Source organism: Manacus vitellinus, unplaced genomic scaffold (assembly GCF_001715985.3).
Source record: "Manacus vitellinus isolate BGI_N305 unplaced genomic scaffold, ASM171598v3 scaffold_31_pilon, whole genome shotgun sequence".
Classification (NCBI taxonomy): domain Eukaryota; kingdom Metazoa; phylum Chordata; class Aves; order Passeriformes; family Pipridae; genus Manacus; species Manacus vitellinus.
The window spans coordinates 6,288,520-6,360,608 of NW_021940379.1; positions in this window are offsets into that span (position 1 = coordinate 6,288,520).

Here is a 72,089-nt window from a genome sequence, read left to right on the forward strand (position 1 = left end):
TGATGCAATGTTGTCTTCTAGAGGGAACAGATGGACATATCAACCTCCTATTCCAGTGCAGGAGGAGATAATATATCCAAGATATTTCCAATCAGCTAATTATTTCTTAAATATTAATATTAGGTATTAGGAAATGCCATTAAAGATATAGTTGTATCTCTTAGATTCTTAGAACAGTTTATTAACTGTCTTTAGTTTCCTTTATTTTAATTAGGAACCTTAAACAAGTGCCTTGAAATACAGCTTAAAAGATGCAACTTCTCCCTTCTTTTGCTACTTCAGGCAAAAATTAAGCTTCTTGGATTACCAGTCTGGCTCTCAATATGTATGAAAGAAGAAACAATGCTGCCTGCGATTTAATAAAGGTGATTATCTGTAATGAAAAGCTGTGACCTCTCTGTAATGCATCTAAATTAGATCTGCACAATAAAGAGGAAAATTTCTTCTTTCTTAGCTTTGCCATCCTGGATGAGAGCAGTGTTCCAAGTGAGAGACTGAGATAAGCCCAACATCTACAGTCTGACTGAGCACAAAGTTGCAGCTGGAATTCTGGCTTCATTCTCTGTGTAACACCCTGGATACATCCCAGCAGGAGGGATGAGCCCCTAATTATGAAGGAAGCTTGTCTAGAATGTGTCCATCAGCAAAATAAATAAACCAACACACAAAGTCACAGGAGTTGGGCACATAAATCACATGGGCTTCTAAGATGCTGGAAACCTTGTTGTGGTTTGTTTTTTAGCTATTTGGGTTTTTTTCATTCCCACAAAAATATTTAGGGTTTCAATAGTAACCCCAACGCAGATCCTATCAAAGAATTACAATTCCAACTTCTGTCGACCAAAAAAAAAGGAAATTTCTATTATAGGTCAAGAGAAGTGCAACCATCATTTTGAAACTGCTACAGGACCCTTGTGTGTATCCAGCAAACTAGAAGTTCTATGACCCCACTACATTTTGCAACAAAAAGACTCCTGATCAAAGGGTTGAGGAAATCCAAGCTTCCAAGTTACATCTCTCAGGTTATCAGGGATTTAAGCACCCTAACCCTTGTCACAGTTAGAGTTCACTAACTGCTGGTGAAAAAAGTGTCTTTTCTATCTCAATTCATCAGCTCCTGAGGTATTTCTAGACAAGCAGAATCAAACCATTTTCTAGCACAGTTAAAAACCTTCTTATTCCTTTATTATCATTTTGTGTTTTGCTCAGTGTCTCACTACTGCAGTAAGTATTAAATATTACATTTTCTATTCAAACCAGTATTAAGATTCATAGCTTTTTTAATCTAACACTGATTGCCTTCACCTCCAACAAATTAGTAACTTTATATTAAACTCACATAACCATAGCAATGAAAATTAAAGGAAATATTTTATTATTCTGTGCTTGTACAGTTACTTAGGCTGTCACTACGCTACAAGAAGGGAACTTTTAGCAGTTGGCTCAAGAAATGTGTCAATATTTAAAATGAAAAAGAAAAAAAACAAACATAAAAAGAAGAGTTATGATCTCTTGCTGAACACAGGAGCCAGAAGATTTTGATTTATAACCTATTTCCATTGGTAGACAACAGATGCTTGTGTGCTTAAGATTTCTAAAAAATCAAATGAAAATAAGCTGCATGCACATCTCAAGCCCTGAGCTGTATCTATTATTTTCCCAGCTACTTTCAATAAATGGCAATCTTCATCTCGTCAGCACTGACTCACACGTGGTAACAGCCAGCACCAGGCTACTGTGTCACAAAAACGTGGCTGTCATCCAAGAATCAGGGCACTGCTGGATACGTGGACGACATAAATGCAGCCAATAAAGCATTGCCTGGAAGTAAATGAGCTCCCTCAATATTTGTATATCAACCAAACGACGCGAAGCGAAAAGAAAATTACACTCGCCATAAACGGCAAGTGCAAATTCAACACAGGAATTAAGGGTGGGCAAAGCTGTGGTCCTACAACCCTGATGATAGACAGAAAGTAAATTCTATCCAAACTGAGTCTTAGCTTTTCAATGGAGATCATTTTGCTCCAGTCCCTGGCAGCAGGTCCAGCCCAAGGGAGGGTGTTCTGTGCTGCTGCTGCGGGATGGCTGAGAAAGGTGGAAAGAGAAGGAATCAGGGGAATTCCACAAACAACCAGTGCTAGACCCCTTTGTTGTCACCATTCCTACCAACCTGCTCTCTTGGCAGCAACCCTGTGCCACCCAGCCACAATCAGTCAGCCCCCAAAAAACCCCCGAGTGCAAATCCAGAGCGATTTGTTCCCCACAAAACCTCCATGGTTGTTTGCAAGCACGGCAGGACACGGTGGGGCTGAGAGAGTGACTGAAGTGATGCCTTTAAATTTGTTCAGGAAGAGGCTGGAGCTACATATTCTAAAAATCAGTCCAGTTTGAAGCTCTGGAAAGACACATTATGCTGTAAATACGTGGAATTCTCACACTCTATTGCACTTGATCCAAAGATTCCTTTTATGTAAAGTCTTCTTGGGTGCACACAATTGAATTATCACACCAAACATTCAGACAGTTATGGGTTTTTAGGTTTTATTGAGGTGAGTTTGGGGGTTTTTTTGTTTGTTTGGGTTTTTTTTGGTTTTTTATGCTGGGGAGAGGAGTTCTTTTGTTTGATTGATCGATTTTTTTCCCTGAGTTTCTCCACCCCCCCAAATGTGAATCCTGAAAGGGAAGGGCAAGATGCAGTTTGGTCTACTGAGTCATGGCAAAGCAAATTTACCAAATAGATAAAAACCCCATCTACACAATAATATTCCTTACACTGATGAAGGTGGCAAATAAATAAGCAGTGCAATTTGCTGGTTTCCTCTGTGGGCAGTATACAGGCCATAACTGTTTTGTTAAACTAACTGTGTCCTCCTAGAAAGGTTTCCAATATCAATTACAGCTCTGATTGCATTGCTGCTAAATAGACTTCCCTGTCATGTTTCCTTGATTATATGTAAATATTTCCTAAATTGGACATGTTTCAAGCTCCATTTAAAATGCAGCACAATTAGGTATTGTGTCAAAATCATGCAAGATAGAACATGACCACAAGCACCACCAGACTAAGATTTAGACCTTTCAGGTTGAAATGAAAGGAAAATAATTTATTCTGGAAAATGTCATTTAACAAAACACCAATAAGATACTTTGGTTTTATGCTATGGAAAATATACCAGCTTTTCTAAGCTATGAAAAAAATCAAAACCACCTGAAGTTCAGCTTGTGTAAGTCCCTGAAGCCTCAGACATTGTTCCAACGATAGATTAAGAATTTAAAAGTATGATATAGGACAAGATCTTTTCCCACTACTACAGTAAATTAAGCTGCTCAGGTGATGGGAATTTCATATGTAAAATAATGATACATGAGGGAATATATTAAAAACACCCTGAAGTTTTTCATTGCCCACCTCGAAATTCCTGGATTATTTTAAAGATGCAAAACTACGACCTTCATGTATTTTATTTTGTGAGAATTCTGACATAGTCAACTTTTCTCTGAGGGTTGAAAGTCTCCAGAGAAATGCTGAGTACTAGAGAACACTGGATCAACAGTTAGCAGCTCAAACCCAGATGGTTTTACTTTGAACACAGAGAAGAAATTAAGAAATTTTAGTTAATATGGGATTTCTTTCTTCTTATTTCTATGAAAATATGCTTTATATCTACCTATATATTTCCTCAGAACTTAGTGGTTAGTTACATGTTATTTTATTTTCTCTTGACTTCATTTTGGTTTCTCTGCTAATATGAAAACCTCATAGAAGGTTATTACTTCCTCAAAAGTAAGAAAGCAAGGGAAACTTTTCCCATATTATTTTTACCTCAAGGGTTTCAAAGATAAGGATGTGCTGAGAAGTTTACTTAAACTTTAATACCTTCTTTAAAATTTTACACCTTATGCCACAGGAAATATAAATCAGAGTTTGAACACAGCACAGTCTCATTGTCAGCCATCTAAATATGCTAAGTAAGCAGAAAAGCTCTCAGGCTTAGGGGAAATTCTTGATGTTAATATGAGAAAATCCAAAATGAAATTCACCTTGGGAGGAATATCACAAAAATGCTAAAAGTAATTTGTGAACACTGATGGTCTTCTCAGTGAACACTGACACTTCCAGAAATCCTTTTAGATGTGGTCAGACTGCACTTGAACAAAGGAACATTTGCCAGTCAGCCCACCCATGCTTTCCAGTTTAACTTCTATGTTGCATTCCATACAACCAGCCAACCTACTTTCTAAATAAATGGGGGAATTTTTAGATGAACAGGCATAATTAAATTTCACCTTCCTGAAATGCTCAGATTTTATTGACACAGACACATGATGGACATTATAGTTAAGGTTTGGGTTGTTCTAAGGGAAACTTTTTTTTTATTCTTCAGTGGGACAGAAAATAAACTATGAATGCATACACCACTCTGTGTACATGTACTTCAAAAAACCCAGTGGATATTCCTTGTTTAACTCAAAACTGACAGAAGACTGGAAACAATCCCATAGCACTCATTCCTCAACCGTTCAGCTTCGTGACACAATTGCTAAAAGCCAATGAATTCAGTCTGTCTGTTGACTCAGAGGTTTTGGATCAGGAAACAACAGCAGGGGCACAGGACAAAAGACCTGCTTAGTCTGAGCACTGAGACTGTTCAGGGCACAAAGGGCAGACGAGGTCAAAGCTGCTTCCCATGAGAGGACACAGAAGTCACCGAGCAAAAAACCCTCTTCAGTCCTGTAAGTGCTCCAAGCAAACCCTCGTGTCAGACGCCAGAGACAAGTGCTCCGGCAGAAAACACGCTGCTCCAGCCCAGCCAGAGGAGGGGCAGGTCACCCTGATCCTCTGGGAGCGCTCTGTTCACCAAACATGATTTATTTTCTTCCCCACCCGCCCTGCCAGCGCTGCCTGCTCAGCCTCACACCTTCTGCCTGCCAGGTTGCACACGAGCAAAGTGCTTCGTGGTTGCAGGTAACTCCTGCAGATAATTAGGCTTCTCCACAGCACACTTTTGCTTTTTGCTTAACAGACCTGACGCACAAACTTTGTTTCTAGAAGCATCACATGACACCCCAAGGGTACACTTCAGAAATCATCTCTCATCAGGCTCAGTAAATTAGCATTTACGGGGATAAAATGCTTTTTTGGAGCGTTGCCAGCGCCTGAAGAGCTTTTTTACAAACAATTTTGTAATAAAAAAACCTATGTAACCTACCTAAGGGTGCCAGGTGCACCTAAATATCGAGCAGTTTGGGTATAATTAAGCCTCCTGTTGCTCCCCTACTGCTCCTTGCCATCAGCAGCTGCTTGTTTTCCTTCTGTACCAGAGCCACACATGCTGATGGCTCCAGGAGCAGAGAGCTCTTTGACACAACATCTTCTGACTATAGATCCTTTTGAAAAATGCAAAAAATGTCAAATCCCACTTCAGAGAAAGCCGAGGCAGAACAGCATTTCATGAAAACAATTGTCAGAAAACGCCAGCACAGCCTGACAATCCAAGGCATCAATCAATACTCAATGACTGACCTTATTGAAAGTTTCCAGCCCTGCAAAAAAGCAGAGTTAACAACAAAAATCATCAGATGCAGACCATGAATCGCAACTGTTTCAGCAATTCCTCTTTTAAAAAATATCTCTCTTTTCCATTGAGAGATCAATATGGAAACCTTTATGGCAGGTCAAAATAAAGTTGTATAAAAATCTTTCTCGCTGCTCATTTGAAGCTTTAGTTTCACCACCCTGTTTATCCATAAGAGTTCACCTTTTCAGAGATTTCCCATCCACACATTTTAAAAATATCACCTTTGGAATCACAGAATCATGTGATATCCTGAGTTGGAAGTGAAGCACAGGGATCATCGAGTCCAACTGCTGGGCCTGCACAGGAGAACCCAGGAGTCACACCATGTGTTAAGGATTAGAGAAATTGTTCCCTGTTGGATTGCAAAGTTTTGTCATAAGGACATAGCATCACTCAAATTCATAATAGGATGCGTTTCAAAGCAGGAATTCATATTTTACTTCAGCAGAAAATTCAAAACCACAGCTCTTTGCATTGGAGAAACCTACCAGAACTATTGATTTATTCTCTTTGTTTCTTTTTTTGCCAGACTTTAGGATTTTATGAGGTAACTGTTCCTTAAATTCAAGCTGTTGACAAGTGTCTAATCCCATAAAATCTACTTGTCCAAAGTCAAGCTGAACTTGCAGCTTTGACTCTCACTCTCAATAAACCACATCTAATTCATATTTGCAGGTGTGACAGGGGAAGATACACTATTATCCCTTTGCCATAATTTGGCTCTTCCACCTTCCCCTCAATAAAAATTTTTTGAGCTTCCTTTCCCATATACCACTCACAGCCATCTTGGTTAATAAACTAGGAGGTTATAGTCAAAGTACAAATTAATGAGCATTCCCCCCTTAAATATTCCCTGTAGTCTTTAGAAGTTTAAAATTAGCTTAAAAGAATTTCATAGTCCAGCTATGCCTCAATTCCTCATTACTGAAATGGAGCATTTTTGTTTTCTGTCTCATTCCCAGAACTCACGAAATTTCTGCGAGGACAATCCACTGGAAAATTTTAAAAACCCTTGGAAAAATGAGCAACGGGCCATATGACATCATCATAAATGATCCAGCAAAGTGTCTTAAAGAGATGAGCTTTTCTTCCCAGTGGGATTTTCCAACAAATTTTGTACTTTCATTACACGCCTGGTCATCTACTGGGATATTCCGGGACTTTGAGGCTCGGAGTCGGGGCGTGCTGGCAGCAACAACAACAAAAACAACTGCTGGAGGAGCACGACACAGCTACAATGCCATCAGGCGGTGACAGAGCATATCAGGCTTTGACCGTGTCACTGAGAGCATCTGCATGAGCTGATAATACACCAGGGACTGGGAACTGAATCTTTGTCACACTCAATTTTGGAAAAACACAATCTCTTTTTGTTGGAGGTGGCGGGAGGGGGGAAGGAAGGGGCAGGAAATACTTTTTCTGCTTTTACTGCCTGTCACTTCCATTCAACGTTTTCATGAATTACTTCTTTCTTAGACACAGAAAAAAATTAATACTAATAGCCAAAGGCAGGAAATACATTTTTTTTTTCAAATACTTCAGTCAGGAGCACAAAAAGAAGCCCTGACACATCAGAGCTTAATAATTTTAAGCCACAAAAAGACAAGGTCTCATTACCAGTCTAAGAGGTACTTTTACAGTCTACACTCATGCTCCAGAGTGGATCCATTGCTAATCAACCAAGTACTGACACAGAGGGAAAAGAACTGTAATATCAGAGCATGTAAGTCTCTGATAATGCCCTGTGATAAAGTTATCAGTCTTGTTTACTAAGGAGATAAGGAGGGAGTTAAGGAACTCAGAGAAATAATTTTACTGCAGAATTCTGGTAACGTTAATGACCTAAAAGCAATGCAGTCAGGAAGCAGGGACACTTAGATAACAGTGATAAAGGCACAACAGCAGATGAAAATACTCTGGGACCCAGCCAGACTGCTGAGGAACAGGATAATAAATATATGTCACATCCGAAGCAGCAAGTAATATCTTTGTCAAACCCTGCACTGCCTAATCAAAACTTGACCACTAGTCCCAGCTATAGCCCTGTTATAAACAGAAGATCCATCCTCAAAAAAATAAATTAAAAAAAACCCAAAAAACACAAAAAACCCAAACAAAAAAACCCCCACAACTAAAACAAAATTAACAAAAAAAAACAACCAAGCAGAACAACAAACAACCAAAAAAACACCCCAAAAACCCACTTGACATCAGCCCTTGTTATCACCACACTTCTTCATAAATCACAGGTCTTTTTGTAAACTGGATCTTCCAGCTTTCATGTGAAAACCTGATGCTTGAGTTCCCAACAGTTGAGCCTAACTGCAATTCCCACCTTATTCTCAACATGAAAGAGGGGACCTGTTATCTGAATAAAGCCAATAAATGTCCTTACCACCCAGTGCTCTGTAACTTCTCATTGCAGGTTCCAATTTTTAGCCCAGTTGAAATGCTAAAACTTACTGTAACTCTACCCTTAAATTGTAAGAGGAAACACATCCATCTGTGATAGTCAACCACATGATACAGGTCTGCTAATACCAGTTTTCCCTTTCTCTCAGTTGGATTTGTGGCTTCCAGTCCACCCAAGTTTGGGTGTTTTAGGGAAAGGTAGATAGCATAATATTCTCATTTATACCCAGATATTTTCTCTCTCCTCACCACATAGACAGGCAGTGGGAGCGTGGAGGTCTCTTGGACATCCAAGGACCACTGGGATAAAGTGAGGACTAGAGCACCAGCTTTCTGTCCCTCTTGGCTCTTTGCTGCCTGTGAGATTTCTCTTCCTGGCTTCTCTACTCATCTGTACTATCAAAATTAATTTGATGTTCTGATTGAATTTTCATTAGCCTTGAAAAAAAGATTCCTTCTTGTTGGCATCTCCGAGTCAGGTATGTTTGTCACTCCCTTTATAGCACCTTCTGGAAATGTTTGTTTCTTTGGACATTTAAAACACAGTGTTTGTCACACTTAAAGCTTGAAAATCTGCCTGTATTATTAACATTAGGTCAGCAAGACAAGAATTAATCACGTTAAAAGGGATATGCCTCTCGTTGCTGTAAATAGAAGAAACTGAAATGACAAATAAGGCCAACAAGGAGCGACAGTGTAGAATATTTCTGTGGCTAAACAAAGAGATGGTTTCTGTACAGGAGTATATTATTGACTCTTCTCAAACAAGTATTGGGAAATTTATTAGGCAAGGAAATTAGGGAGATTTCAAACCCAACAGAAAATGGCATGTCGTTATTCTGAAGAGAAGTGTTTTCTGGAGTGAAAAGAAGCAGCAATTTTTTTCTGCACGGAGTGGATGGTGTGCAGTAGGATTTACTTATACACTGAATAATGTCACTGTCTTATCTGATTTTATCAGCTCATACATCTGTTTCCTGGTAGACATCTGGACTTGCATCTCGAAGTAGACAGCTAACTGACAATGGAGATGGGCTATTATTTCCTGATCGTAGATATTCTCACAAAAATGACACTGAGCTGGAAGAAATGCCTGTTTTTGCAGACTAAAAGTGTCACCTGGCATCACTTTCTTCCACAATTATAGTTTATCACTGCCTTCTCACAGCACTCTGGCAAGAAGGATGCTAATAAATGAAAGCAAAGGAGAAGCCTAACAGACCAAAGTGTCCTTCAGTCTTTTACATCCAGCGGTTCCTCCCTGTCTTCTGAGATGTGCAGCAAAAAAGGAACTCGTCAGAAATGGACATCACAAACCTGAAGCCCCAAAACACAACACTATTTATATTCCAGGGGTGGTAAACAGCAGCCAAAGCAAGTTCAGAGCAGGGAACTCCAGCATAGGAGAGATCTCCCCACAGCAGGCATCCCACAACTCCTATCAGGCAACAATTAGCAAGACAGAATGACTGAAAAGAGAACTCAAAACACAGATATGGCTACTAAATTATTCCAAATCTGCATTTTAAAAACCCACATATACACAAACACACATAATAGGGATTTCCAATGTTTTGTTTTAGGTGGCTGTATGGAAATGATTGGACTTTCAAGATAAGCCAAATGCCTTTATCACAGAGCAGAGGCACTGGACCATCTGTCTGGCCTATTCCAATCCTTGTAAAATCTGCTATAGACCCATGGCAGAACAGGACAAGATTATCTTCTTTTCCCCCCTTTTCTTTCGGCCTTTCTATATAAAGAAGGAAACGTAAAAGTTGGATTTAACACAAAATTATTTCCCCCCTCCCTTGCCGTTGGAGAATTGGAAAAAAAAAAAAAAAAAAAAAAAGGTAAATTATTTGGTCTGGACAAGAAAACCACCAAAACTCAGCAACAGTAATGCAAGCTTGGTGAAACCACTGATCTGGACACACAAATTCCAAAGTCCTCACCCAGTCCTCAGCAGTTCTTTGGATCAATATTTCCCTAAGCAGGTCTCTGGCCAGATAATAAAGTCTAGAGCCAAACCCTTTGCTGTTAAGGAAAGGGTTAATTGAAGTCACTGACATACATTAGTTCAGACCACCCCAGAATAAGGGCTCTAACACTATTATTTTCCTCACCCTCATGTTTTAAATCCTCTAGCAATTTTAATTAATTTGTCCCCTCTAGGCTCACAGGCTCAAAGCTCTTTGAATAAAGAACAGGAAGAGGGACTCAAAAAGGAGGCAGGTTTTTTACTCCAAGCTCAGTCAACCTGAACAATCCTAGCTGAAGGGGAGTTCCAGGGCACTGAGTATTCTCAATATTGTTCTGTGTTTGGTTTTACTATCAGGATTCTGTAGTGGATTATGTTTCATATGGGTATACAGATGCCTTATCTCCAGCCTTGGATTAACAGAATTTTGTTTCTTCTCAGCAAACACGGCAGGGGGAAAAAGAAAGCTCAAAGCATAAAGTGCCAATCTGACAAAAACTCTCTGTGCAGAAATCTGTTTGAAATCACGCACACAAAAAAGAAAGGACTTTACAGCTGTCCTCTGCAGAAGAGCAGGGCTCATTATTTATGGCATTTTATGCAATGCATATAGCACTGACAGTCTCCCTGGGCTCTCACACAGGTAACACCTCTGACTCCTCTGCCCTCCAGGCACAAAAACCTCTTCAGTGAACACAGAGGGCGTTTTTTGTGGGTTTAATCTGAGTGGCCTGGGGATAGAAACGAAACCCTGAGTGCTGCTCTCATTCCAGGGCGTAGCTTAGAGGGGTTTTCTCAGTGCAAGTACTTATCATGTGCCTTCCCTGGAATTCATCACATGTTCCGAGGCCAAACGAATTATCCCGTAATCCAGCGGGAAAGGATCAAAGCTGATACTTTCTGCCTCATTGCATTTGCTTCCAGAAGTTAAGAGAGGATATATCTGTGATAAGAGCACAGAGCAAACGATCACGCAACGACTCCAGCCCAGCTTTGAAGGGGGGATAATCACAGCAGAGCTGAGTTACCCTCGATGCTGATTTCTTTTGCAAGGAAGATTTTTTGAACAGTGAGAAGGAGGGAGCACAGCTTCTGCTTCCCACATGGGTTGCCAGAGCAGCAGGACAGTGCTCTGGGCCAGGGCTGAAAACTCTCTTCTGTAGTCATAGTTCTGCTGTTCCAGTTTTAAACTGTGCAGACCGAGTAAGGAAAGCTCCCCAGTTCACCTTCTCCATTTTTTTTTATTAAATTAACTTCTGAGGTGTTAATCAGTGGAGCAGGACTTGGGCAAGGTCTACCAATACACATTTCTGCTACCAAAATGATGATAAAATAGTTGCTGACACTCAGATTCCCTGGTGTAGCTCAATTAAATTGTTAAAATACAGACATAGAAATCTATATTTTTATAAGTTTTAGAATACCACTTGCACATTGTATCATTTCATAGGCAGCAAGTAGAGTCACATTTCTAAATTTCTTTTCATTTTTCTAGCTCCTTTTGCACCTGTCTAGAGGTTTAGTCAGAGAAAGGGAAAACAAGAAGAATAGTGGAAACACTGTAATGGTCCTGCCTTACAGCAGGGATGTTATTATGATAAATCCTAAACTAACAAGATGAACTAACTCTCAGCAGCTCAGAGCCATAGCTGTTAAATTTCTGCCTATTCATAGATCAGAACTTATGTAAATTCTGAAGCCTAAAAGATTAAAAAAATTAAGGTAGGAGAACAAAGTTAATTCTACAGCCATTTTCATATATTTCACTTAGTGATAAAATCAGCTTTTTTTCCTAGTTCCATAATACATATTTTCTTTTCAATCCATTCTTCAGCTGTGGTAGAAAACAAGAAAATGAGCCTCTAGGATGCTGCAAGCCTTGTGACACAATTTTTAATTGCAGACAGCTTTTATTTGGAACATTTTCTCCTGTTTGGAAAAAGTACTGCAGAAAGGGACAGGCCTGGGGATGACACAATTATAATGCATTTTTTTTCACAGGTAGCACAGTCAGGCTTTGCTCCAGGTACCAGGCAAAAGTGGACATCTAACATTTTTCAACTAGGGATTGATATCAGTGTAAACCAAGGCACAATATCAGCATGTACTACTGAAAAACATAGATGTGAGCATTCAGCCCTCTCACCTTTTCATTTGCAAAAAAGATAATTAGCAAAGGCAACTATGAGATAAAGGCAGTTTACTTTATGGATAATTGCATGCTTTTTGTGGTATGAGTAAATTTAGAATGGTTCACAGAAGTGTTAAAGCTATTCATCTCATAAGCTTATTTTCTGACTCTTCAAGGTTTCTTTTCCCACTGAGTAGCCTCAGCTTTGCCAAATGATACCCAGTGGAAATGTGTACCCATACTTTGGTCACCATGGCACAGCAGTTACAAAAGCCTGATGTAAGTGATCTAAAATGATCTAAAACTACACATCCCATTGTCCTGCACGAGATGTTTTTGCAAAGCAGTAACACAGCTCAGCACAGAGGGCAGTAATTCAGGCATCCATTGCAATGGAAGCTTCCCCTGTCACTGAGCAGGAAAACAGAACATGAAACAAGACACCTCCTTTATAGTTTGTACCATTTAGAAAATCTTAACCTTATTGCACCCCCAAAGCAGTGCTGATAACACCCCAAAAAGTGTTAGCCAAAAAGTTCTGGCTTTTGCTGGACAGGGCTTGCTCAGCACCAAGGGCTTCTCTGCTTCTCACTCTGCCCCCTGAAGAGGTTTATAGGGGTGCAGAATAAACTGGGAGGGGCAAAAGCAGGCAGATAACCCGAATTAACTGAAGAAATATTCCATACCATATAACATCATGGTCAGCAACAGAATGGACAGGAAAGAATTTTAGAGAAGAAGGAATTTTAGAGGGGTTAGCCTATCTTTTCCTCAGGAACTGGTTGGGTGTTGGTCTACCCATGGGAGGGGATGAACGATTGCCTTCTCATCATTTATTTTGTTGCCTTCTTCCCTCTTCTTCCACTTGTCCTTCACTTATTAAACAATTTTTTCAGTGGTTTTTGACCCCAAATTGTCTGTGCTTCTCTTTTTTTCCTTTCCCCTTCTCCTGTCCCACAGGCAGGGTAAGGGAGTAAGTGAGGGAGCAGCTCTGGGGTGCTCAGGTACCCACCAGGGTTAAACCACAACACTAAGCATTAGAAAGAAATAATTAATAGATGAACGATGCAAAAGGCTGAAACAGGTATATTTGATACAAACTCCTAGTGCCTCATTATAGAAAAAGATCACAGCAATGTCCCAAGGAGCCACAAGTACAGAAAACACACAGCAAGAGTGCAAAGAAAATTGGAACGAAAAATGTGCTTACTGATGGATTTGGGAGGCAGCTTGTCAGCGTGGTGCTATGATAATAAATAAATAATACTGTATGGTATTTATGCAGTGCCCTTCAGTGACAGACCAAGGTGCTTTGTGAGGTGAAACACAGATAGCAGCAGCAAAACACTGCTGGCACATCAATGCTTTTTCAACACTGATGTAAAAATGCCCAATAGAACTGATTTAAGTAAAAACTATTAAAAAAAAACAACAACAGGCAAGCCATCATCATGGGAAATAAATAGAGCCTGCTCTTGACAACTTCAAATTAGAATTTAAAAACATTCAAGGGGGGGGAAGGCTTGTAGAAGTCAGTAGCATTAACAGCCAAGATCAGAGGTGATCAAAGTACGAAGCAAATGGATGTTTATGCAGTTATGCATGTAATGCTGTAATGAACTAATTTAATACAGCAGCTTTCATGCTCCAGGTATTTCCTAAGGAATAGATGCATAAGCTTTAACCCATATTAAATACAAGCACAAGGGCTCAGAGTCAGGCAACAGTGTAGCAGGGAGTAAAAAAAGAGGTTGGAACCATAAAATATAACAAGTCCACTCTAATTAGCATTTGACTGTTACAAAATGTGCCCTGGAGTCAGAGTTTGGAGTCCAAGATCAGCTCGAGTGGTTTACTGATGCTGTCCACGGTTTTAGAATTCTTGATTCTGCTTGAAAAAGGATTACAAAAAAAAAAAAAGAATCTATGATGGTTGACTTTAAGAAGCGTATTTGTCTGCAAAGGTTGGAGGCACAAAGAATATAAATAAAAAACCTTTTTTTTTGCCAAACTACCTCCAGTGACACGTTACACTTGTGCAACTTCCAGTTACAAGAAGTCAAGATGATTTCATCAATACCATCCATCTATTAATACAATGGTTCCAGCAGAATTTCGTAATATAAGGTTGATACAACTCTCCAGGATAAGTCAAAATCCTCAGAAATATAAGCCAACTACTGCATGGAAAGAAGTCAAGTTGATTTTTGGACTGTCTAGAATTCACGGTTTAATGAAGACCCTGAGCTCTTTCCCATGAGTGAGGCCTGTCAGCACACAATGGGCTGCAGAGGAAAGGAAGAAGACTCCTGGAATCTGTCAAGGCTCTGGTACTCAAGGCAGGATGGACAAGTCTTTCATTTGGTCTATTTAACACATATCTATTTCATCTGATCACTTTTGATTAGTGATGCAGTTTTCCCTTTGTACTTTGACTAGAGAACTCTGCTGAATGCAAATGGGGTGAAAAATGGAGTTATAAAAGGTCACAAGAACAAAAAACATGAATTTTGGTTAATCAAGCAATTTGAGAAGTCATAGCAGTCCAGTGGAGTTGCTACTGATTGGAAAAGGGGAAATGTAACCCCCATTTTTAAAAAGGGAAAAAAAGGGAACTACAAACCAGTCAGCCTCACCTCTGTGCCCAGCAAGACCACAGAGCAGATCCTCCTGGCAACTATGCTTAGGCACAGGGGAAATAAGGATGTGTTTGATGACAGCCAACGTGGCTTCACCAGGGGTAAATTGTGCCTGATGAATTTGGTGGCCTTCTACAACATTTTACAGTGCTTGTTGATAAAGGAAAAGCAACTGATGTCAAGTCCAAGTGGAGACCAGTGATGAGCAACATTCCTCAGGGGTCAGCATTGTGCAATTATATTCTTTTTTTTCCCCAGGTTTCAAAGCATTGAAATGGAAATGCAGATAACCCAAGGGCAGTAAACCACATGTACTAATACCAACTGCCCAAACTGAGATGCCCTTGGCCAGGATTTCCTTTTATACTCATCTCTAAGTGTGTCCACTCCACCACACTACACTGAGAGATTTTCCACTACTTTGCTTTTGATTAGTCCACTTCTGGAGAGCTGAGACTCAGTAATATAAAAGCAGTAGCTGCTAATCCTTAACCTTTGCCAAGACAACACAGATACTCCTCTGTTTCTAACCAAACAAACATATTGACAGTCTTTTATCATGTCCTTCAAGTTTGTCTTGTTTCCTTTAGAATGGAAAAGCACAATATTTGTCATTCTGCCAGTCCTATCACATTATCACATGAATATTATCACTCAACAATTACACACAGGGCTGAGCTTAGTTTGTTTCCTCTGTATTTGATATGTGAGCTACACCTTCCTCTATTTGACATGTGAAATTTGAAAATTCAAAGCAGCCTAATATAACAGTAGTATAAGTACACACATCCACGCTCTGGTTTGGATTCATTCCACCCATCTGAGAAATTAAAGCAGTCACTTCCAGCTTCCTCTGCAGTCAAAGTCCACACGGTAACTCAATACATCAAAGAGCAGATTTGGTCTGTGTTTCCAAGTGCAAATGTCACACTGCAAACAACACTGCAGTGCAATTTTACATCACAGTTATGCTCTCTTCACACCGAAATTTCATTGAAAGGAAACACATGCCCCACGAAGTTAATGAAAGAAGACTGATAAAACATTGATAAAATCTTAACTTGGCAATTTGGATTTCAGGAGAATTTGCAGATCTGAGCTTCCAGCAGGAGGGTGACCCTGCACAGGGGGTTGCTTTCCTGTACACGTGGTGTTTAACATCCTCTGGAGAATGAATTTTCGCTGAGATTTGGCCTAATCCCACCCTGCCCTTTGCACTGGTGACATCCTGTATTTCAGTAGTGAAAAGGGACCTGGGAGAGATTCACTCCAACTGAGAATGTTCATTATACACTAAGGACTCTGTTGGGCAGTCAGACCAGACCTGCCTCCCAGTGGAAGACACAGCCCGCTGATTTTTACACCAACACATTAGTGTGACTTTCACACAATTTCTTTTTTGGAAATCCTTCCCACCTCAGAGCCGACTCGGGGGCTCCAGGTCGGGGTTGCTGTGGGCACAAGGTGGTGCTGTGTTCTGTTATTCGGGCCACTGCTCATCCTCGATTTCCTAAAATCTGCCCAAGGGCCACCAATTGATGTTCTCCTGCCAATCACTGCTTGCACGTTAGCAGAGAAGATTCCTCAGCCTTCATCATTGTGCTTTGCCATCCATCTCCAAGCTTTTTCTATCCATCAAAATGGTTGGTGCTACTGAACTCAACATCATACTTAATTTTAAAATTATTTTTACCTGCCTAAACCCACAACTTTTCTCTAGTTCCATTTACAAGAGAAAAGAACAAAATTGCAGAGCTGAGTTTTCAGCATCACAACAAAGCACAAATACCCAGCCCTAAATGAAAACTCACTGACTTTTAAGGGTGCACTAGGAATGTTTCTAGAACAGAGGACTGAATGTGAGGACTGTAAATCTATACTTTTAGTTACTTACTTTCACCATTACCATGCAGTTTCTGCCTAAAAGCTTAGCCAGTCCTTCCTGTTATTATTGTAATGGGCAGCTCAACAGGCCATAAGCAAAAAGATGATGAACACAGAATGTGTCTCTAACCCACAAACACAGAAAATGAAGGAGGTTTTGCTCAAAAGAGCTTTTAATCCATTAAACTCTCAGCTCAACAGTCAAGCAAGCAGATTAGAAGGAAAAGCAAGTCTCCTGATTTCCAGCCCATCACTCTACCCTGTGGATTGCCTACAAGTTTAGGATAACAGAATTCCTCTTGTAACTGTATCCTATTGTGTCTGCAATTAAGTTTTCTTTGCTTTTATACTTGTGTGTTATCTTAGCATGAGGTTACAAGCCTTTGGGAGCAATACTGATCAGTAAATATTTAATCAAAGAAAGCTTTAGTCTCTGAAAATAAAAGCATGTATGCACGCTTTAGAGATAGTAAAAATAATTACAAATGGAGTTGGCCTCTAACAGACAATTTATGTTAAACTTGTGGATATTTATCACTAAATTTTCCTTTTGATTTCTTCCCATGTGTGTTGAAAAAGAAAAATTTTCAGTCCTGACGTAGAAAGGCAACACATTCTCACCAGACACACAAAACACATGCCGAGTTGCACATACAGCAAATCTGCCCAGAATACTGGTTACCACAAAATTCCCAGATCTGGGAAGAACAGGCAGAAGTAAAAAGCAACTCTGGAAAAGCGACTGCTCCAAATGAAACACGTCTGAAAGTTGTGTAGTGCACCCATCAGAGAGCAGGGTTGCAAAACTGAATTGCTCTTCCTACCCATGTCATCAAGTTGCTGGTTGGTATCAGCAAAGTCTCTGGTCCTTTCTCTCTCTCCCACCCATTCCAATTTCAGCTGGAATTATATTTCCTGGAGTGTACCTGCAGCATGCAATATAAAACACATGGAAATAACAGGAAAGGTTCCTTAGGTACCTTCCTAATGATGTTAATGTGCCCAAATCAACTTCACATACTGATTCCAGTTCTAGAAAACATCTCCTGCCTCCACTCACTCCTGACTTTCCTCTTTCAGCATTTCCTGCAGGGTTACAGCTTATATTTTATAAACATTGATCATGCTTTCAGCATTTTCGAGTTAGTTATTTTTAACAAGGTTCTGAAGTCGATACACGCTGAAATCTGGGCACGACAGCCAAAGGAAATTAAGCCAACGAAGCATAAAACAAAATGATGCAGTTTACCCATTTTAAGTCAGCCATGAAAGTTCATTACAGGTGTAAAACATCAGGAAACTTTCAGAACTGAAACTGCTTCCTTAGAGCAAAATGTGCACTGCTTCCATTGTCCTGAAAGAGGAAAAAACCACCAGAACACAGTGTAATGGCCAAAAGCATCTTTGTTTTACAGAAAGGGAGAGCATGACTAGACATAAATGAGTCTTCTGAACTGTAACTTCTGAAATTTAATTTTTGAAGGAGCTGGAGTTCAAAAGAGGAACCACACTTCACAAGTCAAGGAAAACGTTTGCATTCGATTTTTCTGTTTCTTTAAATTAAGGAGAAATTAAAAACTGTATTACTAAAGGAGTCCTTAGCACTTTCTAATATCACACCTGTATGTTGGCACAGGGTTTTTTTGTCTGGAAAGGAATGTTTCTTGTGCCTGCCATAGATACAAACAACAGAAATGGAGTGAGAATGCCAATGGTGCTGAAGTTCAGAAAATATTCAGCCACCCAGAGAGTTTATAGACATAAATCAGAACTATAGGAATCTTTTCTGATTCTCAGTCATGGCACTCAGCATCCCTCATTAACAGATTTACCAATTTTCCACTCCTCAGTAGGAATATTTTTTGGCACTTCTCTCTCTCTCGTATAAATTATTCCTAATTAATTAAAGTGAAATCCTTAAGATGGGTGAGTTCATTAACTCTGTTAATGAGAAAGAACATTTTGGACCTTATTATTAGACTGTCATCAGTATCTGTTAGACAGCTAAATTAATAAAGTGATTATATTCAAATAACTCAGGCATTTGCATTTTATTTTTAACATTATGTGTCTCTCTTACTTGCTCTGAGACTGGGGAAATTTTGCTGGCCATGCACAAGTACAATCTGGGTGGATTTCAGAGCATTGGATGCCTGGACATCAAAAGTCTTTAGTGGTTGGAATAACTGTGGTCCAGCAGAGAGCTATGTCAGATCCACTGGAGCCTCAAGGAAGGATTCAAGCAAACAAATACAGCCCAGACAGCCCTTGAAAATAAAGATATTGTGGTCCCTTTACTGTTAGAAAGCAAAAAGCCTGCAAGAAAAGTAGAGAGAATGGACATTTTTTTATCCTTGAAAGCATCAAGATAAAGCAAGAGGCAGCAATAATTTTCTCTGCGCTGCCACTGACAGGCTGTGAAAAATATTCACTGGCTAAAAGCAACATACAAAGGGAACTGGAGCTCCAGATGTCTCCTGTTCTCGTGAAAAGCCACGGGTGTTTGGTAACGATCTCGTCATGCATCTTCCCCAGAAATGCTCCTCCAGCTGTGCAGTGGCCCTTCAATGCTTTTCTGGGACAGTGATGCAGTCGGGGCACACAGAGGAGACACACGGCCTCGGTTCAGAGAGAGAAATGCTGCCACTCTGGAAATCATATGTCAGCCAGAGGGGAAAAAACAGTACCAGCTAAAACATAAAGGCATAGATCATTTTAACTCATAAAATCTAGGTCTGCTGGTTAGTAGCACATGCTGCTTTTTACACATCCCTCAAATTGAAATGTCAGAGATGAAATTTTTGCTCCCAAGCTTCATTCAACAGCAAATGCAAGCAGTTTTTTTTCCTCCACCTCCTCAGCACTAAAAGGAGAAAACAAAATTACTTTTCTTCCCTTCCTCGTGTTTCCCAAGTCACAAACTTCACAACAACAAATAATAATGGGAAATAAAAAAGACATATCCGGTCTGGCTCCTGCGTGACTCCGATTACATCTTAAATTTTGTAGCCTTTAAAGCCAAACAAGATAAACTGGTGCCTTTTAAGAGGCTGTTAGATTTACCATGGCCACGTGGAAAGAAACTATGTGAGCAAGACGGGTTGTTCAGCAGAGACATACAAAGGAGGAAATTGGAAGATTTTTTCCAATTCCATTAAGAGACAGTTCTGTGTCTCGGGCCCTGGTGCCTTCCAGACGAGTGCAGCTGATGAGGAATTTAAAGCACTGTTTCTTCTACTAAACCTCCTTCACAAGTTACAGAACTCAGACATCCACAAAGAGAAATTTAGCTGAAAAAACAGCATAGCACCTCTACTACTGCTTAAATATTTATGCCACAGCTTATTTCTTTCTCTGAGGCTGCAGCTGGGGCACAATTGAATACTGCAGCACTCACATTAAGATTCATCCCAGAGATAATGATCAGAACTAAGCTACACTCATTGGAATTGTCACCACTTGGAAGTAGTGTTGGATACCTGGGCTTGAAACAATGCTGTGAGGATACACAGACTTCATAAGAGCTCTCTTCTGGTGGAGTGGTGGAGGAATTCCCACAGAGAACAACCCCACTGGCTCCTCTGCCCTACACCCAGTTCTCATATGAACATCCCTCCTAATTCCCATTCCACTGGTCATTTAATCAGTAACAGAATCCCAGCTGGTGTGTGTGGCAGGGTCGTGGCCTGAAAAGCCTGTTACTGGTGGAACTGAGAGGAAGGACCATGCAAGTATTGTGGTGTAAACCTGAAAAATCCAGTGGGAATCCCCGTGCCAAACACTTCTGAACACACTTGGTGTAACCACCACCTGGCTGGACTCAAGAGATGAAGCCCAAACCAAACTGCATCTCCTCAGGTGTTCCAGATGTGGTGCAGGTTCAGAGTGTGCCTCCACAGCTGGGGAGCAAAACCCACAGGGAGGCAGGAAAGTTCTTGAGCAAAACACAACAATTTGCCACGCTGGAAGACTCTGATTAATGGAACATTAACCCCAAGGTAAGTGCATTTTAAATGTTACCTTGCTCCTCACAGTTCAATCATACAGCTGACTAGTAAACCTTTTCAAATATCTACCAACAATCCATGCAACAACTGCTATAAAATACGATATATTCTTCTTTTTGCACTTCAGTAAATCTCATTGATTTAATGACAGATCCACTTATATACAGTAAAAAAAAAAAGTGTATATTTTGGCCTATTTATTTTACCTCTCCCTGGGAGATGCTATTTAAATCATTCATCCAATTACATGTTGGAACCAGAAGTAGCACAACATTGTATGCACAGCACTGTATCTTGATTTTTCTGTGGGAAAAGCACCAAGAGTACATAGACTCAAATTTCCTAACACAGAAATGAAATATTGAGACTCATAAGATTAAATGAAGCAAACTTTTTTCCATAGAGGTGTGGCAGAGATTCCTAGATAGAGAGGTGGGATCTTTTATTCCAGCCCTTTGCAAAGTAGGAAGTGGATTTACATTTAATAGCAAGCCAGGGTTTTATCAATGACCTTAATTCAGAGGGAGAAGTCATTCAGCTTCTGTACACTGCATTAACTACCTTTTTTATTGAAAAACTGTTAAGTGTAATGATATATCTGTCTTTAATTACTCAATGAGGAATGTTAAGGTTAGGCTGAAATTCTCCAACCTGCCTGAAATTATGGCACGAGAAACCTGTTCTGATTTAATGTAACATTATATTTCACAAGGTTTTAATGGGCAGGTTTAATTTATTGCTTAAAATAACCACAGTTCTTCAATTTATAATGCTATTTCTTGTTACACCTGTGATATACTGCATGTTCATATCTTCCTCTGGGCATCAGCTGGTTTTATATTAGAGTTCTAGCAAGTCTAAGTGCTGAGTTGCATGTCTGCATCCACACTGGATGCTGTCATCCCTCTTCAGCAGGTGAAAACAATCTATATTTTTACCACAGCTTTTAAAGCATCATAGACAGTAACTTCAAATCCACTGTTCAAAAATGAAAGCAAAAACAAAAACAAAAAACCCAACCAGCCAAAACAAAACTCCCCAACCAACCAACTGCCTGGAAAGCTGAAATACTTCAACCTTTACTAACCTTTTCTGCTCTATAAATGCCCAAGTCAGAGAACTATCAGGTTTATCAAGCCATTTTTGCCAGAATATTTTCCAAGCACACCAACAAACAGATACTGGTTCGAATCCAACTATGAAAATAGTGATTGTGGCTCCCTTTGCAAACACAGGGCATCTCCAGAAATTTTATTTCCGAAAGGTAACTTTTCATGTTTTTCAAATGAAATATGAACAAAGCATCAAAATAAAGCACTTTCACATTTTCATATTACCAACCCTTTTTTTCTAGCACAATTTACACAACTTAGACCATATTCCCAGGTAATTTTCAGGTTGCTCTAATTTTCTCTTTATCATATTCAATATTTCTCTTTTCCCCCCCTCCAAAGATCCCACCCAAAATTCTCCTGACAAACAAGACCTCTCTCCACACACAGTGACAGAGCTCATGGATTTGCAGTCTTTAAGCCTTCTGACACTTTCCTGCTGAGTCTTTCTTTAGACTAGACAGCTTATCTTCTGTAGCAGTTATCAACAGAGAAGAAAACTGGCATATCCTAATTTTTACACTGATTTAAAATAAAAGGAAAACATGACCAACAGAACATCAGCACAAATGAAGGCACAGTAAAAACTATCCCTAAACATTTAGGGCAGACCCGAAACAATCATCTCTAAAACAGCTTAGAGGGATTACAAATATGCATTTCAGCAGGCAGCAGATTTAACCCTGAATAAAGGGAAGATGTTGAACCCTCCTTTTTGGGCTCTGAAGTGTGTTCCAGAAATGCAAAGTAAAGAGTTAAATAACTGTGAATAGAGCACAGAGAGTGCTTTGCTTAGCAGGAAACAGTAAACAATTATCTATTTGCATTATGAGCCATTAACTGGGGGCCAGTCTTGTAGGTTCAGAAAAACCTTAATGGAACAGCTGTCAGATAATAGGATGGCTGCAGAAATATGTACTTTGCCATTTGTAATGTTGTCTCCAAGAGCATCTGTCTGCTGATCAGTCTGATCCAAAGACCACCAAAGAGCACAGTAATCTTCTCAGAGACTTAGGTGGTATTGGTGCAGGCTCTAGATAAATTTAAATCAAGACTGCTAACCTCTAGATAGATGCTGCTAAATCCTGTTAAAATAAATTTAATTAGGCTTAATAACCTGAATTTGTCCTTAAAGTGTTAGATAAGTTGTGCTGCTCTGGAGTTCACTGTGGTGGGTTAATACTGTGGTATTAAAGTAGCTTTCTCTTCTGCTTAATGCAGTGCCATAATCCTTCACTAAGATCATTGTCATGGCTGTACATCAAAGACATAATGGTTATATATTATTAGAAAAGGCTTCTCTAATGTTAGATTTGACAGTAGTAGTTTTTAGTGCTTAAGAAAAGAGGTTCAGCCATTTATTCATCAATGGATTCCTGACATTAAGTCTCGTGCAGAAATGTTTGTTTGCAGCTTCTTTAAATTTGTTTGATGAAGTGTTTGTTACTCACTATGCAAAGGACAACTCAAAGAGCACTTGAGGTGTCTTGTGGGCTATTAAATATGAAGAAACAATGCTTTGCAGACACCTCTACACAAACTGTCACCATATTTGTACTCAAACATCTTAATGCAACCAAGTCTTCTCTCCAATTTCAGCATTTCAACTCCATATTTTAAATTCTTGGCATCTTTTCTCCGCCCAGTGCTGCATTAGCTGCCACAGGACAACAACTGCTGCATCATCTTGGCTGTTATAATCTCCAATAGAACAGGTAATGTCATGGTCCAACAATATAATGTAAATAACAGGTAACAATGCTGCCTTCTGGCTGTGTCACACATCAACTATTAATGCTATGCTTGCCTTTTTTTTTCCAACCAGGCAGGTAATCTGACAGCCATGAGCATGTACAAAGAAAGATCCTATTTTCTTGCTTCCAGAACTCATCTACAGGGAATGATAACACGAGGATATGAGGTGCATGAGGAAATGTAAGACAAGACAGTGAGAATACCCAGCTGATTGTCTCCTGTGCATGAGCAAATAGGTGAATTATGTGACAGCAGAGAAAAGAGACACTGGGAATGGAAACCCAGACAGCACTGAGGGCACCATCAGTACCCACACACTGCTCTTCCAGGGACAAATAAGGTCCTGCTAAATCTTATTAGGCAAACCATCTTCTAAATCATGCTCTGTCTTAGTTTGCAGTTGCTGTCTCCCCAACCACCACTAAGCCTTGTAACCACCACAACTTGTTCTGTGGGAAGTCCATCCCTCCCCTGTCCCTTTCTTTTTTTTCCCCCCCTCTTTCCACAGTCCTTCAGCTACAAAGACTCTCTGGAGTTACATGCACCACTTTCACCATCACTGTAGTTTTCCATCATTAGCAATGGTTTACCATATTCCTTAGAGATATTTAATCTGTTTTCATTTTTCTCAGTGGACTAATAATAGAAATGCCAGAAACCATGGTCAGTATCACCAATATATTTTTGAATAACTAAAAATTCCTGCAGTGCTTACTGAATGGAGCAGTAGAGTATTTCACAGTTTCCTATTACTAGCAGACTCCTACAACAGTATTTTATAAATATGGCATCTTTCCTTTGCTTCTAAAATACACTCTGTTCAAATGCATGTACAGTCCTGTACTACCATTCCTTGTTGTTTGTACAATGTTGTGTCTATTCTGACAGAATATTATTATATTGGTACATCATTCTTATGACATACAGAGTGCAAAGAGAAACTGTGACAGAGAGAAAAGAAACTCAACAGAAAGGACAGGAGGAAATGTTCACTGCAACAGTAAAAATTTCTGTATAAGTCACTAAAAACTAACTTTAAGCAAGCTCTAATTACATTTGTAACACCAAGATTCACACTAAAGTCGACTTTGGTTTTGTATTTAGTCACCTTCCTTCCACTGATACCAAAAGAAATCCTTCTAACCAACACTTGTCACAGCTTCAGAAGGGGTGGCCAGGCCAACATACACTCACTAAGCTAAATTCCTCAGTTGGCAAAACTTCCAGTGAGTTTCAGACTTCCATATCTTGCACATTGCAACAGTCTTATCTTCTAGACTAACAGGATTCTTGCTAATAATACACAGTTAAATGGTACTGTAGCAGATCCAACACAGATCCAAACCTCTTCATGCCTAATGCAGACACCAAATACAAATCAAGCCTCCAGTGAAAGCCACAAAAAAGTTAATGCTTTAAAAGTAGCTATAAACAGTAGGAAATGCTTAGAGAAAAAGGGAGATTTACACAGACAGATCAGGACTTTAAACATTCCAAAGAGATCATTTGCTTTCTATGTATTAAAATCCTATTATATAGGAAATTAAAGGGAAAGTACTGAGAATGCTAAATCTCACAAGCAAAGCATTGCAAAGCATACAAATTAGCACTAAATTAAGAGGAACTGCTGCATAATCCAACAAAGGAGTGTGGTTATGGTTCTTTGACACAGTGTGTTAAAATAACCCAGTGAAAGGGTGGCCCAAAGTATGGGAGAGGACAGAAGGACTGGCCCTGGAGAGGGAAAGCAAGGCCCCTTCTCAACTCACTCCAATGTGCACTTCACTTACTGGCTGAGCCAGAAAAAGTCAAATTTATAGAGCCAATCTTCCTTACTGCAGCAAATAAGTGGCCATTTCTCAACCACAGTAAGATAATTCTTATTATCCCTTTATTTTCTCAGTGGTGCTCAGAGTAGGATCTCCTGCAGCCCAGGAATTCCAAGGTCCCAGACCAGCCTAAGGATCAGCCTGTCCCTGGGGGAATTATCCAGAAGTACACAGGGAACAGCATCAATCACCAAAGAGCAAAACTCAAACTGCAGAGGGCAAACCATGGGAGGGAGGGGACTCAGACAAGGTGCAGTGGGATTTTCAGGTTTTAAAGAATAAAATAACAGCTGAATACCCAGCTCTTTAAAAGTCATGGCACAGAGCTCAGTATTATATTTATAATAATACTACCAAGAAACCAAAACCTGTCTTCTGGAATATGGTTCTTCACCCAGTAACAGGTCTCTGAAGATGTCTGTAGAGAGCAGTTTACAACAGAACTGTATATAAAAGTTTTTCTGAAAGTTTCCAGACTATTCCTCTGTCATGGAAAACATACAGATCCTGTCAAGGTTAGAGTCTCATCTGACTCAGTATCTGCTTGCTAAGGCTCCTGTTCACCTCTTCTGGCATTTTCTTTCTATAAAATAAATGACAGGGAAAATCTACTTCTGAAAAGTTTGGTAACTAATGCTTTCAGATTCTACTTTAGAATCCAACACAACAGCTTTCAGTCAGTGTGTGGGGTACTGAACTTGAGTTACAGTGTCATTTGGTAGTAGCTTAAGCATTTTAGAGCAATGTTTGGCAAAGGCACTAATTATAATGAGATTTTTTTTCTGTGTGCACAGAATGTTCAGCCCAATGGAGTCCTAATTTCAGACAGGACCTCTCCTCTAAGAGCCACATGTACATTTTCTGGCCTACAACTATATAACACCGAGTAAGCAATTACCTGGACCGTGTATAGTCAAAAACCAACCAGCATTAAGTCATGTAAAGCCAAGCTGAGAAAATACAGATCTCATTTCAGCAAGATATGGAAGTCTTGTAGGGAGTCATGGCTTTTAAACATCAAACAGTGATTAAGTGGAAACACTTGTCTGACATGGTTTTGGCTGAAAGGAAGAAGGCAAAAATATTAGAGCACTAAAACTCCTGTGGGTTCAAAGTTCTCAGATATTCCTTACATCACACTTTTTATATGAACATGGCGTTTCTTGCTTTGATTGCCTTAAATATAATAAAAAGAATAATTACCACTCGAAGATTTCCAGTAATTCTCATTCCAGTGTAATTAGATGTAATGATGAGAATCTCTTTTCTATTCCGTGTCAGTTCTTCCTTAGCACCAAAGAACAGTGAGACAAGTCATTTGCATAATTACCTTCAGCTAAATGAGGAACACAGCTTAGCACAAGAGTTGCCTTTGCTTCTCCTGGAGCTCCTACAGCCTCCTGCATAACACTGTGGTGTTGCACAGTGACTTTGCAAACTGTTTATGTCACTTCATTATTCTGTTGAACGTGGTCTTTTCAAACAACCTATAAACAGGTTGGCTGATCCCAGGTTCTCTCAGGGGAAGATCCCCTTTACACCCCAAAGACCAAGAGTCCTGCTTCACTATTAACTAGTTGTAGGCTGCCTCACCTATCAAGTTTTAAGCACACCTCAGCTTCTGATCCTGTCCTGAATCCAGACTGGATCTCTGCATCTAAATGTATCATAAACATTTGATGTACCATTAGCATTTGGAGCAAATAAGAACATTCTTAGGAACCCCACTAAAAAATTTGTAATAAAAAGTTCTCATTCATCAACATGTATGAACATTTAGATTCCAATTTCTTGGACCATTAATCCAAGAAGGTTTTTTTTTTCCCCATAAACTATTCCAAAGTTCCTGGGGAAAAGTAATTTATAGAATGATTTTTGCTTACTAACTTTTTTAGAATAGAAACAAAGTCAGCACATGAATTATATGCCAATAAAGCCATATACTGAAATAACTTTCCAGTCATATATTGGAAGAAAATAATTTCATCTTAAAGAAACCTGGATGATTTCTTTACTCTCTGACCCTGGTTGAATGCAGCCAAATGACAATGACAGTCACATGGTTAGAGGCTGGCACAGTTCTGTTCCGTGGTGGCAACAGCCTGTTTTAGATTTACAGCAGTAAATCTTCACCAGGGTCTGCACTGCTATTGCAATAATGCCAATAAAACCCAAACCAAGTAACTCAAAGCTAAATATTTACTAAAAATCCTGGATGTGTTCTGCAACATATACCATGGCATTCTTGGCAGTTCTAAGTGAGTTGGGCTAAAGATAGCTGAGTTTGACTCACATGAGCTGTGATTACTGTCTCTAAATTATTTCAGACATGGCCAGTTTGCTGCTCTCATGCATTTTGCTAAGCATGAGCTGACACAACTCTATTCTAGGTTCATTTATCCAGTTTATCTGGTTTGTGCTACAATATGAATAACATGGGTTTGGTACATATGGGTTTTTTTGCAGCCTAATGTAGCTTTTCCCAAAACCTCATTTCATAAATGCATCAAATTAAATACATGTTGGGCACAGCGTGTACAAAAAAAAAAATGATTCCCCTCCCACACCCTTTTCTCTCAGTCAACTGCTGAATTAACAGGAGCTTTCTAAGATTATATCTAATTTCTGTCCTTCAGTCATTTGGAAGGATGGGCTCCATTTCCAGGCTGAATAAGGTCTCCAACATACATTGTACAAACTAATCATCTGTAGAGAAAATGCACTGAAGAATAATCATATTTGTGTGAATTTTCCTCGTGCATGCAAAAAGAATTGAGGCAATCATCCTTTATCCAGAAGAGCAATTATGTACACTTCTACCTCCCCACAATGAGATTTTACACAGAGTCTAAATTTCAGTGATTTCCTGTATCCAAGCAAACCCTTTACTTTTGCCTACCAATTCAACACTGCAACTTTTTAAAAAAATAAATTTCTCATTTGTAGAGCTACACGTTGAAAATCCTTCCAGTAAACATTTTGGCCAGTGCAAAAAGCCACTGTAAGGGGCAGTCCCTGCTCAGATCAGGAATGGAAAATCAAACAGGGAGCTGAACCTTTAAGGTCTTTGGCAAGAGGCTCAGTTTCAGTGGAAGTCAAGTCTGACAGTGCAAGTGCAGACTCCTGTTGGAACATGTCAAATATTTAAAATCAAACTGAGCAGCCTGCCTGCTAATTGCAGGTGGGTAACCTGGCACAGAGGAGCACATCTTGCCATGCAGTCTTTTTAATGAAACCAGGGAAATAACTTCAAAGGGAAAACATTACATTAAAAAGGTAGAAAGATACTCTGAAATTCTCTAGCAGCCCCTTCCAAGTTGGTTTAGCCTTTCCAAATTAAAGAAGATGATTCAAATGAACTTCTCCACCACTTTCTCCATTTTTTTCCTGTCTAAGCAGCTGATGAAAAATAGCAGGTTAGATAACAAGTGAAATGCTCTACCTAGCAAAGCATCACAAGATATTTATGTTTCAAAGAGGTCAGGATGAATATCAATCCCAAATAAACCTCTGCTCTCTTACCTCAGTCACTCAGCTCATTACTCATGATGTAACTCTATTCCAGCTTGTTCTGCCTTTGACAAAAGTTCCTTACATTAGTCAGGAAATTCCATAAATCCTCACTGATCTTGCTCTTTAGTCATTATTTACTCTCTTTTTAGTTACAATTTATTCACTGAATTTCTGTACTTTCTACAGATCTGCTTTTTATTTCCAGTTTCTCAGACACTGAAAAACATTCAGCCATTTTTGTGCAAGGCCCTTTTCACTCTATGTGTGATTCCAAGCATCTGGCTACTGATATTCACACAGTAAATCATAAAGCAGATTTATTTTTGGACAGAAAACATAAATGAGCCGACCAGCACAACGCTAAGTTTTAATATAAAAGTTTTAATGGTTTAACAGATATTTAATTGGAGTCTTTGCTCAAGGCCAGCATCCTTTTAGCAAACATGTTTTCCAGCCTGGAAAATCCAGGCTTGGTCCTTTATGTGGCTACACACGTGAGCACTCCCAGTAGCCTCTGTAGAACACCTTTTATTGCCAGTTAAGCAAAAAAAAACCCCACATTTTCCTAGCACTGAGTTACTGGTTTTAACAGGATGAAAAGATACCCTTTCCAATCATCACTGGGAATTCTTGTCACAGCAGAACAACTCACTGACAAGCTGCCAGAATCTGTGTGACTTGAACAAAACACTTCAAGAGAGTAACTTACCTGAAGAAATGGGTGTTTTTAATTTAAGACTCTGAACTTCCAGGAAAAAAATATCAGTGCAATTTGAGGCACCTCTTTCACAAATCTTTTTACTCTTTCTCAAAACAACTTGTATCACTTGGGGAAAAAAAAAAAAAAAAAAGCTTTTTGTGCATTTAATCATAACAATCAAACCCATTTTCACAACTTGAGGAGAAGGGAAAAAGTGAAAGAAATATCAGAGTGTCTCTCTTGTCATAGAGAAAAAATAAGCTCAACAGACACAATATTTTATTTCCTATTCAGTGAGGGACTACAGCTACTTAGTGAAGAGTGTCTTTACGAGTGGTCTGTGCACTTGAGATTGTTTAACTTCTGACTGTGTGGAAGAATGACACAGAACCCTCAACAGTAAGAAAAGGAGTATTTCATACCCATACAGTGCTTCTTCCTGTGCCTGGCTGAGAAGGTTCACCCAAGGTAGCATCACCCCCTCTAAGCTTTATTCTTGTACCTACTACTGGTCACTGTCAGAGAAAGGGCATTGGACCAGACAAACATGTTGGATGAGTTTGCATTCATAAACCCAAAGTAAAGTAGAATTGGCACTGCCTTTGATTTCTTCCCCTACAAAAAGCACTAATGAAAGCTAAATCCTCCAGGCTTTGCTTATATTTACACATGCAGAGGGAAAGAAATTTAATTAAGTCAGCTGAAGTATAAAAAGCAAGAAAGTCTGTTGTCTTTCTTGTTACTGCAGCTTTTTTCAGCAAGAGATCAAAATACCTCCTAACAAGAAAAGCACTTCACATGAGTACTGTGCCTGTTTTATTGTCTAAACCAGGACTTCTTGTTGTGCATCTAATTTTTGCTGTATTTAAAAACACATTTTAATGTTCTGACTGGTGCCAGCACCATCCTGGGAGAGGTTTCTAGCATAGCTACCACCCAAGCTCTGCAATCAAACTTCATGACTGGGCCAATCAACAACTCTTTTTTTCTGTTGTTTGTTTCTTTTTGTGCCATTAAATGTGTTACTCCTTCCCATTGTCCCAAAGAAGCTTTCCTAGAACTGCTTCAGAGATGTTGCTCTCTCAGCTGCTTCACGTGTGATGAGATAATCAACTCTTCTATGAGATTACCTTGATTTGCATTTTAGTTTGCTCATCAGCTTGATTAGGGAATGGGGATCCAAATTCTCTAGAGGACAGTACTGAAAAGTTCTGTGTTTGACTGCTGTAATTCAAGCAGGTTTAAATACTGTATTCTGAATCAGTCAGTAAATAAACCCTTCTTTTCCTGCAGTCTCCTTACATCAATGCTGGGTGTCAATCAAGTCTTTACATTCTTCAGACTTTGCCACTAAACCAGCCAACCTTGTATTTTATAGTTCACACTTAATAGTTCATTATTAAAGTCACACTTAATGGTTTAAATCTGATACTTGAGAGCACATTGTGTTTCCAGACACCAAGACTCTCAGGAAAAATAGGCTAAAATGCCACTCATACATTTACTGCTCTCAAGTTTGCTCCATTTAGTAAATCAGCAGCAAGCAGAGCATGAAGGTGCTCCTAATTTTCGTGGCCAAACTAATTCCACACGTAGCTGTCCTTGCATGTGTTGGCTTCAGGAGTTGATTTACAACTTGGGTGTACGAATCACCTACTTAAAAAAAAAAAAATTGAGGTTTTCTGAACACATCTCTGCTAAAGCCAAGATGACAAAATGCAAAGCAGACAAATGGAAAAGTTTGCTCTGTTTTAGAAGGTGCTGGGAGTCTCCATTCACCTGCCAGAAGAGTTTCCAAGATAGAAAAACACTGATTGCAGTGGCATTGCAAAGCCTTAAGAACCTTTGGGTTTGTTCTTCTGAAGATGTTAAGTGAAGATTCATTATGGCAACTATTGCCAGAACCTCAGAAAAGCAGAACAACACCTTCAGGGTGTGCAGTGTAGGTCTCCAAAATTGCTGGTTGCACCGTGGTTGCAGTACAGAGATATTTATCCCTCCTATAACAGCGTAACAATTAACAAATCTCAAAAAGCTAAACCCTCACAAGAAATCTTTAGGAAGGAACACACTTCCATTGAAAAGTCACCTTTGAAGGGCTTTGAACACCCACGAAGGCAAGAATGATAATTTTCTGTGCTCTGTAGTAGCACAAAAACTCCATTGTCATTTTCTGACGAAAAAAAATTTCCTACTTCAATTTAGGATCTAACTTTTCAGAGGAGCTGATGAGCTGGAAAGTTGAAAAAGGGAGAGACTACACCATTCAAAAATAGAGCAAACCTTTTCATTCCTTCTGTCACTTTTTGTTCCCTACATTTCCGCCTTTAGGAGTGTTTAATTAATATTCTTTTTCAAAAAATTGGTCCAACTACTGAGTAACCAGTCAAATACATCAGGCAGAAGCCAGGCAGAACAAAATATTCTCCTCTTCAGAGTTACACTCTTGAACAACTCGCTTCCTAAATTAATGAGCTTGTCAATTAAGTTTAGAGCTTCAGTAAACCACCTATATTAAATATGACTTGGATATGAGGGAAGACTGTCAGATCAAATGAAAAGGATTAATGTGGGATTCTCAGAGCAGACATATAATCTGCTAAATTTTGGAAGGGAAAAAAAAAAATATATATGACAGGCTGTTCATTAGCCTTTGTTTAGAGTTCCACCCAGAGCTCTGAATCTGCAAATATCTCCAGAGCTTGCAATCTTTATTTTAGGAAAATAATCCTTTTCTAATAATTCATGAGACTAAACATCACATTTATTTTCATGCTACAATCTAATGAATTAAATTGCTGCAACCTTTTTTTTTTAATTATGCCTCATATTCTATTGCAACTCAGGGCATCGAAAATCATGGCTCTCGATTGCTGGTTTGTTTGGGGGGGGGTGTTGTTTGGTTCTTTGGGGGTTTTTTTCAACACATTTCTGCTTGAGCCCCTGTTTACACATTAACCTGAGCACTATAACCTGTCTCATTACCTGTCAGGCAGAGCTGAAAACAGACACTTGGCATTTTCCCCTCCCTATCTAAGCATCTCAAGCCCTGATTTTTCACCAGCTCGTGTACTTGTTTTAAGCTTATACATATAAAGAGATTCACAAAAGTCAAGCAGATAATAGGGATACCTGAGCTAACTGTATGGATATGATAAGAGCTTAACAAAGGAAGAAAACTAATGACCAGCATTTAAAACTGATGTTTTCAAGTAAATCCAACTGACTGACATGTCAAAATCCAGTGCAGTCTGTGTATTCCAGTGCACTACCTTTCTGATTTGACTATACTTCCATGGGCAAATTACTTCTCAATAAAAATATGTGTTAGGCTTTAACTGAGCAAGGACAGATTTGCAAAACTCATCTGATTTACATCACTCAAGGCATTTTACTTGTTGCCTGTGACAAAGCAAATTAGCCCATTCCTCGGCAGGAGCTTCCTCAGTGAGAAGCAACAAATTCCTCACTGATGGAAGGCTTTGACGTGGCTCTCAAGAGCTTGGAGTTACCTGCAAATTTTATTTTGGTTTGCATGGCATTTTAGCTACTTGCCACTGAAGATTTTGGTGTATTTGCTTAGTTAAAAACCCCTGCAAATCAGACCTGAGGTAGGACCTGTCACATGAGAACAAACCCACTAAGTGCAGGAGGCCTAAAGGCACTTTTCCAGGTACCATTTGATAATCAGTCTGGAAGAAAAGAATTCTGATTCTTAATGCAGTTTACAACATCCCCAGTTTCTTACACCTGCAATTCACCTTCCTTTCTGTGCCTTAATTACTTCTTACTCATTACACACAGCTGGTGTTAAAGTAGAACAGACCCTTGACACACAGGTTCAGGGGGATTGTTTTTGACAAAAGTTTTGGACAATTTTACCACAATCCTGTAAACTCCAATAGACATCTGCCCATTTTACAGGCAAAGAAACAATTTTTGATAAAGTTTCAGACTACAAGTCCTGGGTATTTTTTAAGCAAGTCACTACTTGTTTTCCTGATGAACTGATAAGTTCTGTTGTCTCTCCTAGAGCGTGGCCACCATGCCAGCTCACCCAAAGGTGCTCTGAAAGAAACCATCAGAAACTACCCCAACCTGCCACACAACCAGTTCTGCACTACCTTGTGCTTTCTGTGTCATTCCTTTAAAAGCTGAAGATGATGCCCATTTAGCCCATATTGCCCTTCAGGCTCTTCCACCAAAGAGTTTCCTATTCAAGACTTTCTAACTTCTATAAACATTTTCCATTTACCCTGATCACAAAAACATCTCCAGGGAAATTTTCTACTGTTTATTTAAGGCATTGATTGATGTTTCTGGATTCTTTATAATTTTTACAAGTCCTCATAAAAATAACCCTTTTAAATAATCTCTCTATTTCCATGTGTAGCTCCATGGATCTATTGATAACTTCAGAGAACCCTGAATTTTTTTTCCCCCCTCAAGAAAAGCAGTGAGAACTGCAGGGACAAGGTGACCTTTAACTCCATGCTGCACATTCACAGCTAGATGAACTGGATTTTTGTTGACTGTGAGCATTAATGGTGTAGTGATTTAATTTACTGAAAGACCACAGGGCACCCTCCTGCACACAGTGCAGCAGCAATTTTACTTGGCTGCTGCTTGCCGAGCAAACATATGGAAAACTGACTTAAAAAAAAGCCTAAAAGGAAATATTTTATGATTGATATAAAATGTTAATTACAAATGCAAATTAATATTGCATAACTATTCTGCTAAAAATACATAATCAAAAGAAAAAACTGAGGAGGAAAAGTTGGGCACTGAGGTTATGACTTGTTGAAGTTGGAATCTAGACAGAATGTCAGGGAGTAAGTGATGCTTAGAATAAGAAAAGTTATCTGGGCCTCTGAATTGACACACTGAAAATCTGATGCTGAATCCTGAATTCATCTTAACTGTAGTATTTCCAGAAAAGTACAGCACACATTACTGACCAGTGTTATCCTGGGGGGATGGTGCTACTGGATCAACATCATCCTTTTCCTTAAAAGCTTTCTCACCATTTTTCTGACTTTTTTGGTGATATTTCTCAGAATTGCTCTACCAGCTGTTATTGCTTCAAGCCATGCAGGGGACTTGCACATACCCACTGCCAAGTAGTTTGGAAGCCACTGTAGGAATACTGTTCTATTATGTATTTGTAGGTAAGTAATTCTTAGAAAAGATGCCCTCAGTTATGACTCATTCCTTCCTTAATAGGTACACTATTATTACAAATTATAGCTCTCACAATATGTGAGACCTAGCTAGTGCACTGTAATTACTAATGAAAGCTAATGATTCTCCTAATCTTTGGCTTTTTTGTATTGTATCATCCTATTTAAGATCATAAGAAAAGTAATAACAGATCATGAATAAGAGGCACAGCCACATCCATCATTTTAAGAGAGTCTTCTTTCCTTCTTCTGTCTCACTAAAGGCAAAAAGGCAAGAGACAGACAAACTGAAAGAAAAAAAAACTAATTCTCATTTCACCTCCTAAGATAGGCCAGAATTGCTAAGCCTGTTCCCTGCCAGAATGGAGGAAACACTGTCAGGTAACAAAAGCTTAGGGCTTTGTCTCCCATCCTCACTGCAGGGAACACCAGAACTGCAGACAGCTGTTAATCACAGCCCTGTGTTGGGTCAAAGGCTCAGGAGCCCAGGATGCCACAGGTTCAAGACAAATGTCCCTCAGCACTTGCATTTGATGAGTGCTTATGATTTTTAAAACTTTTAAGCCACTGATAAAAACAACCCTAAACAACAGTTCCCAAAGCTTAACCCAAATAGCAGTCAAAAGCAGATATTAAAATCCAAACCCATCTTGTAGGGAAGGGCCTTTTAAAATACTCCTTTCCCTCCAACTCCTGCCCCTTATCATCCCTTGTGCCTGTCCCAGGGTGAGATAATTCTCACATTCAGGCCCAGCACTGACACCCCAGCAGGAACAAATGCCAATGCCTGATGATTGCATTGGTCTTTAAATGCCCTTCAACGGTAATCAGTGTAATATTCTCCCTTATTTTCCAGGAACTGAGGTTAGACTAACAGGTCTGTAGTTTCCTGGGTCTTTCCTCACACTCTCCTTGTAATGTGGAATAACATTGGCCAGCTTCCAGCCAGCAGAGACCTCCACAAAAGCTCCCAAGACCTTTGGTAGATGGTTAAGAGGGGTCCTGCCATAACACCCACTGGGTCCTGCAGTGCTCTGGGATGAGTCCCACCAAGCCCTGTAGACTTGTAAATATTGAGCTGGTCCCTTACAATTTCAATGTCCACAAATAGAAAGTCTTGCATTCAAGATCCTCCAGCTCAGGGGACCTGGCAGCCCGAGGCCTCTCCACATTACTGGAGACTGAGCCAGACCTAGAATTGAATGTTTCCACTTTCTGACTGTCACAATACAGAAGATTACTCACAGTTGTGTGAAACAGCATCCCTAGGGATAAAAGAAATCGTAGTTTCCTTTGATCACCTTTTATATCTTTTACAATTGCAGGATCAGTCAAGACTAGATACATCCAAAAGGATATTTCAATACATTTTTGATCCATGCTTTTCAAGTGTCCTGTTACTTTCACATTCAAAAGAGGCCCCCACAGTTCTGCAGACTGTGATATATCTTAAGAGACTTAAGCTTCATATCTCTACATGCTCACAAAGTTGTAACTCTATTAATTAAAAATTCTTTATTCAGTCTGTGTAGCACATTAGACACCCAAAACCTCTCAGGATTTAGCTTTAATTTTGGACCAACAAATATTTCCCAGAACTGACTGACTCCTGAAACCACAAGACGACCTGCCTTCCTCCCACTGTCCAGACCCAGAGTCCCCATCTCATTTCTGTGGCAGGGAAATGTGGTGACAGAGACCAAAACATAGTTGGGGTACACTCCACTGGGCAGCCCCAACCTGCAAGATAACTGTAATAACTGAGAATATTGCATAATGTACAATTATGAGCTTTGACAAAATCAAAGTCGTGTTCTTGATTAGTCCATCATAATCCATTTTACTTACTGGGTTGAATCTCCTCATGTGTTGCACCAAAATCAAGAGTCACATTGGAAATACTTGAAAACATACTATTAAAATTCTTTAAATAATGGCAGCAGATCATGTGCCCTGGCCCTGATCCCTCCAGCCATTTAAATACTCACTTAATTGAAGCTTTTGTGACCAAGGAGTTAAAAAGAATATTAAAAAAAAACGGTCAGAGAAACCTATACAAGATTTCAGACAATAAAATATCATAGTGAATAATGCATGAGAAGATTTGCTGCATTAAATGTTTATTTAGTATAATAGTACATCTGAGTTTGCAATCTCACTTCTCTGACAGACTAATTTAACTCCTGAGGTCTGACTAATCTCCACTAAATCTCTTGGCACTAGTTAAGGAAATCTCTACTAAGTAGAACATTTGCTAACACTGTCCCCAATAAGCAACAGCCATTACTACTCACTCACATTAAGCCAGAGCCACTCCCTGGCAGATGTCCTGGTAAAACAACCATCCCAATTCATTGCATTTCCCATTAGAGGAATAAATAATATATTCACCATTGAAATTAGATCAAAATATTGAAAGATTCATAAAAGTCCTCCCACCTCATTTGGGGAAGAGGAGATAGACATTATCATAAGCACTTCACAGTACACTGCAAGACTTTTGCTAGCAGCACATCAGTGTCACAGCTGAATTATGACATTCCAGAAACGCCAGCCTTTGTAACTGCAAAAGTGACCACAATTTCAATGAACTGGAAGGACACACCAAGGGCTATATAGCAGCAGGATGAAAGGAATATGGCATTAGCCTTCCATTTCTTCCCCCCTGCTCCTCACCACAGCTGCCTGTTTGTATTTCAAGATCAGTTCAACTGAGGGTGACCAACTTGTCTTGGACAGTGTTTCAGTGGTCTTCAGTTCCACTTTACAGACAGATCCCTAATGCATTCCATGTCCAACTAAACCAAATATTTGGGAGGCAATAGCCATGGTGGCTTCAGCAGCAACCACACAGAGTTTCTCACATATTGGCAGACACCTGACACAGATTCATCAGGTACAGCCCTGCAGCTGAACCCTCAGTGTCCAATCTCACACAGTGCTGTGCTCCCAAATCCCTTTGGGAGCAAATGGGATGCAGGAAGGCTGGAACACCTCAGCAGGGTGGGTCAATGCCCCAGGAAAACAACGGGTTTGGACTGTGCTCCTCTGAATGGAACTCTCAGAAACAAGGGTCGTTGCATTGGGCACTTGCAAGCAGTAATCAGGTTATAAAAATTTACGAGAGAGCATGAATTTTTAGTCTGATCTTTCCATTAGTATTAATTGTAAGCAGTGTAATAGTCATAAAGCCGCCCCAGAGAGAAAATCTCCTCCTTAATTAATTGTGCCATTTGACTAATAAAATAATTTATATTTGTGTTAACAGAACCGAACGCAAACAGAATTGATTTTCGGCTTTCTTTGATGTAAACACTGCTTATTATCTTAATTAATCCTGCTCCAGGCTTTGTTTTCTGGAAGACATTTATCTCCAATAAAGCCACTCATAAGCAATATTTTTATCTTTATAGCCTCGGATATGATGATGCAGGAGCCAAGAGCTGATCCAAGAACATATTCACGTTACTAATGCTAAAATCACCTTGGAAGTAGGTCCCTGTTAGAGCAGTGACTGTATCAGCCCTGGGGCTGGCTACTAAAGAGCTCCAGTTTGTGGCAAACCTTCTCAGTGTTCTGATCCATGACTAATGTGAGGGAAGTGCTCCCTGCCAGCGGGGCAGCCCCAGGCCTGTGGCCCCTCCGGCCAGGTGGGATTTATCATGCCCTTCTCATCTTGAAAACACCATTATTCTCACAGCCTTGTCAGAATTTTACCTGCTAAAAAGGTTTCCAAAGTGCCATCTCGTTTCTTCACCCCTGTGAAGGCCAGGCACTGGGGGCTGTGGTGGGAGCCCAGGGCTGATTGTGCCCATGCCATGCACAGCCCAGCCCTCAGCCAGGCTGGGAAAGGGCACTTAGGAAAGGGCAAAACCTGCACAGAGTGAGGGGGGAAGGGTGAGAAGTGGCCCTGCAAGCACCCTGGTGCAAGCAGGGGAGGAGGAGGTGCCAAGTCCCCGAGCTGGGATGAAGGGGCTGTAGGAACAGACTCCACACCAGGACAGGGGGATATTTCCTGAGAGCCCACACTGGAGCACATTCACCCACCACCAACTATTTTACCACCTTGCCTCTCATTCTTTCTGTTTTCTGTCCCTCCCCTCCAACTGTGCCAGCACAGAAAGGACTGTACAAGAACATGGCCAAAGGGCCAGCTACATCAACATCCTGTTGTAAATCTGTTGTTCCAAACCCCTCAGAAGAGCATGACCATCCCCAAATTGATCATTAGGCTGAAATGTCTCCCTTTGCTGGTAGAGTCTGTTTCAGCCTGAAGATAAGAGCTTTTTTAAATTCTTCTATTCGTCCATCCAAAATAATCTCTCTTTTTTTAAATGAACTATACAAAGGAGCAATACCATAGAAAATCCAATCTGACCATGCTCTCAGTCCTTTTGCCCTTAATTAAGCAAAGTGCATATGGACACAAAAATACTTAAACACACATTTAAGTGCAGAAGATAACATCCAAATTCAGCATGACCGAAGCCTACACATAAGTGCTTTCCTAAATCAAGTTTTGAATCAAATACCACACTGCTTAATTAAAGAACTTCATTTGCATTCCCACCTTTCACTGCAATTACAGAACATTGCTTAATTATATTTTCCAGTCATGACAAGAGATGCAAAATCTCACTCACTACTTCTATTCCTCAGTTTGTAAAGAATCTTTACAGATTGCATAAATCTTCACCGAAAAATAACTGAAACACTGGGGATGCAGGAATATCCTTTATGTTTTCTGAACATACACTTTTCAAATTAGAATTCTCCCAAATTCTTTTTGGACTCATCACGAAATCAGAACAGCACAGTGAGAAGTACATTAGCAGAGTTTGAGTGAGGAATGTATAATCCATTAAAAAAGGTAGATTTGGGATTACTGAAGCAAATTCAACAAGTCTGCATCTGAAGTACCACAGTGCTTCAGTGATAAACACACTCAATGTATTCTTTACCTTAGACTGTATTTAAAGAGACTGTAAACTACTTACTAATTTAGAATAAATTTTGTTTCTAGCACCTTCCCTTAAAAATCAGCCAGTGCTTGCTCAGCAGCATAATGATGTTCTCCTTTTAGAAACTGCACAGAGCAGCAATTCCATCATTAAACAGCATCATAAATAAATTGCCTCCATTTTTTTTTTCTGCACAACTTGGCTTTGATTGTTGTTGTACAGGTTCTATCGTAATTTAACAAATAAATTTCCCTGTGTTCCGTTAATCTCCTGCCTCTTTCAGGGTTTTAAAGCCGCTCTGAAAAAGCTGTGTGCAATCTGCTGAGAATCCTTCTGCAGGTGGTTTCTCTCCACCAAGACGACTTCATTCTGCTCCAGGCCAGAAGGGCCTTTACACTGCTCACTTTTATGTCACTGTTAAAGTTGGGGACGGCCAATGTGACATAGAATCTTCTTCCAAAGCAGGGACAGGACAGCAAGAAGGCTGGAAAAGAACCTTTATTGATCCAGGCTGCAGACATTCATGCTTTTAACACAACACACATGTCAACTTACTATTGTTACTTTCATATAAACATATATCAGGCTGTACACGTCATCTATAAATAAATCAGGGTTGGCTGAAATACAGTAAACGCAGTTTTTGTTGAGTCATCCTGACTTGCAGAAAGTGCAGGAAGTGCATTTCTGTCTTCCATCTTCTCCCTGTCTGAAAGTTGCCCACATTCCTCTGCATATTGTGTTCTCCTCCTTTCAGGGGTGTACTGTAATCTGGTTTGTGTCCACTGCTTCATCAATAAATGCCAGGTTGCTGACAGGTTTGCTGTCAACCCTGACACTTTTATGTCGTGTATATTCCACCTCTTTACCCCCAGAGGTGACCCAAAGGGTTTCACACAATCCAACGTGTAGAAATCACGACCCATTTCATCCCCTCTTGAAATTTTTTCGACTGATGCAGAAGAAAACAAGGGCACAAATACACAGGGGTTTGCACTTCTAGTAAAAGCACTCCTGAAACGTGTCCTGCTCTCACCTGAGCAGCAGCAGGATTGTCTGGGGGGGTTGTTTCTCTTTCACTGCAGCACAAAGCAGGTTTGTTTGATCACATCTCTTATGGTGGCTGTCTGCTCTCTTCACTGGCTTGTCTCTGGAGCAGCACCTTTTATTCTCATTAGTGAAGGGATACCACTGGGAATTGTGTAATCTCAGAGATTAATCCTAAAAACTGATTGTTTTGAGGGCATTTGTCTTAATATACATAACAAAAATCAGGAGACTGTCTTGGAAGGAGAAAAAAATTATCATTTTTTTTTAATCAAACATGACAAATAAGCATCTCTGAATCCTTTACTTGATTACAATTTCAGATGCCAATAGAGATAGAAGTCTAAAATGTATAATCCTTAGGCTTTTATTCCATCTCATAACCAGGGGAGAGAATTAATTTAAGACCAATTAAGATTGTTGCTAATTAGTAGCTTTAAACCAATAACGAAAGAAATTCATTGTGAAAGTGTTGAATGAGAGCATAATTTCCCAAATATGACTAGCAATCAGAATTTAAATACCTTTTCACCTAAAGTTCTCAAAGCATCTCGCCAAGTATTATTTTGACCTTTGTGTTACAGACGAGGCAATTAAGGCACAGAGTAAAAACCTCCAAAGCTTCTTAAAAGTTCTGCTTTGAAATTTTTATCAGGGAAAAAAATTGCTTTTTTTTTCAAGTGAAAAGCTGAAATCAAAGCCCTTTGCATTGTAGGGGGGCAGCCAAAATGGCTCAAAAAGGAGAATGTAAAAGAATGAAAATGGAAATTAGAAACTACTATGAATATCTTAAGACTTACTAGAAACCTTGGTAAATACATAGACCTAAATTGATTCTTGCTGCTACATTCATTTAGATATCTGCATATGGATCTTCCAGGGCATTTTATGGATAACTGATAACAATTCTGAAGCTGTTATTTATGTTATCCCAGAGTCACAGACACACAGTGGTGCTGTGTCTATAGAAACAATTCAGCACTATCCATGCAATGAGAGTTGAGCCAGGGAACACTGAGGTTTCCTTGCATTTAAGGCATTTTCTGGAATTTACACCTGTAATACTTCCAGGTTTTGCTTTCCCAGATAAATTCCTTTGTAGAATTCTTAAGGTAAACTTATCTGAGCTCCCATAATCCTTTTAACTCTACAATACAGTGTTGTCAAAGCAACATTGCTTTTCCTCACCAGCTTCACAGCCAGCAGTGACAGCAAAGATGTCACATATGCTTTGCATAACATAAAACAGGGGTTTTTTCCCCCCCTCTTCATTTATGAATTTAGTACAGGCCCAAGATATCAACTTTATTTCAATTCACTTAGTCTCTCAAACAGAATTGATAGCAAAGCTGTTTCTCCATGACAAAAAAATAAGAGCTTTATATTTCATCTGGACATTTTTCTATCTCCTATAATAATTAGCTCATCTGTCTCAACTATCAATGTTAACTGTTTCAACTCACTATCTTGATTTCAAGCTCACCCCTGTGAGCACAGTTATAGAAAGTCAGGGCTTGGTGGTAACCACAACTGTAAAAAGTCCTGGTGAAGAGAAGGAAAAAGAGAGAAAGGTTGCCATGCTAATGACATCTCCTAAAAACTCTGCACCTGGATCCACCCCTGCCTCCCCCTCTGATCTTTTCCGACTAAGTGCTGTCTGCCCACCCTCCAAATCATTCCAAATGATACAGCTTTTAGAAAGCAGGTGGTATCACTTGCATTGGAGACCTCCTCAGGTGTGAAAGACCATAAAATTGTTGCTGTATAGACAAGAAATAAAACTTAGACATCACCAGGTAGGAGGTACAGTCACTACAAGATTAAATTGTACCAAGGTCAGTGCTTGAGACTGGTTAACTGAAAACTTGACTATTTGGGCTCTTAGGCCAGCCCTTAGCACCTAAAAAAGCCCTTCTTTCACTATTTTTGGAGAACTATTCTTAATATGTATTTGATTTGGCACATGTGAATTAGAGGAATAATATGTTACATGTGTGAAAGGAATAAATACAACTCCATTACAGGATGCCAGACATGATGGCTTAGATCTTCTGCAAATTTAATGATGACGTGTCAGAACCAGAGTCAGTCAGAAAATAATTCTTTGAAGCTTAATGTGATAACAGCAGGAAAGCTCTGTTCTCCTCCCAGAGCAATTATCCAGTCACCTTGGGATATCAGGGACTATTTAAGAGGAAGACAGCTATTAAAAATTACAACAGAGCTGTATTTATGTGATCAGAGATGTTTCACTGGCAACAGCTTTACCAGTAAATATATGGAAGGGTCCACTTTTCCTTGGAGGAAGATGGATGAGCAGCAGCATCTCACCACAACTCTTCAACTTGGAGTGATTTGGACAACATGAAGTTGCCTTCTTTTAAATACAGAGCTAAAATTAAATTCATTTTATCCTACTATTTAAATGTGCTCAAGCAATTACAATCATTGCACACGAGCACCTCACACCAACACCTGGAACAATAAAGGGACACAATAGAGATCATACACCTCATATGGTAGAAGGGGTTAAAGACAACTCAAATATTCTCTCACTGTGACACTGAGCTAGATTTCATTTATTTAATCCTCATTCTTACCCTAGTCCTGCCACCTATGAGAAAATCAGTATTTCATAAGGACAAATAATTCACTGCCCACCACCATAATTTTTCGTGGGGTAGGTCACACTATAACAAGATGTCAAATACTAAATAGTTATCAGATACAGCAATACAGACTCAACTTGAACTCCTGAACTTCACCTTACTGTCACTAAAGTGAGCTCTCATTTAACAGTCTTTAGCTCATACATTTCTGCAAGATTTGTGGAGAGCAGAGTATTGCTTGAATTGAACTGAAAATTGAACTAACTTCTCATTACAAAGCACTATATCAAACCATCAAATGGTTCTTACAAATCATTGAGTTACTTATGGTCTTCTAAAGAGCAAACTCCACTGTCAGAACACATTCATTGCAGCAAATCAATAGTAGCTATGACAGATAAAATCACAAGAAATAGAAAACACAACCCTGAGAACAGACAAAACTACAGGCATAGACAAACTTCCTGCTCAGTCAGATTTGAGGTTCCCAGATGATCAGAAAAAAAAAAAAAGTAATTTGGGAACATAAACCCAAATTTTTTTTAACTAGATATGAAAAGCATGCTTGGGTTTTCATTGAAGATCTAAGGATGATGCACCTTCCCTGGCTTATTGCAATGCTCATCAAAATGCCTATGAATACAAATCTAAAAAATGTCTAGTCAAGTGCTGATAGACACTTCATTTCACAGAGAATATGCATCACTGACTGCTGATATATAAACTGAGAAGCCCTTGTTATTTAAGTTAGTTATCACACACATTCAATACCAAACAGAATAAATTTTTAAATTACAGTGAACTAATCAGCAGTCTCTTCTTTTTTTCCTGTGAGATTAACCATCTTTTTTCCTTGTGCCTTCTAAAGGCAAGGCAAACTCAGTTTGTGTGAGAAGCACACTAAACAAATTGCATTGCTGAAAGAAACAATCAGAATAATGGACACAGGCTCTCTTATTAACAGATAACACTGAACAGAACACGAGATAGAACTTACAGCCAGAGACTATAATTACAGAAATACTGCTGGCACATTCCAAGTGTATTATCTGCCAGGAAGGGACTGACCAAAGATTCCAAACACAGGAAAAAAACCATTCCTGGGCACTGTCTTCTCCTATGATATTACTGCATCTAATCTGGGATTCTGGGGAGATGAGAGTTTCCAGAGCTGTCTTCTGGGGTGGCTAAATGCAATAAATATCCTTCAGAGCACAACTTGGTATTTGTGTCCCAGGATTTACTGCAGCTGGCTTTGCAGCCAAGGTACAGTTGTCAGACATTTGTTTGTTCTCTGCCCATCAACATTAAAAGGTAGGGAGTGGTTAAACAGAACAAGGGAAAAAACAGCCAGACAATCTGTATGATTTAATTAAAGAAAGAAATCAAAGGGATTATAGCCAACAAAGGAATCTTAAATGAAAAATTTACTGCCTCTGGAAGTAGCTCCCTGAGTCAGGTAATAAAATACCTGGCACTTGGGGTTCATTGGGAAATGAATCATATATTTTCTGCTCCATGCTCTTCACTACACAACTCCTCCACAAGACTCTGAATAAAATTACTACTTGCAACAGCTGCAACTGGATCTTCATTTAGGCTGAATAATATTTCTCTAATATTTGTCTCATCCTTCTGTTGATACATGAGACCTGTCTAGACTCTGTCTGACAGACCAAAATTCTGGCTTCAATTTCCTCTTGATTTTCTAAGTCACTGATGACAGAAAAACTGGATTTCCACACTCTCTGAGACGGAGGTAGGCTGGGCTACTTTTGCTAATCCTCACCCAGGAAGCATTTATCATTTCATGATACTCAATCATAGTTCTTAATTGGTTTTGATGAAAGAAAAAAAAGCAAATGTGAAAGTAATTTTACTCAAATTAGGCTGTGGAAGCAAAATTGAAAGTTTTAGAAAGGATAATGTTCTACACATTGAAAAAATTATATTTTTAAAACTTTTGGGGCCCAAAGTTTGGACAGACAGACATTTAGAGCTTTGTTATAACTGACATCACGGCACCAGAGTAAAAGTAAACTCCTGATTCCTTTCCTCCTCACATTCCAGGTCTAAGAGTTCATGGGTCACTCTTCTCTGCCCTGTGACTGCTCTATAATGGATCACGTGGTCTGTCTCTTCCATTGATTTTTCCAAGAAAAGGTATTAGAAAGATTGTGGGGTGCTCCTGCTCTTTCATGGGAATTCATATCAATAGAAAAAATGGCATTATGGTCATATTTCAATATATTAGATGTCTAGTTTCATTACTAGCTCACTGTACAACTTCAATCAAACAGCAAATATCAAAGCCTGGGTTTATCCATGTACAAAATGGAGAACTCATTTGTCATCTCAAGTTTCATCCAGTCTGGAACAAAACTTTCTGAAAGTTTCTACTACCCCTCCTTCAGAACTAGCACTGTGGATTTTTTCTAAGCTGTCAAACAACAATCACCCCACACACACACACGAAACAGCCCATTTTTTAATCAGGGAGTGCACTGTGTATTAACTCATCTGCTGTATGATTTGCCCTCACTGTTTGGGCCCTGACTCTGCACCTGTAAGCTCTCATCTTTCTGAACAGGATAAACCAGGGGAAAAAAAAGGAAAACTAATAAAACAGTCACTTTTTCTGCATATTTGTTCAGAAGGGAATTTTAGTAATTTTAATCAATTTGGATCTCACTTCCAAAAAAATAATGTTCTGCAGCTCTGTTCAGCCTCTCTCTAAATGCAAATCACTCCTGAATTTATCTAATATTTACATGGCATACTCTTTTAGACACCATTCCAGAAAAAAAAAAAAATACTCCCAGAGCCAATAGAAGGGCTTAACCTTGGCTTCCTGTGGATTGGTTTGTTGTGGAATAAATGTGAATTTTTTCATTGACATCAAATGGGAACTTTTCCTCAAGGTTTGACATTTTATCAATTAATGCTTTTCCAATGAGATCTACATTCTTATAAGTCAGGAAGCTATTGGAGAAAACTGAAGAGTTAACATGTTATGAGAAAGTTCTCAAGTAAAGCCAAAAGAGAGAACCAAAAGGTTGGTGACAAGCAACCAAAATAACAAACAGAAATAATTGAGAAAGTCAGGCTCTGTTTCAGTTAGTGCTGCCAAGTGTCATTTGCACATAAAATTGAAATGCCTGTAAAAATCCATATTTCCTTGCCAAGATCTTAACAAATCTTTGGTGAGAATTAAGCTTAGATTGCATTTCTTATATTGAGAAATTGATTTTTAACCTAGTTAACCTTGTTTCTTCTAAAAGCACTCTCTACATTCTGAAAGGATCTTTCTGTGTTCTTCTTTCCCACCGAGCTCCAGTGCATTTGCTTCGTATTTCTGCTATTGCATTTGAAAAGTTTTTTCTCATTACTCCCCTGCAGGGGTACACAGTGGCCACATCTCAGCAGCTTTTGGCAAGCAAAGCTTCCAGTAAGTGATAACAAGAAAAACTGGGGGGACACTTGGGCAAGTGTGCAGATGGGAGGGCCCAAAAATCACCTGAAAAGAAGTTTCTCTGTTGATTAGAAGTTAATTTAAAAGTGGGAAGGCCATCTCTGTGGTACTGGTGCATTGGTTTTCAATGATACTTACAAACTAAATGTATGCTTTAGAAAACGTGAGTCTTTGGTGGGCAGAATAGTTCCCACCACTTGCCTCAGACAAACAGGTAACTGATTACAGTGAAAGTGCATCAGCTTTTCCAAAATTCCCTAATTCAGATCAAATAAAGGAAAGACATCATATTTACTGCAGTGAAAACCAAGTTCAGCCAGTAATAACCATCAGAAAATCATCAATTCCACTCTGCACAAATTATCTTTCTAGTCCTCCTCCGTGCCTCTTAAGTTTAGGGTTTGGAGTTCTACTTTTCTTTCAAAATATATACATCACTGAGGTTTCTGATCTCAAATTTCTTGTTATGACTTCAGTTACCAAAAGACACGGAAAGAGAAAAGAAGAGATTGCCAGGAGCAAGGGGTACCTGACAGCCAACCTCTGTGTTTTAACACATCAATTAGGTGAAAACAGAGAAAAAAATCTAATTGCACTAGATATATCATATAGCATTGGTTATACACTCTTCATCCAACAGCCTGAAGAGGGGCTAGGGCTACAGATCCTAACAGATCCACATGGATAATTTTATTCCTAATGACTGCTCTCCTCTGCTTGTTAATGCAGAACTAGTGGTTACCCCTGGGGTTAACCTTCATTAGCTCTGGATGAAATGTAATGTAAATCTCAAAATCAAATGGTTCTGTTCTGGAAAACAGGTTCTTTCCTTCCATTTCTGCCTTGGATCTTCAAAACTGGAAGGGAAAAAAAAAACCAAACTAACTTCCTGCTGTTCTATTCTGTAAGAGTGTTCAGAACAATTGATCTCAAAAGTTCGAATACACACAGATACTTTGGAATACTGACATTGTAAATGAATGCTATGAAGGCTTCTTTGCTTCCTCCTTTTCAACTGCCTCTCTTCCTGCCTTTGAGAATGTTACCTTTAATCTTCACAAACAAATCACTCATTTCTAACCTCAGATGCACTGAGGTCATCTCGTGCTGAATTTGAGTGATGCCAGGTCACTTATTTTGCAGACATCCATGAATCAATGAGTTACAAGTGAAAAAAGTTGCAATAGGTCAGACTAGATAGTTGTAAATGTTCTTCCTATCTGTTAGACATTGGGGAAAAAAAAGCCCCAAACAAATAAAGGCAGGAATATCAGGAATATTTTGAATGGGTATCTGAAGCAGAGATACCTGTATAAATGTCTTTAAACAACAGCTGTGTTTTCTGAAGTGCAGCAAAACTAACAGCTGCAAATAACCTATTAAAACACTTCATTTCAACGTGCACTTCAGTGAAAAAATTAAGTAAATTCTACAGCATCTTACAGATATTATTAAATTTGAAGCCTAGAAATGTCTTGGTGGGCTGATGAAGGCAGCTGTGCAGATATAAACACAAAAATCAGAAATAACATGCCAATCTGCACTGCACAGAGCTCATTTCATCTGCATTTCCTTAGACTGTGTGCCAGCCCTTGGACATGACAGCCCACAACACCCAGGGGGGGTGTGAACACCCAGTCTGTGACCAAGGGAATACTGGTCACCCAAAGAAGAGTTTATCCCTCATTGCTGATTTCTGATGAGCATAAAAATGAGGGAGGAGGTAAATTAGCTGCCTGTTTCTAATTTAAAATTAGATACTGCATAAGGGTGTAAGAAGGGTTGATTACAGCATTTGATTCCCTGACAATGTGGCTCCAGATATTCTCGTGCATTTTATGGTTCTTTTGGAACCCTGGTACTTTACAACTTTCTTCTAGGAAAGTTTCCCAATTAAAGCAGAAAAAATATAGTTGGCTATATAACACTTTCTAAATGAATGTACAATTTAAATGTTATTGTTTCCTCCAAAATGGGCCTCTCTGGAAAATACAACAGTCATGGTTTTCCAGGGGATTAAGAAGACTATACAGAACGTGGCAGTTGTAGGTAACAAACGACACAACTCTCTACTTTATATATACAAACTGAGAAGGTTGCAGCAGAATTATGGGCAGTATTTTTAAAAGAACACTCACAGTTAAAACCCTCATCTGACATTAAATATTTCTGCTAGTAAATAGCTGTGGAGCTATTTATCACAACTCGCATGGCTTGCATATTAATGTTGCAATCACCAGAAATGCAAGGTGTGCCTCAGAAAGCAGAGAACCTGAGACTCAGGCACAGAACTTTAATGCCAAAAAATCACTCTTTACATGGGGTGTGGTGCTGTCTCCCACCAAAAACACCGAGCCAGCAGCTCTCATTGCCTTCTGCAAGGGCTGCCAGCAGCTGGACAGAACCCAGAAAGAAGTTTAGTTCCTGATGACCAAGGAGTTTTCAGCACAGCATCGAGCAGTTCAGAGCATTTTTGTGTCTAGCAAGAGTTTCAACAGCCTGTGTGTTGTGTGTGAATGCACACATCCCCTCACAGCCTTCTCATGAAGGAAGGGCATCACAGAAACCACAGAACCATCCCAGAGATCCCATCCTGGCTGTGATTAAACCTGCATAACTGCACCAACCTCTCTGGCTTACATCACTGAGGCTTATTAAAGTCAAGCCAATAAGACACAGTTACTGCCCTGTCCTTGGTTCAGGTTCTTTGCAAAGGCACTTCCCTGTGACACTGTGCAAACAGACCAGTGACATTCATATTCTTAATGGGGCCATTAGGGATTCCAAATACCTCCAATAAATAACTAATTGGCAAAGCCCTCATCTTCTCCCTGCAGTTTTTACAGCCTTGCCAGCTGAGTTACCGACACACTGTGGGGCTCATTTTGTGAATTAATCAGACTCTGGGTATTGTGCAGACAAAAAAACCACAAATTCAGATCTCAAGAAATGAATGAGCAAGAGATGTCACGAGTTTCTTAATAGAAAGAAACCAAGGAAGGAAGAAAGAGTGAGGTAACAACATGGTGAGCCCTGTTCTGGACACAGCCGAGGCCAGGTCTGGAACTGGGCATTCTCAGACCAATTACAGCAGCTTTTTGGTTTGGTTAGGATTTTTCCACAGACAGAAAAAGAATTTTTCTTTCCCTTAGTTCTCCCATTTCATGTTGTTCCCAATGTCATCTTAATTGCTGTGGGGAGAGAATTGGTTTTGGAATTGTTATCAGCTTTTCAAAGCATAACACAAGCTCAGGTCCCCAGCAGAGGCACCAGGTGAAAACAGACCTAGAGAGAAAAATAAAGACAACTAAGAGGCTCTTGCATTCCATCACTAGACTGAGTATCCTCATAATAATTTCAAATGTTGAAAATTACAACAGAGATATGCTCAATTTTAGCCTGCCTCATTATTACCAATCTATCCAAAAAACCACAGAACTTCCTTACAAGTTTTTGTTGGAAGTCAATACAGAAATAAAGTAACCACCAGCCAATGTCAAACTGTAATGAACAGAAAAAGACTAAGTATAAGGATTTTTTCTTTTTAGTACCCAAAACCAGCAAGAAAGAATCATAAAAACCTCAGTATAACTGTTGCATTTTACAACTGGAGCCGCACTGGTGTTCCTTGTGCTGTTCTCACACCTTACCTGGTGTGTCCCACAGGGCAGGCTCAGCTCAGGTGTAAGGTTGCCACAAGGACTGAAGGCAGTGAGGACTCTTTTTTAAGGCCTCCACAGATGCTTTCACTTACTTCATTATGGGCACAGTCCAACTGCAGAATAATCACCAATTAAATGATTGATACAGAGCAGAGACATCTGTTGTTTTGCAGCTTATAAGAACCTCCCTCTTCTCCTAGGGAACATTTATTTAATTCTTCTCTTCTATATGCATGAACTATGGGAATCAGCAGGAGTCTTTCCAAAGACACCAATGGGGTTTGAATTAATCCTCATTATTTACAATGAAATTTAGCCTGTCAAATCCCTGCAGTTGTATTTCACATAATATGTAAACTCAATGTGTTATGTGATTAGAAGATTAAGTTCTTATTAGGATATGGAAACACTGAAGGTGTAAATACTGGGACTAATTTAGCAAAGCACTTCAGTTCATGCTTAATGGTAAGCATATGAGTAACCCCATTAGAGCTGGATTTCAAATTAAGTACATTTAAAATATTTTGCTGGAAGCAATACTCCAATCAGTGTCCTAGAACCAGCTGAGACAAATGAATTATTTCTTCATCATAAAAGGGTCAGTGAGACAAAGCAAAAAAAAATTATATAATTGGATTTAGAGTAGAAAATAGATATGCTTTCAGGGTAGAAAGCATTATTTGCTTTCACTATTACATTGCCTTTGAGATACCAGTTGTCATTCCAAGTATTTTTATGTCTTACAGCCTTTATTCCTGCTTTTATTTTTTTTTATTTTAATAAGAATATCCCCCTACCACTCATCTGTTCTTCTTTATATATTCTCCCCATTTTCTTTGCCTGCTATTCCACCCTGCTCTTCCAGAGCACAAGGTGAAAAAAAGGCAACGTAAAATTTGCACTGTGCCAGGCCCTCAGCTCCTAAGCTTTGCTATATAACTTTTCTTTGTTGAAAGCCTCAGGCTCATTATATTTGTCTCCCTTAACTGATTCTGGACAGTTACAGATTTTAAAAGATGGCCCATGGAGTAGCTTTTCCAGTGTACATCCCTACATTCAGATTGCTGTGGCTGCTGTGAGAGTTTTCTCATTTGCACTTTCTGCTCTGAAACTTTATTAAATCTTTCTGAAAGAGGCAAAAAATATATCCCCATAATTCAATCTCAAAATAAATTATAACATTTACTAAATTAAAGAGTATTCAAGAAGGATTGCAAAGATAAGCCAAAACAATAGTAACAGCAGCAGCTAAGTTAGACTTCACTTTTTTTTTCATTTTAAGCTTGGTGACCTAAGTTGGTGGCTAACTTGTAAGACCTAGAATTCAGGTGGCTGAACTTAAGAAGGGTTAAAGATGTTTTCTTGTATTCCAGAGACTTATTAGATGGTTTTCTTGCTTCGTGTTTTTCTGCCCTTTCAAATATTACTTAGAAATAATAAATACAGGCTGCCTGTGTGAAACAGATGGCAAAAGTCAGAGATTGCCTCTTCTCCCAGAAAGACTCAGGTGTGGCATCAAATGAAAAACTCCACCAAGGGAGTCACTGAAAGGATTCATAAATACTTTATTAAAAAGACCAAGGCATCGCTGGCATAGCAATATTGCAGTTCACATGCAGATCTTCTCTTTTAAAAAATTGGCACACATACAAACCAGCCAACCCACATCCAGCTTCTCGTGGGTATGACAGAAAATTCAGGCTTCACCTTTCCAGAGGAAAGCAGACTTGCTTTAAGCAGCCCCATGTGCAAGTACTCTGTGGCAATGCATTAAAATCTGCTTGAACAGCAGCGTTACTCCATGTTTCAAAATTTATGAAGCAACACTTGATTTTTTTCAATTTTTCCTTTCCACTTCCCTGCCTTTCTTCCTGTGCAGAATGAAGGAAGCAAATTACCCTGCCGTGGGGTCAGTGTATTACCACACATCAGGGCAGGGATCAGGGTAGAGGGCAGGTTGCAGTTGTGCTGAATTTTAGCCATTACAAGTCGTTTTCTCTCAGTTTTAATGAACAGCTTAATCTCTTCACATCATTATACTGGTGTAAAGGCCTGAACATAAGCAAACAAAAGATAAAGGCACAAAGTGCAATCAAAACTCAGCAGTTTAAAGCAGCCAGCCTGCCTTGTTTTCCAGTGCAATTGATTTTATTGCCTTGTGTACTAACACTAAACCAGTGCATCGTTCAGCTGAAAGGGTGAATTTGGGATCTGTTGAGCTCTCAGAATTGTCCCTGATGTGCTGCAATTACAGAAACACCTGGTTTGAATAATTTCTCTGCACTCTACTGTAAAAATTCAGTGCTCAACAGACCAAAATTTCACCTCAGCCTGCAATATAAATAATGTATGTATAAGGCACTCAGATTTGTACAGGGCTGTGGACTTGTCCCCTGTGCCCCCAGTTACCATATCCTTCGTGGAACAACTTAAAAGGGAAAATGAGATTGGCTAAACCTTTTTCTGACATTATATGCAATAAACATTTTTTAAAAAGAGATTAATTTGGAGGTTGGCCAAACCCTATCTGTCCTGGAGCCCAGCCTAGAATTGTCTTCTGGGAACGTGGGAGCTCTCATTCCTGACATAAAGCAACTGAGATGCATCTCAGCCTATCACCTACCATCACGTGATGGCACAAGCCCCAGTTTTGCAGGTGTTTTTGAAGAAATAAAATGGTTTTTATATTTCTGCATTGTCTTCTTATTTGTGTGAAGTTCACTCTTCCGATCCCATTTTATCTGCTGCTCGTTTTTGTGTCTCTCCTCTGTACAACTTCTGTTTGCAGAACACTGTCATCAAACCCCATTCATATGTTAATGCTGAAACACTCACACAGATGCACAGGCCCAACAAAGATTTTTAAATGTACCTGCAGTAAACCCACCATTTGGAGTTCACCAAACACTTGGAGATTTGATATTCAGGAAATCAGCCTGCAGACTTACCAGTTTTGAGATCTTGCACGGTGCTGAGAGCAGCACAGAAGATGAGCCTTGTCATGTCACTTCAATGCCCTGAATACAAGGTTATTTCCTTCTGTGCAGGACAAACTGGTGCTGTCAGCACATTATATAAATGTGCTGATCTGCATATGCAGCTATTTCACCTGTAGCTTCTACCATGCTTAGGTCTATAAACCTCAGGGTGCTCACAGCTCCAAAAAAAATTGCTTTCCAGTCACCACGAAGTTCTTCAGCCCCTTAGTAAGTATTTTCACGTTTCTAAGGTGACAAAAATATATATCATACACACACCATAACCTAGAAATTGGATCACAGGCTACTGGACCAAGACTAGAAGCTATTAACAGCAGAAATGGGAAAGTTTAGTCATGGTGCTTTACCTCCCCTCTCACCTTACCTCTAAGAATCTGCTCCATGGTCAAGAAAACTTCCTCTTGGCTCTTGGCAAGTGTACAAAGACACTGTGAAGTAGAGCCCAGAAATGGCAGTGGTGCAAACATTGCTTGGCTGAGCTTACTAATTTACTTCTTCAGGAGCACCCATTAATCTGCAAACACTTGCAACTCTTGGGTCCTGTTGAGGGAGAGCAATAATAAAAGGCAACAAATCCCACCTTGTGTATTTGACAGGTAGGTTTCAAAGGCCAAAAATTCCACAGTCATGGCAAATCCCTTGTGATTCACGTGGCAGCAGAAATGTATCCATTCATAGCAAATATTTTCCTTTTTAGGAATTCTCATTACAAGGAGAAATTGCCACCTCCTGATTCAGACTTGCTCAGGACAGGGTTCCTTGCTGCATTGTGCAAACTAAAAATCTATTGCTAGTGTTTTTATGAGACATTCACTTCCCAAGCCTTATTGGGTTACTGCTGGAGGCCAAAGAATTGGTGCATTTTTTGTTTCCTGTTCGGATGAGTGCTAAATCTCCTCTGGCTCAGATGCTCTGCACACATATTATTTCTTACCCTGGCAACATGTTGCTTTGACTTTTCCAAGAATCATTGAAATGCAGCAAAATTATTCTTTTCTAAAGGAACACAAACCACAAACATGACTTGGGAAAATTTATTTCTAAAGTGCACATAAAAGCAACAAAGTCTTCCTAGAATAAAATCCCACCTCAAGAACAAGCATCACAAGCTGCTTCAAAGAAAGATGCAAGAAAAAAAACAAACAAAAAAAAACCCCAACAAAACACAGTTATGGAAAATATTTTTTAAATCCTTTCTTATATTCCCCTTTTGGTTGTTACTCAGCTCATGGCATGAATCTTTGATCACTACTAAATTTCTTTTTAAAACAAATACATCTCTTTCCAAAGGAGTGGGACATTTAAATTAATGTGAACCAACTTCTGTTAGCTATGTCACTTGGGAGCAAGTTGGACATGTTTATTATATGGATGCAAAAAGAATTCCTAATTTTTTGTCTTACAGATTTACCTCCTATGTGCATGTACTGTAAAAGGAGAAATATGGTTTCTTTTTTAATTGTTATTTATTTCATCCTTCACCATTGCTATTAATCTCTTTAATTACCTATTACAGATGGATTTGTTCTGATGATCTAAAGTTGAAAAAAAAAATCAGCGTTCCCCAGAATTTTCTCATATTTAATTCCTTTTTACTTCATTTAAAATTTTTTACTTCTACTAAAATTCCTTAAAGAGCCCCTTTCTCCTCTAGGGCAGTAAGAGAACAAGCCTACAATTTGCAGTTCCTTGTGTAATAGCTCCTGTTGGAGAAATACATCTGGGGCTGAATTCTTAACTGTTGTGATTTCATGGATTAAAAATTACTCTAAGCATTTGGTTTTCTAAAAAAAAAATGTGACTGGGGACAGAGAGGTAAAAGCAAATTGACATTAGTATGTAAATTGACATTTAGCTTGGGTGGAAGTTAATGAGCTCCATCCTGTCAAAGCCTGAAATTGCCTGTGAGCTTTCCTAGAAGACGCTTCGACAAATGAATATGAACAATTTTGCAAGGAAAAAAAAAACAACAACAAACCCAAGCTCCTGAAAGCTCAATTAAAACTTTTCTCCGGGCTCTGAGCATTGCTAAACATGAATGGAAATTTACTGCAACTGCTGCTGAGCTGGGTGGTGTGGAGGGTACAAATACACCAACCCTTTGCACCTCCAAGCAAAGCAAGAAGTGTGGCTGTTGCAGGGCTGCAGGAGCAAACCAAATGGAAAACTGGAGCATCCCTTTGACATGTGTTCATTCAGGTAGTAACACACCTACTTCCAGCCTAGAAAATGAGCCCCAGCATCAAGACAAAAAAAAGGTCACAGTTGAACAGCTCTGTCCTGTTCAGAGGAAGAACTGTGTGTTGCACGTTGAGTACCAGGTGTTCTGTTACATTTGATCTTGGGTGACAAATTCTCTGCAGTTGTGTCTGCTGTAAAAACGCCTCCTGACAGAGGAATGGACAAGAGATACAATCTTTATAGTAATATCATTAAAGAGAGTGATTGCAGCCCAAGCCCTCCTCAATCTCTTTAGCAACACTTTGAAAGAACTATGCAATTCTGAAAGTCTCATTATTCAGCATAGCAGCGTGGTGGAAAAGGTCTTGAATGCCCTGGAGAACTGAATGGCCTGGAATGCCCCAGTGGGAAGGCTGTTGATGCTTGAACTTTTGCACCCAAGGTTCCCTCACTCACTATTATTTGAACCCTTGCAAAAGGTTGATTTCCTAAATACTGGATTCTCTGCAATGTTAATAAGAGATGCTATGATCTGACAGGACTGTCATGAGGGGATTGCTAACTATGCCTTTGAAATAGGTCCCTGAAAATCAAATGGCAACACTCTTCAGCTTCGTACATACATTTAATATCATATATAGCGACTTTATCACATCCACAAAAATACACATATTTTAACCCTACAGAAGAACAACCAGGAGCAAGGTCATACAGAGGCTCTCCAGAGACCTTCATGGATTTCCACCACAGGCTGTCACAGAGCTGTTATTAACCTCACCATTAGCAAAGGGAAGGATTCCAGATCCAACATGCAAACAGCAGCTTTTGAATCCACACGGTGCTGACACCTTTTTAGAAATGGAGTTTCTAAAAGCCCAACTTCTCACTCAGCAGAAATCTTGTAGTTGTAAAAGAATGGGAAATGCTTTTAAGAGCAGAGCAACACTTTGTGACAACCTTCTCAAGCTCAAAAACGCACATGCTGGGAGCTGACAAGTCCCCTTCTTTTTCCTCTGATGGAGAACAAACACGTCCCGTTCTATTCCCTTTTCAGTATTGTTCCTTTTAAAGTGACAAATGAATAAATAAACAACATCTGGGTTGCAGAGCAGCCATCTGGGAAAGCCTTGGAAGTGAAGTGTAGAAGGGCCCCCAGAGAATGCTCGAGAGACAGAGAATGGAAAGTACCTGCAGGTGCACTCACCAAAACAAGGGGCTCCTGCTTCCCTACACGGGTCTAGTGAGGAGTCTGTCACTCACTTGCCCCAGAGCCAGGCTGGACTGACAGTCACCCTTCACTGGTGCTGACAGACAGACATGGGCACGGGATGGATGAGTCTCCAGGAGTCTGACAGGTGAAAAACACATCATCCCCCTGCTAGGCGTTCTCTGCCTGTTATTTCTGAATGTGGCTCTGCTTTAGACACACGTTAAAGACTTTTATCCCAGAGCTTTGAATAACAATTCATTATGTGGTTTGTTACAGCTGAAATGCAGTTCCATGGTCAGAGTGATTCAATGCTGACCTTGCCTTTTCCCTCCCCATCTGCAAGCTTGCCATGCTCCCCCTCTTGTGCTGGCACCAGCTCAGTTTATTGGGCCCCTCAGGCAGCTTAATCAGGAGGCTGATTATGCTGAATATTAATAATTCCTTGCTTTGGGGCCAGATCAGTGTCCTGGACTGCTGATTGCTTGGCTGCACAAAAACTAGTTCTAGATGGTGGTTCGGGCTCGCTCCACCCTTCTTCCCAGCACTGCAGGCTTAGATTGTTCAGACTTCTTTGGGAAGCACATGGATGAGGGTGATGTTCATAACAAAAGCTTCTGGAGTCTCCCTCCCTTTCTGACTCTTTGCTTTGTGTTACAACTGCAGCAAGATTATTTTTTTCTGCCTTTGCTTCAATCTCTGTCTTGCAAAATTCGCCACTGAATTAAATTGTTAATCAAGTATGGAGAAGGAGATGAAAGAGAACCTTAATATGCAAGGGATCAGAACAATTACCTAAATAAAGTTCTTCTTAAATCACGAGTTATCTGATTACTTTATTAGATCATCAATTCACAAATATTTTTAACAAAAATTGAGGCGGGTCTAACATTTTCCACTGTGGTTTCTTCTAAAGTGAAACTATAACATGTCACAGATACTGTTAATCTTGTCTTTTAAACATCACTCAGTTGTGTATAATTTGGAAAGTAATAAGGTAAGGCCTATGCAGGCAATAACTCTCTGAAGGATAAGACCAAATTTCAAGGGAGGCAACAATTAAGTTTTGCAGTCCTGCAGTATTTGTCTGAACAGGTTTGTAATATTTTACAGCTTAGGCAGGAATAGAAGAAAGAAAACAATACAGCAAGTCTCACTTGGAGATGATGGCATTTTCTCACAAATCCAATGGCAGTAAATAAGCTTCCATGACTTATTTTTCATGTACCAAGGGTTCAGCATTGTAGCCTGATGGAAAACCAGAACAAGGAAGAGAAACATATTGCTCCCAGTTTTGTTGCAGGTTTTTCCCTTGTTTATCAAGTTGTGCACTCTGATTCCATAGCTCTTATATATATATTTTTTTTAATATATATGTATAATACGTATCTAATATGTTATATATAATACACAGAAGCACACCAGCTAGATTACAGATCTCACTTCCTTGTCCACCTGAGTGCATTGTAGATCAAAATGCTGCCAAACTTTTAACAGGTGTCTGTCAGAACACATGAAAATTAAAGCAGAGGCACTTATAAATTCAAAAGCTGGTAATATTACTGTCCAGAGTTGGAACAGACAGAATTTACAGACTTTTGCCCATGGGCATAAAGCACAGATTATGCCATTGCACCTTTGTCATTGCTATTAGATATAACCTTGACTAATCCAGCACAGCACAACCCGTTCCTCCCTCCCCTTTTTGCCAGCCCGTGGCCAAAGAACTCCCTGAGTTTTTATGTGTCTCTTCCACAGAAGGATCAGTGGTTTCTCTCCACTCAGATTGTAAACTGTCCAAAAATCAGGTTACACTGTCACATGAAGGCTGCACTGTGTATGTAGGAAAAAAACACCCTGTTGGAGTTATTCTTGTGCCTCTTGCATCTTCTGAGTCAAAAGAGAGTTTAATACTCAAAAGACTGGTCAGCAAGTCACGTTCAGTGAGAGCCTGTGCTCAGCTGGAAGTGGTGCATCAGCTCAGTCCTGAGCTACCTGTTAGTTTACGTGCACAAACTTAAAAGCTGGGCCAGAATCCAACCCTTTCCAAGCACATTTGCAGTTAGTTACAGTCTGCCTGCACTGTTGTCCACGCTGTACACAGCCTGAAATTCTCCCATTATGATTTAATCTAAACCAATTGGGTTTATAATTTATTGTTATATCTGGCTTGCAGGAAAAGAGCACGAAGTGAAATGAAACCACTAACAAGCAAGGATCTCTTCCAACATCACTTCATGGTCTCTTGAACACTTCAACACTTCTAACTTGGAGAATGGCTGCCTACATTTCAGCATGCCCATCTATTATTAAGTCTAACTATCAACATGAATTCAATTATGTCAATCAGATTTTGGGTGATATGTAGACTGGCATTAAAAGACAGCAAACACATTTTTTTTGTAATTTCAGTTACAGGTTGATGGGAACACAGTCCACGAGGTAGAACGAGATTTTTGGCACGTTATTTTTACTGCTCCTGAGAAAATAAAAGCTTTGTAATTTATTGGAAACTGAAAAGCTGCCTTTATTTAGTTTAGCTGTGCCTCAGAGTCTCCTGATCACTGTCAGCAAGTGCTCAAAAGTTAAAAGGCAGGAAATATTGTGAAATGCCACTAGAAGGTAGTGCAGTCTAAGATTGAATACAAGGACTCTTGGGCTCAATTCCAGCCTCTAGAAATTTGCTGGGGATGAAATTCATTTATGTGCAGGCAGCTGTCATGAGGTTACACACCTTTTATGTTTCCACATAAATGAAAAAAAAAAATGTTAAATGATGCATTGGGCGACTGCACTGGATATGGAGGGTAAAACTCTGCCTGGGGCATCAACAGCACATTCCTCTGCCCCCTTCCCCATCTACAGGCATCACATCAAGATAACCCAACACTTCTGTGAGACACATAATCACCTGGAGATCACTGAAGGGCATCAGTGAGTGTGCAGCCCAGAGTAATGCAATGACACCAAGGAAAAGATATTCGAGGAAAAATTGTCTTAAGGTCTGTGTGACGATGGAACAGACTCCAGGAGAAAACAGTGGGAAGTCTCCATCAGCACTTAATTAGCAGGACAAAGCAGCAGAAATATAAAGATCACTAGGAATAATGCTTCCTGCAGAAGGGAATAAATAATTTAATTCAATTTCTTCTTCCCCCTGTGCTCAGTTGTGTTTGACAGAGCTGGTGGCCCAGGCTTTGAGATATTTCTTGCTATGCCTGGAGGGAGGGATAGGTCTGGAATGCTCCTTCCAATTAACTGTGACTTTCCAGGAGCAATCAGTGGGCAAAGCTCTGCTGCTTCTGCTAAAGCCTGAGGGGGCAAACTGCTCCTTGCCAGGCAGGAATCCAGGCAGAGGGAGCAGCCACACTCCTGGCCTGCAGCAGGGCACGGGCTCCAGGAGCAGGGAACAGCCACAGGGAGAACAAGCTCTGGGGAGCAGGAGGTCTGCACAGCCCACCCTGAGGAAAGAAGGAGGAAGCACTTCACTATAAAGCCCAGCTGTAGGTTTCTAGGCACATCTGCATATTCATAGCAGCTCTTTAAAGACAACATGATAAAGCAAATCGTTTTAAATATTAGTAATCTGTGACATAAATGCACTTGGTGATAACTAGGAGAGGAGCCCGAGAAGTCTCTTCCAAAATACCAGATGTCCTTGCAATTTCCTCAAATATTTAAACTTTTTTTCTAATGGTTTACCTTATTAATCTTGTCTCACAGAGCAGAGAAAATGCATTTTTCAAAGATTATTGGTGTGCTGTAGAATTGAAAATCTAAAGGGGATGCTGTCAAATTCCTATGGTTAGAAATAAATGGGGTAATCTTCATAGTCCTGAAGTCACTAAAACAGATGTGATACTTTTATCTGTGGCCACATATATACATACAGTTTATCAGCGCAATTACAGGTAGGAAAGATTATATTTATCTTTGCTTTCCTGTGAAATGGGAACAAAAAGGAAAGTATTTGTTTTCTAAGAGGCTTGAATTGAGTAGAAATTGAAGACCTACCCGTTGTGATAAATAAACTGCTCTGAACTATCAAGAGAGAAATTGCAAACAACAGCTACAAATTATATCACTAAACCATACAAATCAAATGGATCTAAACCTACCTAGGTTTGGGTTTTTTAATTCAGACAATCAAAATGAACATTTTTTTTCTAGTGCTTAATAAAGAGCACAGCCAGTATTCTGGTAACACCAATGGCTTAACAACTCTGTGCCAAGTCAAGAACAAAACTTGTCCCTCACCAGCCAGTACCAACTTTGATATTACAAGCTTGTTTTAGCCACTATCTTGAGAGCACTTCTCATTCCAGAAGAGTCACCTGTCAGTGTAACATACCCACCTCCACATCCAAACAGGCAACATCATGTTCTCTTCTTTTAGAGGCCAGCATAAAACCTGCTGACAGCTATCAGGGAAAGTGTTGCATTCCCAGTTTGTTGCACATCAAAATATTTGATGCTAAGGTCTGCTTCCTTTAAGTACAGGGCTCTTCTTCCATGAGAAGAGCCTGCAGGACTTGTGCTTTGCACTGACCAGCAGCTCCTTTGCCCTGACACATCTGTGCTCCTCATTATGATCTTTCTTCTCTGTGTTGCTTTCAAAGGTTCCATGATCTGCATTTCTTCCTCTCATCCAGGTGGATATGTGCATGGAGAGCTTACATGGGAGAAACTATAGCAGTGAGGCCCTGAGAGATTCACTTTCCTGATAATGATAACAAAATCAGAGAGCTCAGAGGGAAATGAGAAAGACAAATTATTCTTTGTGAGTGCTGGATGGAATAGCAATCTTGAAGTGTCTTCATGTGGGACTGCCATTTGTGCAGTCAAACAGACCCAGCAGGCTCTTTGGTTAATTCCATAAAGTATTAATGGTAATTTTCAGATGAAGGCTGCTCATCAGCTCTTGCAAATGTGTATTTATCCATGCCAAAACAAGTACCATTACTGTGTGCTTAAACCCAGCAAAACCAACACTGAGTTTTACAACTGACTTCACCAAACAACAAAAGCTCACAAACCTTCCAAAAAAAAACCACGTGAAAGTTAAATTCCCCCAAGGACCTTTGTGAAAAATAGTGACAAATACTAGATGTCTTCATTGGAAATATTTTAGCAGGGATACTGATACCAGAAATCTTGGTACCTGTAGGGCACACATTTTCCCACCATTCACAGGTAACAGAGCAGCTGCTCAGCCTGATCAGTCACTTCTCAAATTTTTGGGAATCTGCTCATCACACAAGCAATGCCCATATGTTTTTAGACATCCTTTCAACTTGCCAGGCACTGATAATGTAGGAAATTCCTGTGGTCTATGAGTTTCCACTGTGTTTCCAATCACTCCAACTGAGGACTGATGCAAAACTCAAAATCTAGATAGTGACAAAGAAGGATTTCTGCAGAAAGGGATTGTTCCACTTCCCAGGAATGCTCTTTGTGAGGGTGGCAGCACAGAGGTGTGTTCATGGCATCACTTTTAAGTGTCAGAAGTTGACACTGCTGAGGAATTTTGCTTCTCCCCGGGTGCATTAGTCATCTCCTGGATATTCCAGACTTGTTCGCCCCCTGAGCGCACTTGGGGGAAATATGACTGATGGCAATAAAACTTCTTGAAGAAATGTGTTATTGCCAGCAGGTAATAACAGAGTTACCTGTCTCCCTACAGGCATTTCCTCTATATATCAGGATGTTTGTTACGAGCAACTGACTTCTCTAGAGGGGCCTAAATTCTTTCCCTGCTCTTGGCAGATGTTCTGCTGTACCAAGAAAACTCAGTTTGACACACACACTGGTAGATGTCATTTTACAGACTCGCACAACAGTGGTCAGAAGGGACCTCTGGAGATCTTCTACTGCTCAAAGCAGGGTTGAGCAGAGTGGGTTGCTCAGGACATTGTCCAGCCTCTGGCAGGAGTCACTTGCTCTTTGATCTGAGGTTTAGCTCGTTGTTCTGTTTCTGCACACAGAATCTCTGCCAGAAACCTTTACAGTGAGATGGCTTCACAGTTTCCTAGTGCTGATCCAGCATCAGGTTGTGCATCTGCCCTGTAGGGAATAAGTGAAAAGGAAGCCCTGAATATGCACAGAAGCTGAGAATGGGGGAAGCTGATAAAGCTTGAATGAGTGAGCCATTTTGGTGGTCTGTGCTGACAGTATGCACTGGAAGATGCCCAGTGGGATCACCTGGGAAGAACTGATTTTATTGATCACTGGAGGGCTAACCACGACTCCATAAAACCTTTTCCCCTTCTACAGGAGTTATGTGCTGTTCAGGCAAGGGTATCTGCACACTATTGGTTTTATATTCCTCACTCCAGCTGACTACATCAGTTCCCACTGCACAAATTTCTGGTATATCACTCACTCTCCCTCTGACCTGATACTTTAAGATTTCATTTGGTTTCTTATCATCATGTTTAATTCCATGCTGTCAAATTTGTTTATCTTAGTTGCCAGGGATTTCTCTGTCAGTAGCTTCACTGCACCCTTCAGTTTGGGATATGCAGTTTTGAAAGTGATTTTTGTGTGTGTATTAATTTAACTTCATCTCAAACCTGCTATAGGATATATATTTTAAAGGGATAGAAGACTTCACACTGAAAATTAGTTGCTGCACATTCGCACAAGGTGCAACTCTAAAATGATAATCAAAATGATCATCAAAATATTTAAAATTCAAACAGCTGAAGCAAGGGAATACTTAAAATCTTCATTTCAGTAAAGAAAATTTATTCAAAGTAGGTTTATATCTATATTATCTACTTTAATTTTATATCTTCATACATGCACACAGAAATGTTTTATGAAGGAAGTGTCCATCTAGCACACTCTCATATTTCTGGGCCGAATTATCAGTGGAGCTGAGGGAAACTCCTTTAACTTCAGAGTTTAAAACAAGAGTTCAGTGGAGACACTAATTTGCAGATTTGAGAGTGGAGCAGGAGACCACCCATCAGCCCACATCCAGCAACAGAGCTGCAGTGGATTACACATTGCTGCAGGCTCTGACTTGCACTAATTACACTGTGATGCCTGGACCAGGTCAGATCAAAGGCCCCTGAGCCTGGCATTTTGTCTCCAGCAGGGAATGCCTAAGGAAGTCCATGAGAATAAAGCACATACCTCGTGGTGCTGATCTCAGCCTTCAGGGACCTGCAGCTCAGGCAGTTCCGAGGCCAGAGGTGGTGTCTTTGGTTTGAGCAGACACAGATGGACTCTTTTTTTTCCATGATTTTTCCTCATTCATTGATTACACTTTACATTTCCTAGATAACTTCCAGATCGTTGCCAAATCTACCTGACACTGAGCAAACTTCCAAAGTATCCTCTGGGATGGATACTCTGATTTAACAGGTTGGTAAGTGGAGGCACAACCAGAAAGAAAGCTTGAATTTCAGAACCGTGATCACCTGAAAATCCTACTGTTCACAAACAGATGCAAACCAAACCAAACCAAACCACAAAAAGTGGGCAGAATTCAGGTTTCCCTTCCTTTCACGCCGTGTGCTGAGGCTGATAGAGAGTTAGATCCTGCTCAAAGCTTCCAGCTAATCACAACCAAGCCTGGTCATGACAAAAAATCTATTTTTCAGCTTACAGGTGTCATTTAAAAACAAACATAATGCTTGCTAGAGGGAGACTTTTGGATCCCTGCTGGATGTTGCCTATATTTCTACAGTTGAAGGATCAAACTCACCCTTAAGTGGGGTTCTGTACCTCTAGTCTTGTTGAATATGTTTCACATTGATATCAAATTGTATTTGAGCACAGACACTTGAAATTAAAATGCCTTATTTATGGTTAAAGCACTTTTTCAACTGGCAGCCTTCATAAACAGTGTATTAACATTAATTTCTAAACTTAATTCTAGATTAGTTAAGCTGCATCAACAAATTTGGCATTAATGGTAGCAGATCTATGAAATACATGTGTTGCATATTTGATAATGTTGATATAATATCTGGAAATTAAAGAAAATGAGTTAAGCTGTGACTGCATACAGAAGTAGGCCATATCCTGTATATTTTTAACTCATTTTCCACTAATTAGAGCAGAGGGTATGCTTAGTTAGGCATATAATTAAGCAATAAAACCCTAGTGATTCAGTAAGCACTACTGGTATTTTGCTAATTAACGACTTCATGAAGTCTAATAGTAGCTCTCTTATCACTTCAATCAATGAGTTATTGATCTTACAACAATCTGGACATATCTGAAGAAGTAACTGTCAGCAACTGCACTCACATAACCTCATTTAAAACAGAATCTAATCACTGTTTTTCTGCAAGAGAAAATGAGCTTTCTTATATCTGGCATTTTCAGCCATATATAGCAGTGTATAATTCTGACACAGTTAAGTTACTTAAAAGTGGCATTAACACAGACAACCTGCAAAAGCAAAAAGAAAGAATAATAAATTTATTCTTGTTGAAATCCTTACTTTCAAAGAGTACATAGATTTGAAAGGCCTATTATACCAAGCAGAGTCTCAGGTTATCAATAAAAATGACATACTATGCATGATTAAGTCGAGTGAGTTTGGGTTTTTAGTTCTCTTTCTGCATTAGACTGCCTTTTAGGTACTGTGCAGCTTCTTGGGGGTGTATATTCATAAAAGCTGTCCAAGAAAATGCCCATGGAATGGGAATACACAGCAAATCTCCCCCTCAGTGCTACCACAGCTCCAAACCCGTCCTGTACCTCAAGAAAATGGACAGTGAGCATTACAAGTTTTGCTGACAGCCAGATGACAATACAATTTCCTTTATAATTACTCCAGTTGCAGAAATAAATACAGGTCAGACGTCTCTCAGGATGAGATTGATGCACTTGCTTTTGAACAATAATTTAGTTTCAGTTAATGAAGCCAGTAATATTTAAAGAGTACCCTTCTTTGCTCCATTAAGTGGTGCAAAAGTCTAATGCATGATTAATTTTTTAAAATTATAATGGTTCCAGAATATTTCATCACTGAATGATTCATTGGACAATGCCAGACTTAAATATCTGGCAAAGATTTCTTCTTATAAAGAAGTACACTCTCCTAAACCCTGAACATACCAGGCCAAAATTGACCATTTTTTTTTTTTTTCAATTCCAGAGTCACTGGTCATTAAATATCAACCTCCACCCCAGAGTAACCAGAGTGCATGGCCTTAGGCACTGGAGCAAAAGAAGAGGTCCTTGTGATTTTTTTCAAGACCAAGCAGGCTCCAAGGTTGGTAGGAAAGCAAAGACAGTCTCAGTCATCAACTCCTGCCAGCCTTGGCAATGAAAACCCCGCGTTGTCCAACACAAACTCACCTCCCTGCTGGCTTTGCCACAACTCAGCGCTGTGGAGTTTTCAGAGCAGCCATGCCAGTACCATAGAATCATTGAATCATTGAATCATAGAATCATAGAATCATAGAATCATAGAATCATAGAATCAGCTGGGTTGGAAGGGACCTCCGCAGAATCATCAGGTCCACACCCCTTGATCCAACCCCGCTGTTGTTCCCAAGCCCGATGGCACTGAGTGCCACATTCCAGTCTCTTTTTTAAAACCGTCCAGGGATGGAGGAATCCACCCCTTCCGCTGGGCACCCATTTCAATGGTAACGAGCACCTCTCTCTTGCAAAGAAATTATTCTAATATGCGAAACCTAAACTCCCCTGCACAGCTTAAACCCAGCCCTCTTGTCTTGCTGATGGTTGCCTGGGAAAAGAGACCCCGTCTGGCTCCCCCCTCCTGTCAGGGAGTTGCAGAGAGTGAGGAGGTTCTCCCTGGGCCTCCCTCTTCTCCAGGCTGAAACAGCCCAGCTCCCTCAGCCCTCTTCCCATAGGAACTTGTGCTCCAGTCCCTCGCCCAGCCTCGTGTTGTATGTCTCTGGACCTGCTCCAGCCCACTCCATGTCCTTCCTGAGAGCTGAAGGGCCCAGAACTGGACACAGCCACTCCAGGGGTGGCCTCACCAGCGCTGAGTCCAGGGGAAGAATCACTTCCCTGGCCCTGTCTGACCACACTGTTCCTGATCCAGGCCAGGATCCATTGGGCCCTCTTGTCCCCCTGGGCAACACTCTGCCTCATGTTCAGCTTCCTGTCAATCAAACTCCCAGCTCCCTTCCTGCCTGGCTGCTCTCCAGCCCCTCTGGCCCAGCCTGTAGTGCTGCTGGGGGTTGTTGTGGCCAAAGTGCAGGACCCGGCACTTGCACCATGTGCAAGTGCAGCACATCAGGGCTGGATTGCAAAACCTACAACCCCTTTGCCCCAGGGAACCCCTCCACACTTCCACGAGAGCAGGTCCTTCCTCCTGCCTCGGTTTAATTTTAAATCTTTGCTTCTGCATTCTCCCCAGGCAGCCCAGCTCAAGTCTTCATCTTCCCATGCACACAGCCTCAATCCATCTCATCTATGTCTACCTAGGGAATTTTAACAAGTCTGTCATAAGTCTTTTCAACTAAAGGAATCCCTTCAGATACCAAATGGATTATCTGGACAGGCCATTTATCCCTCCAAAGCAAGTCAAATATTTATTTTTTATTATTTTAACACTTACCTTTTTTTTCCCAGGCACAATCTCTATCTTCCTACCAGGGCTTTCCCACTGTGCATTGCTCCATATTTTACCAAATTATCTCTGTCCTATCCCAGGGCTGCACAACTTGGTTTTACCAATCCCTGCAAGGAATTTTACCTGAACAGAAACAGCTGTAAAAAGTCCTTCTTGAAGAAGCAAATACCCTGATTTTTTTTTCCAGGAGTGTTGAAGGAATTATCCTCACACATTTATGAAAAAGAGTAGTAGGCCTCATTTCCAGTGGGATGTCTGTGTCTCTAATTCTTATTCCTTGAACCAAACCTCAGAAGACAAAATACTAATACTTGCCACTGGAAGAGCCACGTTCAGGGGTGAAAAGCCAACTTGTTCACAAGGGAGGAGGCAGCAGAGAACAAATGCCCTGTAGTGCAATACATTCACTTTGTTGCTTCACATACACATTAAGGTAAAGAGGGGGAACAGAGCCTGTTTCTGGGTTTGTGTTTGCAGTATAAACCAAATCAGTAGAACTGCTCTTGAATCCTGAAGAGAAAGATCAACCTCATGTACAAAGTGTCTGAAACTGTAAGTGTGGGGGGGATGCCCAGTTCAAAAAGTTCACAGAGGGACCAGACCATGAAGAGGGATTTGAAAGATCACTGATGTCTGAAACAAAAGAACAGTTTGAACAGTTTTCTCCTAATATGCGTAGGGGGATAATGGTATAAATTTCATACGTCCAGAGAGAGATGTGACTCCCACTGCTACCTCACAACCACCCCAAAGCTCACTGCAGCCAGCCACGTGCACAGGGGTGGAGAACCCAGCACAGAGAGGCAGTGAGCTGAATCACAAAGCACTGCATTCCCTGCACCGAGCGGACGGCGGCGTGCTAAAAATTAGAAGGGAATTCGGCTGCTATGGTCCATTTATTCCTCCATCCTTCTGAGGCTGCAAACTAGCTGGCTGTGTGCAGCACCAACCCACTTGGTCATAGGCCACAAACAAATAAGAGCCAGCACAAGCCTAACTGAGGAGCAGACCAGCAACCAGAAGATTAAATGTTCCACAGCTTGTTACTGGCTGTGTAAATAACCCACTCCTTCACATCACTGTTTAAGAGGCATTTTTGGTAATTGCTGTATTTGGTTCCAGGATCAACATAGCCTGTTGCTAATGAATTACTTGTATTAGGAGTTAGATCCTGTGTTCTTCAGACTGCTGTAAAAGGAAATAAATTATAATGTGTGTAAAGATTGCAAGGAAAAACAGCTCGATGGCCATACGTGGAGCTGCAGATTGTGGAAACCCCAGCAATGATGCTGCAAATTTTAGGTTGGTTAAATCATACAAAGAGAAAAGCATCGTGAAATGATGTTTGCTCTTTCTTCTCCCTGAATCCAAGTGCTGCAAACTAGCAAAAGATGTTTCAGGAAATTGTAAAAAAGATGACTGTTTCGGCCCAATTAAAGGGAACATTTCACTCTGGCCAAGGACAGTTAATTCTAAGGCCACATCTGAAAATCAGGAAAAGCTGGAACAAAAGCAACCATAATTATATTAAAAGTGCCTCATTAATGTAGCGTTAAGCATCAGAATGTTGCAAGGAGGGGAGGGTGCAAGAATTAACAGTTTTATTGTAAAAATAAATTGCTCTGTCGTCCTTCTTTTTCTATTTCTGTCTAAAGCTTCCACCAGTAATTGAGCCCACTAAATGTAGCCTTTGTTAGATGAAAATGCAGCCAGGCTGTTAGCTCACTTTTTATCTGACAGTTTAATGGAGTAAAGCTTGCATTATAAAAATGAACACTGCAAAGGCAAATTAAGTTAAAAAATTTACTAAGGATCACACCATGTTACTTTTTAAGGTAAGTACTTTTTAAAGGAGTTCAACCAGTGCTACTGTTTCTTTTGGTTTTAATAGAATCCATATATTTATATATTACACATAAAATCACATTAATGGGATTTCCATGTGCAGAGTACATTAAATTTATCCCTGGTACACAATAAAATTGATCAATTGTGCTGCATCACATAACTGATTTTGTAATGGCTGGCATAAGAGAGAGGGGAAAGGACAGTATATTCCTCCTCAGTGATCTTTTTTATGTGTTGTAGACACATTGATTGTATGTTACTCTGAAGGTGTTTACACTAAATGTGAAAAAATATATGTACTGGACATCCTAAGGGTTAGTTAGTTTTATTTTTCTACATCCACACGCACTTGAGGGGGAAATATTTGCAGAATTGTTTGGAGGACTGGAGAAGGATTTGGTCCTGCCTGATGTACAGAATCTGTTTCTTCTCCCAGATGGGGCCCAAGAAACATTTCCAGGTAACAACCTACAGTTACCTGGCTCTGCCACAAGGTTTCTGAGCAGAGCAGAGGGAACAAGGCTCCTCTTTAAGACAACTCAATTAACAACTGCTGTGAGCTGTGTGTTACTTGCATTTCTGACTGACTTCTTTCCTGTCCTGTCACCAGAAAAGTCAGTGGCCACATCCTCCATCAGGGGAGCTGCCACAGTGGAAACAGCCTGGTAGCTTTTCACACTCACAAGGGCTGGTCCTGCACCCTCACAACAGCAGCTGGACAACAAATGAAAGTTATTGAAAAATTACACATCACAGCCACACACAGCTGTGATTTAGACATGGCTGTGATTTAGACATCACATCTGACAAGCCTCCAAAAAGCTCAGACTGAGTTACACCGTCCGACTTGCCACAACATGGTCTCTGCACATCTCACAGGTTTGAAGGTGTTTATTCCTCCAGAGAGGAATGTGAAATGAGCTTTTTCCCACATCAGGGTTAGAAATATGGGACTGGAAGCCAGTTGCTATTCCAAAGTTCTAAGAAATCTGTCAGAGATTTAAAACTTTTTCCCCCTGAGTCGTGCTCTTGTGCTCTAAGCTTTGGGCCATTGTCTCTGTGCCTGACCTTGGCAGGTAAATCCTTTCAACAGCACAAGACCACAGTGACCCCTTCACCAGTAATTTCCTACATAAATTTACACATTTCCAACTTTTTTGTTCAGCTCAGCTCATTTCTCTGTTTCATCTTCAGCACCTGTGAGAGATGAAGACACAAATCAAAGCAAGGTGGAGGAACAGAACCCTCGTGTCAGTGTTCAGGAGTTTAGTCCTGCCAGGTACCAAACACTCAGGAGCTGCTCAACATCTTGCAGAGATAAAGCCTCGAGTCCTTTGAATTCTCCCATATGTTGCTATTTTTAGACTTGTTCCTGCCTGGCTGCTGCAGTGTCATGAAGATGCAGCCTCTGAAGGCTCTCTCTCTTCAATCCCGACCCTCACACAATGGTGCTCTCAAGAAAAGAAACATTTTTAATCGTCTTTTGACTCTCCAAGCTGTCTTTTTCTCTACTAATAACGCTTCCTATTTCTAGATTATGACCAGAGGGAAAGAAAATTATATATATACATATATATATATCTATAATCATGTGGAAAACAGCACATATAATAATTCATGTTTCTAATTCCTCACTGACAAGAATATTAACTGACTAATTTTCAGCTTTATCAAAACACTAAATTACAACTGCAATGACTTCATTGATTTTCAAGGCAATTTTTTCCCCCCCAGAGGGCTTTGCTTTCAGCAAACCATGAAAATTTTTGTATTACAGAAACAAATCTAATGATTGATATCTTCCTATTATCACCTTGCAAGTGGAGCTCTGTAGTTTACTCCTTGCCATTTGAATAGTGATTAACATAATAATTAGATTTTTACCTAAGGCCTTGATCATCCCAAAGGAACTGCAAATATTCAGGTGAATAAAGGCTATTCAATTCTCCTTTAAACCAAGGGTAGAGTTTGCAAGCAGCTATAAAAGACCAGTTGATTTGTTGGACAAATTAGAAAAGCATCTAGTTATACAAGTTCTTTTTAGCATCTTCAAACAAATTCTTGGGTACATAAGGCTCATTTTTCCCACTTCATCATCTGATCTATTAAAAGATTTTACCTCTGCCTACAACGTTTTTTTCTTGCTATTTTTCTTAAACAAACAAAATATCTGGTGCCATCACCAAAGCATAACCTGAAAATCAGACTCTAGACTCTTCAAAGTACATTTTCTGAGTATTTACTTCATGTGATCGCTCTGTCTTTAAAAATACTTTTAAAAAATGCCTGATGATGCAAGGAACTGTCGAGAAACTATTAACAGCACCAAGGCAGATTGCAGCAGAGCAACGTGACTGCCTCCCTGCACAGCTCTTGACAAGGTTTTACAGAGTTCTGTGAAGAGTTCTGGAAATCCAGGATTTCAGAGAGATTATGGAAATCCTCCCAAGACAGATTTTAGGGGATAAGGGTGGACACCATCTCCCCAGAACCTCATCATTTGCAGTGATGGAATCCTTACAGAGGATTTGGATCTGGACTCATCTGTCTTGTTTGAATATTGGGCACCTAAAACAAAAGCATTGGGGAAAAAATTTTTCGTTAATTTATTGCCAGTGCAGCTTGGAAGATTTGGTAATTCAAAGACCACCATGTTGATCTAGTGTTTCCTAAGCAAATATTCAATACCTAGTGTCACTCTCTGGTCTCTTGTTTAAGATTATCCATAATTAATTGATGTTTCAAGACTCAAAGAAGAAAAACTGGTATCCTCATTTATTGGAGAGAAAGGAGGGACTTGATCTA